Source organism: Echiichthys vipera, assembly GCF_963691815.1.
Source record: "Echiichthys vipera genome assembly, chromosome: 12".
In the NCBI taxonomy this organism is placed as follows: domain Eukaryota; kingdom Metazoa; phylum Chordata; class Actinopteri; order Perciformes; family Trachinidae; genus Echiichthys; species Echiichthys vipera.
The window spans coordinates 22,614,781-22,686,869 of record NC_139837.1 but is presented as its reverse complement, the minus strand read 5'-3'; the positions used below and the strand labels follow the sequence as shown (position 1 = coordinate 22,686,869).

Below are 72,089 nucleotides of genomic sequence, written 5' to 3'. Positions count from 1 at the left end.
TTTTTTCCTGATATTCAGAATGATAGGTCACAGTTGAGGGTTTGGTAGTCCCCAGTTTCAAAGCCAATGTGTAAGGGGCAGAGCAAGCTACTGTACTTTTTTTCGAAATCAGCAACTACAACTACAAGAGCAGACTTTTTTTTATAAATATAACCTTGACAACAATGGCCCTGTAAATGTCAAGCAGACTGGTCCAAAAAGAAAATGAAAAAAGTTATTTCCTTCCAGCTCATTCTCAACAACAACCCCTGACAGAATCTGTTTTTTTTTTTTTAAATAAATGCATACACACACAAAGACGCACACGCAAACACACACGCACACGCACATGCACACGCACATGCACACACGCGCACACACACACACACACACGCGCACACACACACACACACACACACACACACGCACACACACACACAGACACACACACACACACACGCACACACATGCACGCACACACACTCACACACACAGACACACACGCACACACACACACACACATGCATGCACGCACACACATGCACGCACACACACACACACACACACAAGCAGCGAGGCTACTTTCCAGACCTTTCACCATGAAGCCCACAGTGGTTCAGCTGTGCTCCTCAGCTCCTGTAACACCCAGAGAAACACAAGACGACGGTGAGTCACACTTGAAGTACCTGTGTAGGTGCAAGAGCATCACAAACAACATTGCTCACTTCAGTTTGAATCAAGGAGAAAAGTTTTATGCCAATTGATTGCTTTTCTTTCCCCCACACTACAGTATTTTGCCTCTGTCTGAGAGATACTCTTTAGACGAAATGTAAGTAATGTGGTTCTCCAACACCACCAACACTTCAGCAGCTGTGAAGAATTACCACTAGGAAACAATAAAATATCCCTCTTTCCTGAAAATATGTAAGGAATGTCTTTAATTTGATGTGTCTCACTCTTGTTTGGTTACATTGAAACCTCATGTCTCGTTGTGTCATATTGTTTCACTGACATTATATCACGCTCATCACACTCATAATGCAGAACATATGAAGAGGCTGCTGTAGAGCATTTGAGGAAAAAAAAGTAAAAATAATAATTTATTTTATTAATTTTATGGTCTTAAAGGGGTCCTATGATGTTTCTGTCATATAAACATTTTTATAATGTCGACTGTCCATGCTAAACATGATCAAAGTCTAAAATAATGAGTTAAACGTGTTTATGGATAACCAGTCAAACCCGCCATGAGCAGATCTGCTCAGGATTCAGACTGCTGTGAACTCCTTCTTTCAGACAGTTTTTCTACTTTCTTGGCGATCTGAAATCAAGCCTGAAGGATTTTCAATGAAGTACAGCTATGCACAGCTCCGGTAGAACATGTTGCTGTTTACTACATGTTGCTTACTACAGGCTCACGGCAGACAAAGCTGTAATATTGGTTGCTTGGGTTGTTCATTGCTCCCTAATTTGGTATCACAATCCTGCTGCAACATGTCCAGTTGTGCAGTGTTTGGTTTATAAGACTTTATTTGTGATTTCTGAGTTGCCGTCAGTCCTCTGCAGGACTACGGAGATGGAATATCGGAGCGGAGACCAGGAAGTGCTGACCAATCAGAGCAGAGTGAGCTTATTGGGAAGATGGCTTAAAAGTGACCCTGCAGGAGAGCACCTTAGACAGTGGGTGCAGCAGCCATGAGCAGTATGCGAAAAATAAAGTGTTTTTTGAACATTTAGGGCACACTCACACTGTCCATTCTTATCGTGCCCAAGCACGCTTCGAGGCCAAAGTCTAGTTTGTTTGACCAGTGTGAGTGCAACTGTACAGCGCCCAGGCACGTCACCTTTGCCGGCCGCGGCCCGGTTGAGAGAGGTGGGCTTTTGTAAAGCATGATTGCACATGTATGAACACGAGTGCGGCACATGTACTAGCGCTAGCATTGACGGCAAACCTGATCTGTTAATATGCGTCTTTTCCCTGTGACGGAAGATTGAAAAGATGCCGCCGAACGGTTCGTGGTGGTCTGATGCAGAGGTAAAGTGTTTACTGCAGATTTGGTCAGATCAAACGTTCAAAAACAGTCAGACAAAGCTAAATCCTTGAGGGGTGATGACGTAGAAGCATTACGCATTTGCGCCGGATCAATTCAAGTACAAACATGTGAGTACAAACAGGACTGGGCCGCGGAGGGAGAGGGAGCTACTCTAAAGCATGGGGCACGGGGCACAGAACGAATGGATAGTGTGAGTGCGCCCTTAGGTATTTAAAACTGTTCTAGTAGAAACACAAAATACATGTATGAATCTGAAATAGTATAATAGACTCCCTTTAAGAGAGCCAATAGATAGATGGCAGTGTCTATTTGCCTGGAATCATTTATTTTGCATGCAGTGAATATTTCATGTGGAGTGAAATGTCATCCTAACAGTAAAAGATAAAAGAAGAAAAGCCTCAAACTTTAAAAAAAGGAAGAAACAGACAGGACCCCAAGAAAAAGAAGTGAAAGCTCAATGAGATATTATTTATTTTAGACATCAGTTTCTTATTTAAGAAAAGCATTGTTGTGCCTCTGTGTCAGTTCAACACAATTTCATTCATTTGAGGCTGAAAGTCTCCAGAGTCAACCGTGAGTAAGCACTTAAAGTTCACTACTAAATTATATTTCCTTGGCAGGTCTTTCCTGAAGTTATGTTTCCGGTTTATTTGGAATAAACAGAAGAAGAACTAGCTCATTAATTGTAACAAGAATTTGTGGGGCACCACTTCAGCCACCTTTCCACATTTGTGACGAGGAACAACAGGAACTCAGGCTCATTATTCTGATTACAGGAAGCCAAGTTTAGAAAACACACTTGACTCACTCGTCTGTAAAACCACATCCTGTAATGGCCACTTCAATAAAACACAAACACATAATATTACAAACAAAACGTTTAATATTGAACAACAACAGCATGTCACATCATTTCTTTATCTTCACATGTTTATAGGAAGAAGTGACAATAGGAAGTACTTTCACAGCACAGTTATCTCACACAACTCCTGTCCATGGACGGGTCATGAGACAACGGGCCCCTGGGCACAGACATATAGGAGGCCCCCACTCTGTCTACACAGGAACAACCCGCACACATGTTTGGTTGTTTTCTGTATACTTGTGGTCATTTAACATATCTCTATGATCATTTTGTCTTTTTTCAGCAACATTTTATGAGTCAGGGCCCCTGGGCCTGTGCCCAGTAGGCCCGCTCACTAATCTATCCATGGCCCTGTTGAATGACCCACATCAGCTGCCGCTCATATCACTGAAAACTAATTTTGAGAGTTTTTATGTAGCTGTTAGTTTATTGTTATTGTTTTACTTTGCATTAAGTCAGCCAGTATATGAAAGAAAAATCAGTGTAGATCATTGACTTTCAGCCTTCTAGAACTGACTTTCTTTCTACTTCTTTAAATCACCAATCATATTAGTAATAAATCAAATTGAATGACTTTATAAAACCAATAATGTGACGGAACATTTGTAGTTGAACATCCCTGAACATGCTGATGATTTTCTGTCATCTCTTATGCGTTTCTGTGTGGAACGTCTCTGATAATAAATTACCTGTAGGCAGTTTAATCCTGTAAAGCGGTGTTCAGGGGTCACACAGTACACGACTGGAGTGTCCTAATCTCTCATATGGAGCCAGAGAGGAGGGGCCAAGACCTAAGATAAGACAGAGAGAGCTCTTGGGACGCTGAGAGCATTTTAATTTCTCTCAAACTCTTTTGTATGAACTCTTGGTCTGTCTGTGTCTTGCTTGATATATGTCTCCCTCCCTGTATGTAAGTACAAGTACAAGAATTTGCATGTTGCCCAGAGCAAATTCATTTATTTTGGGGTCCACTTAATATGCAATCAGACGACTACTAAAATGTACTTTGCGTGGACTCTGATCACACCTTTAGAGCGCTGCTTGCTCACTTGTTCTCTCAGACTCTTTAGTTCAGTCTCTGTCTTGCTCTCTGGACTTCACTTTCAGTTTCTCTCTTTTGCATCCTCATCTTTGTTTTCTCTCATCTGGCGTCTCACACACACACACACACACACACACACACACACGCACACACACACGCACACACACACACTTTCTGAGTCTCTTTCCCAGACTTTTTTTTCTCCACCGCTCTCTTTGAGTCTGTGAGGCTTAGACTTGTGAGGAGGGGTTGATAGTGGAAGAATGATGGGGAGAGACGAGCGTGTTTGAAGCATCACAGCGGAAATCCAGAGTCCTCACTGACTGTGTGAAGCATATGGAGAGCACATGGCTGGATACTCTCTCTCTCTCTCGCTCTCTCTCTGTCTCTTCAGCTTGCAGGGGTTTGGGCTGGAGATCCGCTCTGATGATGGTCCAAAAAAAATCTTCCTCTTCACTCTGGACATTAGTTATGAGGATTAGTTGTTTCCTTCTGCAGCGTTTGCCCATCAAAGACGTCCTAAAATGATCCCATCTATTTTTAGACAGTGATTCCCTTTTTGTCTTCAGGCAGAGAGGATGTACGGTAGCAACGGTGCTCGTCCAAAATCCTGACAGGTGGTTTCGATACAAAAGGCTGGAGTCAGTAAAACTGAGAGAGAGAAAAGGGAAAGATAAAAGAGCTGGCAGAGGAAACACTGGTGCAGACTCAAAGAGGGTCAGTTACAAAATCATTTAAAATGTTTAAAACAATGTGACTTGATTGCTGGCGAGCACAGCTCATCTTTAATTTTTCGGTGCTAAGAAGTTTGAATGTTCAAACTCTGGGGAAGAAATTTACAGAGCACATTCATGTTCCCCTTTCTGATTTAGACTCTCCATAAGACTTAAATGATAAATTCACAGGCTTTTTTTCTGAAAAATGTACATGAAGACTGTGTTCTTATTGTGCAAGGAAATGTATTTGGGTGCATGGAATGATTTTGAGATGATGGGCCCCTGGGCACAGACCTGTTAGAGGCCCCCCATCCTGTCTACATATAATAAAACACCCAAACTCAGAGAGTCGACTTAATTTGTTTTCCTTTGTGGTCATTTTGCCTCTCCATAAAGTTTTATTTTTGTATTTTTAGTCGTTTTGCATCTATTTTTACTGGTTTTACTTTTCTAAGAGGTCTTTTTGTCTCATTTGTAGTTGATATGTTGGTTTATATGTATGTTGTTCAATTGAATTGAATTCATGTCGCAGCTCTCTGTCGTCGTTTTGTGTTGTTTTATCTTAGCGATATCTTGTGACTCTGGGCCCCTGCCCTTTTTGGCCCCTGGGCCTGTGCCCGGTAGGCCTGTTAAGTAATCTGTCCATGTCTGGGAGTCACACTGAATCTTGCAGTCTTCAATCTTTATTAAACAGGATGGTGCCATTGCAAATATCAATCTCTGTAACCACCACTGAATAATCACAAATGTTTGCTGAATTTACAATACCCATCATTTATGCAAACATACTACATTTGGAAATACTCTGAGTTATTGAGAGACAATTACAGCTGTCGTGTTTCCGTGAAAGTGGAACTCTGCTCTCCGTCTGCCAACAATCCTTCTGACTTGCACATCAGCATGGCTGCATAAAGTCCCAACTCTAAACTACAATTACATCGCATTCCAGGTCAGTTTGTGGTAGTCCAACACATTTATATTGCTTCAATTAACTTCCCCAGGCTTTAGACTGCAGGGATAAATTCACCCAAATGGACCTCTGGGCTGCTCGCGGTTTCAGAGCTATTTCATTTATTTATCGTCTCAGCATTGTTTATGTGTTCTGTGGCTTTAGCATTCCCGGAGTTGTCACTTGAACGTCCAACACAACATTCTGATGAAAAACAGGGCCCACATCACCGGGGGAAGTTGTCATCATATTTTTGCCAAGTAACATGAAGGGTTGCTTTACTTGACTTAATTACAGTGTACTTTCTCTAATTATTGCAATTTAACAATGGTGTGACAAGAGACCTGCTCGTACTCAAGTATCCATCATTGAGGAAACGGTTTTCTCACAAACACATGTCCTGCATTATCTGACGGTTGCAGACAGAACTGTCATTTCAGTTGCAGTGGAGACGTGCATCTTGTCATGAATGGTTTGTACCACACAGTTCATGTGTAAATAAGAGATTTCATGAGGAAATGTTGTGTACATTCTGTTTATTTCATATGCCATTTGCTCTGTTGCTCTTCACAAAGATGTACTTTTGATAGCATTTGGCTTTGGCATGTTTAAAACTGAATGTTGTGTGAATTATTTTTAAGTGCACTTTTTACAGGGGCAGCCTTTAGAAGTGACCGTGGTTACATAGATGTCATATATAACTTAGAAGAAGACATGAATGATATTGTGTTGCGACGACTTGGAAGCATTCACATATTAACTAGCTGGAATTTATAATGATAATCGTAGAATTTGTGGATTTGCTGCTGGGCTTGACTGGACATACCAGGATTTATGACACCAATGTGGAAACATATGAGCCCATAAAAAAAAAAGTTGTACTTAGAAATCCAGTGTTTATGTTTTTTTCTATAACAAAAAGTCCTGGACTGGATTTGAAACCAGTTGTATTTGTCATATAAAATGCTAAGTGCGGAAATGCTTAGCAGCTTTTCCCCTTAAAAATAAAGGTTAAGAAACTATCCCCTTAGTGCCATGTTTTAATTCATATAGATGAGATTCACAGCAATCTCTCCTGGCTCCTTCTCCAGATGCTTCTGAAAGATTTCCCTTCCCAAATGACCTGACCCACTTTAACTTACTGAACTTACCATATGCAGATGAAATAATGTATCACAAATTTCCCATCAAATATAATTGCCGAAATGCTTTCACTGAGATCTCAGTTACGTCGTGAACCTCACGGAGCATGTTGAGTTTCAGCTACAGTATCAATTTGAATAGGAAACCCCACTAAAATTGCAGTGATTGTCAGAATTAATTAAAGTTTGGGAGTATGTGATTCCTCCTCTGCTCATAAAACAGCTTTACTCTCTAATGGCCTGGCCCACTTTAGCCTGCATAACTGGCCTTGAAATATGCTCTTTTATCCATTTCTTCCGGAGACAGGGTTTTACCTTGAACACCAGGCTTTACTGAGAACTGAGTTCAGCCGCTCTTCTGGATCCCTCTGAATGTAGCAGAGCGCATCAAGCTTTAGGAATGCCAAAAAGATCCAGGGGCAAGGGATCACTGACCTTGCACCTTCCTATCTTTGGTCATATTCCTGATTTACTGGAGCAGCCTAAAACACCCTCACCGTGAAGGATAGCAAGAGGCCTGGATAGTTTTTTCAGGAATGTCCTTTTATCAGCTGCAGTCACTCAAAGGACGCCATGCTGGACAATGAATGAATGGATTTTCTCCACTTGAGTATTTGTTTCTTCGGATTTAGTTGGATATGTCTTCAGTTTTGGCCAAGAGTAATCTTATTTCTTTTTCCAGGAAATATTCGCTGGTCACACAATCTTGAACATTCACACTGTGATCAGTCCCATTGTATTGACTGGTGACCATTAAGGAGCTGTTGTGGGGCAGTTCATTTAATTGCTAGGAGGTAAGATTTTCAGCTATGCTTGTGGAATAGTTCAAGGGATAGATATGTTGCTTTGATGGCTCGCAGTCCACCACGATGAAATCTCACGTTGGATGGATCGTCATACATTTTCAGAACGGACAATATTTGGTGCCCAAATAATGATTTTCCTGGATTCAAGCACCATACGCAAGTCCAAGGTTTTCCTTCTCCAGTGAGATATCTGAACGCCTACTAAATGGATTGGGATAAAACTTGGTTCAGACAGTTATGTTCCCCTCAGGTTGAGTGGTGATCCTCTTGCTTTTTGTCTAGGGCTATCATCAGGTCAGAAGTTCAATTTGTCTAATACATTTGTTTATGACCAAACAAATGCTAACTAGCAAATGTTAGTCTCAAACTTCTTAAACATCAGCATGTAGCATACTGCAGTCTCAAGGAGCCACTGACACAGACTGTTAAGTTTATGTATTCACTTATTATAAGATGCCACTTTGTGTGCCCTGCCCATGGACATTGGCCACAGCTGACAGGCGAGGAGAAACATGCATTGATTCCCTGATCCTAATGTTGCCATGCTAACATGGAGTTCCTCAATGAAATTAAGTTGAGTGACAGGCTGCATCTGTGAAATTGCTACACTGCCTCTCTCCATTTCCCTCCATGATCAGTGACAATTGAACAATATCCAATTATTTGCAGAACAACGCAGCCTCACTGCCAGCTGTACATTAGGTCTCAGTTTCTGGGAATGAGTCCTGATATGAGGCTGGCACTGGAGGGCCTCCTCCACAGCTGCTCAGCTCCCCTTCCAAAAGATGAAAACAGGAAGAACGCGGGATACAATGAGACACAGTCCACCATATCTATCTTTCAATATACTGTAGCCATATACCCATCTTTCTTGTGTATTAATCACATAACTTCTACAGAGAACATTTGTAGTCAACTGCATTCTTTCAGGTATAAAATGTGGCATTTAGAGTAGGTAACTTCTTTATCTCTCACCTCTCTTTTTTTTTTTTGAGGAAATTTCATTGGTTTGCAGTTTCTTCCACCTTTGATTGGACACAGAACACATCTACAGGGAAAAAAGGGTGAGAAATCTGCACTGAAATATCCTTTTCTATGTGCATTTGTGTTACTCATGTAAATGTACCCAAAAACAAACTTTCAAACCAAGTGTTTGGTCGTGGAACCACTAAATATGCCCATTTCAGGCAAAATTTTAAAATTCTAAGATTCAGTTTAAACTCCCATTTTGTTGAGCCTCACCACATAATCCCCTAAATAAATATTGTAGTTTTACAAGTGAATTTTGTCACATGCATAAAAACCTTTGATGTGATTAGTCATTTTTAGCTGCTTAAACATTACTGCATGCTTTAGTAGCTTAAGGGAGCTGGCTTAAAGACTAAGAACATGTTTTAAAATAAAAGCATCTCCAGAGTTAGAAAGGTACCGTGAACCAATCAGGAGGCATAATTAACAGCAGGTGTTTTCAATCATCCCAGCAGCTCAGTCTGGTTTTTTGTATTTGTCTTGACTAACCCCCTTACTCTTTGAAGATGATTTTACAAGTATGTTTCTTTTGTGATGATCAATGGCAGAAATTTACATCTAGAATTTTAAGCCACACTGACCAGCCATGAATTCACTAACAACAATGTTTCGGTGATGATTTAAACATTTTGGCACTATTGCATCTTTACCACACTCACAGTAGTAAATTAAATCGTAGAGCTAATTAACCTTGGGTGTTTCTACACTCTAAAAAAAAATACACTGGCTCAACTTAAAAAAATTGTTGTAACAATTTGCATTTATCTTTTTAAGTAATTCCAACTAAGCCATAATTGAGTATTTTCCATGAGACTTTTATAGCTGGATTAACTCAATTAGTTTAGTACAACCAACACAATTTGTTTTGTCCTCTACAAGCTTAATTATGTTGAACCAACTCAATTTTTATATCAAAGATTTAGTGTTAATAAGTAGTCAAATTACTCTATTTAAGTTGCTATAATGCCTTTATTTTAATTTCCTTCAACTCAGAAAAGTCAATGCAAATTGTTACCTCAATTTTATTGAGTATAAGTAACTTATTTCACTTAAGTCAGAATAAATTAGACATGGCAATTGCAGTTTTACTGTCAAAATGTATTTATTGTAAACTTCTAATCAATAACAATTTTATTGCAATGAACCAGCAATATCAGGTGAATGACATTGTTGCAGATTTGGTAAACACTAAAGACCTGCCAAAATATCCTGTTTCTGTGCGATATCAGCACTTGAAGAACAGAAACCATCAACATTCACTCAATTCACAAAAATATACTCACAGTATAATGTACTTAAATATAAACAGTGTGATGAACTTGCACAATTTAGAAACCGTTTTCATCTTTGAGTGATTATATGATACATCTGTGACAGAATAAAATGTATATAGCAAAACTTTCCAAATGTACAGATGTGATGTATAAAACGCATGCAACATTTACTGCAGAATTAGTGGACACCCTAATTCTTCACATTTTTAGTACAGCATTTTACTTTAGATCTCAGCTGAGACATTAACTTTTACTGAACTTCAAGTGTACTTCAGGTGTAAATGTGTACTTCAAGTACTTTAAACAAGCACACAAAAACTTTTAAAATGTACAAACACAATGTATAAACATAAATGCAACATTTCCTGCTCAATAAGTGGACAGTCTTCACATTTTTTAGTACAGCAGTTTACTTTTCAGAGACATTACCTTCGGACTTGCTTTCAGACCATCCAGCTCAAGGAACACCTTTTGAAACACTTCAAAAGTGTTTCTCAGTTCCTTCGGGTAGCTGAGATTGAGTGAGTAGATCAGCCCCATTAGTAGGGCACAGGCTCTGGGTACGTCTACGTCTTCCAGGACTTCTGTTCCCTCAATCACAATCTGTGCGCTGGCTGGATCAGATGTGACACCTCTGGTTACAATTATCTTCAACACTTCAGAAGTGAGATCTCCATCAACCTAGCATAAATAGGTCAGAATCAATGTCAGAATTAAACACGAGTAACAATTAAAAACAAGACTAACACAAAGTATAGTTTTTCTGTGCCAGATTTACCTACCAACTGCTCTTTAAAGAGATTCTCCTCCTTTTCTCCGAGGTACACCATCACTCCACGGATCGCAACCTCTCTCCTCATTTCCACAGAATCATCCTGTGAATAAGACGACAAAAAATATGTATAAAAATACTCCTCAATGAGGAAGGATGTCTAATCAGGGTTCATACACATGTTTACCGATGATTTTTCAAAACTAAAACAAAACAAAAAGGAGAAGAGGACAAGGACATGTGAAAGTGGGAGAGGATGAGAGAAGCACAAGGAGAAAAGGAGGGGAGGAAATGTAGGGGGCCATGAGCAGACAAGGAGGAGGAAGTGAGGATGAGGAGAAGGGGGGGGGGGGGGGGGCAGAGTTTTTTTTACTTATTTCAAGTGAAAAATTAGCATTAATGGGTGAAATTCAACTTGAAAATAAGTCAAAAACAGCTTACTTTGAGGTAATGTCTTAATTTTAAGAGTAATGACACATTTTGAGAAGAAATATGACAAATATTCTTTGTAAGATTTTGAGTTTTTGCTGTGAAGCATGAGGAGAAAAGGGGGAGGAAGAGAAGAGGAGGAAAAGGAAGAGAGGATGAGGAAAGCAGCATAAGAGGAGGGGGAAGAGAGGAGGAGCAGAACAAAGAGGAACAAGAGGAGGATGGAGGAGAGGATGAGGAGAGGAGTGGAAGGAGCAGAAGAGGAGTAAAAGGAAAAGACAACAAGCAGGAGCAGTGGTGGAGAGAAAGAGAAAAACGGGTAGAGGAGGGGAGGAAGAGGGGGGGAAAGGTGTTCTATTTGATATGAACCACGTTATATACATTCATACCTCTTGCAGCATCTTCATTATGCGCTGAATAGCCACTCCTGCAGCCCCTCCCCTTGACAACACAAAGGACATGATCTTTGGGGTGTACTCGTCCAGTTTCGCCATAAATGTTGTCTCCAAGTTAACTGTAGTGACTCTTCTGAATTCTTCGTTTATCTGTATAAAAATAAAAAGGCACAAATAAAAAAGCACAATTTGTTAATGTAGTGAAATTGATTTCAATATAGCAAATAATGCAAACCATATCATGAAAAAATATTTACCTGAGCTGCATTGAAAAGAGCAGTCCATCGGTCCTTTAAGTCACTGACTGGTGGTGCTACATTGACAGCTTCCTGTCTGCGAATTGAAAATGTTTTTGCCATTTTTTCACTGATGATCTGGCGATTGTTCCTCTTCTTTACTTCACTAAGGAGATCCAATCTCTCATGTTCCAAACTTTTTTCTGTTTCTCCTTGTGGGTGAGGAGGTAAAAAGTTCACCTCTGCATTTCTTGGCTTTTTGATATTCTTTGCCGGTGCTTTCTCATGTCCTCGCTTCTTTGACAGAGTGTTGACCTCAAGCTCAAGACATCCAACCTTTTTCAATTTAGATGTATAGTTGCCCATTTTATATTTTAGTCTTTGTTGCCATCCATAGCTTCCATTATACGATCCTGGCTCTTTTAGGCAAGGATGCTTGCGAATCAGTGCTTCAGCAACATCAGCCCTATGTGCGTTTGTTGGGTAGGCAACATACTGAAACATGCTTTCTGCCAGTTTCTCAAGGATGTCTGGAAGAATTGTGGTAAAGTTGACATGAATTCCATCTTTCTTGAAAGCTTCATTTCCTGCGGCAAGCACAAGCTCTGTGTCGTAGGCAAAGCGAGGTATTTGGAATTCAGTTGGCCAACGCTGTGAACGCTCATATTCAGAGGATGAAAGTATCACTGTATCCTGTGATCCAGAAGAGCAAGTGCTGGTAGAAGAATAGTTGGAAGTCTCTGTATAATTGACTGAGGCTGCATCTGCACTTGTGATGGAGGTCTCAGCTGCACTTTCAACAGGATAGTCCACATCAGTGAAGGTCATAGTCAATGTGGGAGGTTCAACAATGTGAAACACCTTAATAGAGTCCTTGTCCTTGATGTCACTTGTTGAGGAAAGGGAGAAATATTCCTCTCCAAAATCAGCATCCTTATAATGAAAAGTGAAGTTCCCATCAAGCTCTCTTTCACAATGGACTCAAGTTCTTCCACAGTTTCAGGAATTCCATGAGGCAAGTCCAGTTTGCGTACGTCATGGTCTTGAAGAATGACCCGAAGTTTGGCTTGAGACATTGGAGCATCTGTATGTGAAAACACATCACTTAAAGAGTTGTTCCATTTCAATGAAAAATCTGTCATATACTCACCCTTATGCTGGTGGCAGGTTGAAAATCTTTCTGGAGATTCAGAGGAAAACAGCTTGCAGCATTCTTCCACAAAAAAAGATTTCAATTGTGACTACCGAAAAATGTTAAATTTCACAAAATAAAAATGCATTCAAACTGCTCATGTGCTTTAATCTACATCTCCTGAATTCTCCACATGCAGAGTTGACTTGAAAAAGACGTAATTTACACCGTGATTTTATACTAAAGCCTCACTGTACATCTTAGCATACAGCCACGGTCATGTGTGCGTGCACACACCATCTTGACTGGTGTGTGGGGACTGTGCACACACGCGCAGCTCTGAGGTGTGCAGCAACAGTGTAGATATTGGCAAATAAAATGTAAATGATGTCTTTTCAACTCTGCATGGACACTTCAGGGTACTTTGATTAAGGCAAACAAGCAGTTTGAGGGCATTTTTATGTTTTGAGTAATTTAACATTTTTTGGTACACAATATCCTTCTTAAGGTTGTCACAATTGGGTGAATGCTGTAATCTGTTTTCCCCTGAATCCCTGGGAGTATTTCATGGATTCAAAAAATTCACCCGAATGAATGAGGGCGAGGAAATAATGAACTATTCTCTTAAGTTTAAGTTATAGAATACATGCAGTCACATCTCCTAAACATTCAGTATCAGAGGAGAATATTAACACTGCAATTTATTTGAGATACAAGCACTGGATTTGGTCTTTATCAAATTTGCAATATTAACCAGCATACAGGAAAGTTCTATGCTGCTCATTACTTCAAGAAGTTAGCTTTTCCATTAGACTGACATTTTCTTACTTATTTTTGAAAGAAAAAATAAACTTCTACAAATCCTACTGCAAATCGAAAAGACCATTATATACATCTGTTTACAGACATTTTTTCTATGGCAAATGACAATAGTAGGAGGACAGCATTTTAAAGTTAAGGAATTTCACTGAAGCACAATGTAATGAAAGTAAAATGGCAGAGATTAGGAAATTCCGGTGGATAAAAATTATGTGATAAATTCACAAAAAAGCCACAACTATTTCACATTCTAAATAAACAAAAACAGCCTGGTGTAGTTGGCGCGTTAGCGGCTAACGACTAGCGCTTCCCTGTTCATTTATCATTATTAGCATTAGCGGTTGACGGCTAGCGCCTTTCCACAACATATTACTCACCAATGCCAGCTCATTTATGTGTCTGCAAACGCGAGGGCTGAAAATTCATGCCCGCAGCTGTTCTGGGACCGCAAGTTTAGGCACCTTGTAGCCTACTCTAACACACTTCTAACATCAAAAGTTAAGTTACTTTGAAGACATTAGCTAGCTAGCTAAAAACCGAGGACAAAGCATGCTGCGACATTTCAATTTTAGTGTTGTGACTGAGCGTTGATAGTTACTTGCTGTTGCAAATAGAATTAATAACATAAAAAAAAACATTTACTCACCAAGTAAAGTTAGTCTGGGCTGACCTTCACGCCTTGTGGGCTCGGATGGCTCCCTCTGGCCGTTGCTGGGGGAGTCTGGCAGCATAAAATGGCTGCTGGTCACCACATGCAAACATGAAAGGAAGCTGCACTAACTTAATATTATAATACAATATTAAGTTTCATTAACTTAATACCGTTCCTTGTTAATTGAAAGCAGAAATGCTTGTCCAAAATCAATATATTTCTGAGTTAAGACATCTTTCTTCATTTTTAATTTAGATCAACTACTTGAAATAAGTTATCAACTTAATAAAACAATGGACATGTAACAAATTGTATTTTTTATGCTGAAAAAGCTCATGTTTTTTAAGTCATACTAACTAACCTCCTGAATCATTTCTTAGAGTGTACTGATCCCAGTAGGTAAAATACTCACCAGTTTATACAGAGAGATGATTCACAGTCTAAGACCTTAGATGAATCTAAGGGCTCATTGCATGTTTCCAGGATAAGATAATCAATTTTCTTATATTAAAAAAACGATTTACTATTTACTTTTCTCTAATCCTTACTTTTTTTACTGTACAGTTTTTGGATCAAAGTATCTCTATACAAAGTGAAAATGCAGGTTATCAAACCATTTTGTCAGAGAAGTATAACAGGCCATCAAATCTGCATCTTCTATCACAGAAAACAGTTCAGCTCCTCCTTTAAAATCCCCAAGGTTTAATATTCTAAGTAGGAATCCAATATACTGTCCTGAGAAAACGGAGCACCTGAGTGACTTGAGGGAACTGCAGTTTCCTTGTACTTGTATAATTTCCTCGTCAAGTGCTCTTAGGCAAATTTGAAGCAAAGCAGCAGAAGCTGCCTCAGTGAAACATCTCACTGCTCGTTTCCAGCTGTGGAGAGGAGGGCGGGAGAGAATGAGGGGGGTGAATGAGAAGAGAGAAGAGATGAGAGTTTGGGGTTTCCTACTGTAGATCACAGGGTCAGAGAGGGGCGGAAGCCTGAGAGGATATTTCATCTCGGAGTAATGTTAGATGTCTATCCACTCCTGTCTTCATACATAATGTAACATCCTTTTTTTGCCTATTCTGCAGATACATCATGACAAAAACACTGCTGCTGCTGTGATGTGAGTGTAAGCAACCTCATTCCAGTGAAAGCACTGGTGGAATGTATTCTCAGTGGGCGTAGAGGAACATCAGCTCACCATTATAGTTAGATGTTACAGTAGGATAATATATGCATATTTAATGGAGACAATATAAGTAAGCCATGGTCAATCAGGGATGAATTTATTGAGGATAAACTCATTGAGAGATATTCCATGGTGCATTTTTGTCATCCACGGCGCAGAGTACATGAAGCGAAGGAACAGAAGTGCAGAGATATTTTTTTCCTCACTGGCGTCTCCATATGAAACTAAGTCCAAGAAGGATTGTCTTTGTGCTTTTTCTCGCCTCTCTGTCTGTCTCTCTTCCCCTTTTTTTCTATCTTTGCTGCTCACAGTCTCTCTCCTGAAGTGGAAAATCTGAAGTAATTGGTTTCTGAATTAAAGAAAGCAAGCAGGGATGAAAACAGGCTCTAATTCATTTTACTGTCTCTGGGAGAACGGGGTAGCGGGAGACTTTGGGGAATTCTGGCAAACGCGCATTCACCCTCAATCTCCCCGCCAACAATCAGCAGCATCACTTAGGATGTAGGTGTTTCTATCAATAGAGCTCCAGGTCAGCGTTGGCATGTGGAGGCTTATTTTGATTAACCTCACGCCTCTACAGCCGTGGCAAACTCTGGGGCTTAATGCACTTCAGAGAAGCGGGTTTCAGACAAGGCGAGAGATGAGTTTGCTAAAAAGGGTTTTAAAAAATATATAATTGGGTAGCTGTCATGGGAACAGAGTGGCAGAGAAACGTAATTGGAGAGAGAGAGAGGGAGCTTTACTTAAACTACAAGAATTAAAGACATTTCCAACTCTGTGCCAGAGTCCGACACAAAGGCCGGATGTGGTGTATTACCTGATTTATACCGGCTCTGACAATGAGCCATTACATCCAGCCATTATGATGTGCCTTAGGGGTTCAGGTAGCTGCTGTCCCCTGCATACTTAGAAGGTAATCTAAAGCCGGAAGTCTCTGCAGTCTCAATGTGTTGAGAATGTGACTCACTGAGGATAAAGAGGTTTAAAGTTATAGAGAATCCTTTTCACTGCAGATTTGCATAGAAATGGCTTCTGAACAATTGATGAGAGGAAGGCGTGTAAGAACCTCCACTGAAGAATGAGCAAATAACAACAAAAACTGGTATCACACCATACTTAACTCAAATATTTTAATGTTTTTTCAACTCCATCAAGATAACCCATATGACCCCACCATTATGAGCTGTTTCGTTTCAATGTGAAAGTTCTTCTTTAAACAAGAAAAAAGGAAGAGCTAATAAAAAGCTACAGCAAAAGTGATTAAGTGGGCATTGAATTGTGTCTGCTCTTGGTGTTTTTTCCCTGTGTATCAGTGGTTTTGACCACCACCGCCAACTGACCATGAGAAGCCACACTCCTCTGTGTAATGCAACTATGGCAGGTGTGTTGCTCAGGAACCAAGGAAGAGCCGTGACAAGTTGTTTGCGTGAGCAGTTTTCGAGAAAGCTGCAAGCAGCAGTACCACATGCCAAGCACTCCAAACCCGAACCAACAGGCATGTTGGAACGGGCACCGTGCTGTTTTTTTTTTTAGAAAATTCACTTCTTCTCCATTTAATTTATTATACATATAAATATAATGTGTCCCTATTGTTAATAGATTGCATATGGGTTTAAATTTCCCTCCTCATTTTTCATCTCAGGAAAAAACGTGGGGTTTTTTTTAATTTGTTTTTTTACTATTACATATTGTGTATGAGAGCAGCTGACAGCTGAATCTTTTATATTTATTTCCTCTATACTGTACAGCTCTATATGTGGATGGGAATCTTCTGTTGGCGGGTTTATTCATGGCAGCAGAGGTGGTGAATCACAGAGCATGAAAGGTTTCCGCACATTTAATGTCAACAGATGTTGATGCAACAGCCTGTAGCAATGTTGTAAATCTGTGTTAATACAGAAGCAGAAGGAAACTAGGAGGAGATCCATAACCATCCAACTGCTGCGGCCTGTGTTCTCTGTTCATCTGGATCTGTAAGATAGTCTGTTATACATGCAGTTTACATAAATAATCTAACATTACTGCAATGGGGGCACAATACATAAAGATAACATAAAAAAATCATGAAGAACTGTTGTGCAATTATCTGCACTTACATATTCAGAAATCAATTAGACTTGATGACTCATTGCAGTTCAGTAAGACAATTGAATCATTTGTGCAACGCCCTAACCACAGCAGCCATTTTGAGCCCCAGCCTGTAATAACACCAGAACTTCCAACGTCCTACTTTTTTTTATCTATGCATGTAAATTGAATAGATATCTTGGAAATGTGTACGAACCTGACCCAGAAATTTTGAGAAATTATAGCCTTACCTGGAGCAATCGGGTTCAGGAAGGAGAAATGAAGCTCTAACTTGGATATGTAGATGCCATTTAGCATCAGATATGATCTATAAATAAAATCTAATCGACTCTTGATTGACTCTCAGCTGCTCTGCCAGTATAGTGAGCTTCACTGATGTCACTGAGGTATGAAACTACATTTCTGGCCACATTTCAACATCATTTTAACACAGACCATATCCTGCACTTGTGTGGATCGTTGCAATGCTTTTTCAAGATGTTTGCTTTCTTCCTGGTATCTCAGCTGTCCCTTTTCACTGTATCTTCCCCTTTTCATCATTGGTAAAGGCGTGATGAAGGCGTGATGAAGGCGTGATGAAGCCGTCCTGTGAGCCCTCACCTACATACTCAAGGACAGTTCATCTGCCCTTCACAGTTTCCTGCCTGCAGCCTCAACACCCACCTACTTGCTTCGTTGGCGCAGGGAATTTGTAGTTGATCACTTTTAAGCCTGACGCATTTCAGCATTAAAAAAAAAAATGCTGCTGTACCTTACCTCTTCAAGTTTTAATAAAGGATACATAAAATATGTCACCACACTGGGGGCCTTTTGCCCCTCAGCAGTGTGAGAAGTGTTGTGCTACCTAAAAAAATAAATTAATGCATACCTTGTGTTTCTGTTTGATCCTCTGCAGGGTTCAGATCAATCAGGGAGTTATCAGTGACGTCATAGCGTTCTGCCCTGACTGTGATGGATGTGGTGTGGGGTGCTCACACACTGTAGCCCGGGAACTGTGTGTTTATGTGGTGGGAGTGGGGTCGGTTAGAGGAGTGCTTGTGCCCCTAGTTAGTGTGTGTGTGTGTGTGTGTGTGTGTGTGTGTGTGTGTGTGTGTGTGTGTGTGTGTGTGTGTGTGTGTGTGTGTGTGTGTGTGTGTGTGTGTGTGTGTGTGTGTGTGTGTGTGTGTGTGTGTGTGTGTGTGTGTGTTTGGCATCATCATCCCATGCTCTTTTCTTTCTATCTCTCAGCAGATAACCTTTGATTTGTGTGTGGGGGTTAATCCAGGGATGACGAGGGAACGTTCCTCGACGTGCTGCATCTGCAACCTCTCAGTGTTTGGGGATTTGGCCGTCCAACAGTTACAAACACAATGAGACAACTGTCCCTTTCACTCCTGACCCCCAAAGCCCCCCCTCAGGATCACAGCACACTGATCAGCAAACCCCATTCACTCAACTGCTGGATCACAACATAAAGGGGATCAATCCTTTTGAATGAGTGAATCCCTTTCATTGGATTTGACAGAGATCTGCTGGAGAAGTTTCATTTTATTTTCAGTAGATTCAGTGGCTGCCACCTCTGTCACAACGTGGCATCTAAAGAAGGGATGCAAAAAGTTTTAAAATGATTAAGTATTCTAGATTCACATTCATCTGCAATGTGAATCTATTATTAGGACAATAGACCCATCCAAAATAAGTTGCCATTTAAACAACACTGACCTTGGTAACAACATGATAAATAGGGTTCGACATAGAAAACGGGAAACTGGTGGTAAAAGGGGGTGAAGGGGTCTAGTTTGTCATTATTTGTCATAATAATAAGACTCTGCTCCAGAGCATGTAAATATAAAAATTAATGGAACCATTTTGTTAGCAAACTGTGTAAACAGTGTCATTGAATTAATTTAATGACTATAGTTAAATAATCTGTCCATGCAAGTAGTACAGTCAAGGGTTTCCATTTATTTCAACAGAATATAGTTTTTACTACTCATTTTCAATTAAGATTTTGAGGAAAACATATTTTCTCTTCCCTGATTATGTTTGTTTTGGATAGATCACAATGATGTATTGGAATGAATAAATGTCTCTGTTAACATAACAGGTTTCAACACTTTTAAATGTAGCTATGAAAAACCTGCCGTTGATAAAAAAAGAAGAAGAGCTATATTTCATTTTAAATGCAAGCAGCAGATTGTAACACTTGTGGAACGAGAAAGAGCTGGTAGTAGAAATAACCTTGAAGGCCCGCAAACCACCTCACTCACAATTAACATCACACTTTGACCTTACATCTTATAGCTCTCACTGCATTTGTTTGAATTTGCATCATGTCACCTTGTAAGCAGCCTCTTTTGTAAAAAACGCACTTTCAAAATAAACGTGTGTTGACTGGAAGTAGGTCAAAAGTACTTTGGCCGTCTTCAGCCTCTTGTGTTGTCTGACACACTCTCACTCTCTATCACCACATGACAACCTGACTGATGGAACATGCTCTGCAGATTAGAGCTGAATTGTTTGGATACAGTTTGCTTGATAGAGCACTTTACGCAAGGCTCCACTTGTGTTTTCCTACGTGTCTGCTGACAAGTGAGGGATTGTAGCAGCGGGGTGAGGGACGCCGTGTTGGGCAAGGCTGACTGGTGCAACAACACGGCTCTATTATCTAAGACAACAACGTGAGGTTGAAAAAAGGTGCAGTTTTTAAGACACTTTGATTTATTAGATAATATAATTAAGAGAGACAGGAAACTGGGATAACTCCACTACATATACATTTACACTTTGCTTATTGTTGCTAAACAATAGTTGGTTTATACATAAAGTCGACTGTGATTCATTGTAACTCTACTACCAGCTGTCTCATGCTGGAGTGTACTGAGACTGTGTGTTTCTACGTTAAAATTTAAAAATTAAAATTGTTGTTCTTGTTTTTTTTTTTGTTTTTTTTTACATTTCCTAACTAATGTCTCTCTCACAAACTGTTCCCTAATACAATAAATACCAACATCCATGTGCAACCGGACCGGCTATAAAAGCAGGGAAAGTTGGGTTACAACACACACACAGGGAGAGAGATTGTTTGCTGCTTTATTAATGTTCTGAATGCTGAGTAGAGCTCCTTTAACATAGAAAAGAGGTAGTAAGTATGTAAAGCCTCTGATGCAAACTTAAAAATAAACTTCTTAGCTTAGCTCATAGTGGATGAGTGGTTGAGACTTAACTTCTCAGTGATAACAGCTTTTTACCTAATTGATCATTTTAAGGTATAACGTTGAATACGGTTGAATATCACATAAAAATGTAGCACTTGAATTACAACAGGAATTATGTGACACGGCCTCTTTCTTTGGCAACCGTATTGAAGTCTGTTCTTGGGAATCAGTGGTGAACAGTTGGTTGCATGTCATTGGATGCCCCAGCAGGGATGACATGACATGATACAGTCAGTGCTGTTTCACAAGTTTGTTCAACTGACAAACCATCACTGTTTTGTTGTCAACATGCAAGATTTGCACAGGCAAAATATGGAAATGTCATGAAGGAGTTTTAATGTAGTTGCTGAGAGATTTGCAATTTAACTGCACAGCCTACGCGCTGGTGGTCTTCCCCCCATGGATGCACCTGGTTACAAGCTGTTTGATGTACCAGAACTGAGTTTGTACTGAGCTACACTGAATCTTTGTAGGTTTTATATCAAGCTTACTTAAAAATCTGCACAGAAACTTACACAACTGCGGTTAATGCCATCTATCTTAATAAATCATATCTGATTGCAGACAAAAAAGATAAATTGTTAGTTCTCTGGTTTCTGTCTTGGAAGTTATTCATGTTAAAAATATTAATTTGACTGTCAGGATAGCGTACAGAGCTTCTCACGTTGAGAGATGAGCCACTGAATAAGACATCACTGCATTGAGATCCATAGGAGCTCCATGTGATGCCCGCCAGGCCTGAGTGTCTCCGGTTCCCAGATAGAGAGGCTTCAAGCAGGAGATAGCTCCCTAAAGCCCTTAAATTCCCCACTGCACTCCGTAGTAACAAAGTTACAATTGTGTTTCATCTGTTTTTCAGATCTAGGTCAAATAGTACTTACATGTGATTCTTAGAATTCTTTTAACATTATCTTTTCAGCATAATACAGGGGTTTATATTACTGAAGTGATTGGGTGGTTAATTCATTACATAACCAGGGAATGAATTAGTGATTGATTGTTATTGTTGTTGTTATTTTTGAATATCATAAAGGCCAAAATGCCTCACATTTGCTGGTAATTCCTCCTCAAAACTGAGTATTTTTTAGCTTTTATTTTACACGATTATTTTTTTATTGATTATTAATTTTTTTAAAAACACAACTTTGAAAGCATTTAGTATGCTAACAAGCTAATACCTAAAACTATTAAAGAAATGTTAAACACTGGCATTGGTACATCAGCATGTTAACCTGCATGTTATTATATTAACCTTAATATTTTAACACCAGACACATTATCAAGCTAACATTAGCATTCATAAAGCACAGCAGAGCATGCTAGCAGAAGCTAACAAACCTGCATATATCTTTAGCCCTATTCACAATTACGACAAATTACTAGAGGTCCCACGCGAGTAAGGCTTAAGATAAGGTTTTACCACACATCGTTACAGTGTTAAATACAAGTCTTACAGTAAATGTTAACAAACAGAATGGAGGGGAGGTTTCCAAGGTGAATAATTAATAACGCCTTTAGGTGGGACAGATTCACAGACACCAGCAGGGACAGAGTGGTAGTGTTGGGCCAGATCTCATTCATTTGGCAACAGCCACGTCTGTTTCAGTGTCCTACTGTACTTTGTAATTGTCAGTATGTGCTTGGACCCATGGCACTGTCACAAATTCCAAAGCATACAGAGGCTTTTTTTTTATTTATTTTTTTTACTTTTTTAGATCACATTCACACTGCTAGCTTTCTTCCTGCTCATGTCAAAATGATCGTGCTATGGAGTTTGTTATAACTGAAATGTGAAGAATAAAACCGGGCTTTCATGTCCATTCTTAGCATCCATCTCCTGTGAACATTCTGATATGCGCTTTAGAGATTCGACTTAATTGAGACATCTCCCAACACACCAGTTAAGTCAGCTATTTGGCTGTCTCTCCCGTGTTGTGCCTCATTTTCCTTTTGTGGAACAGTTCGCTCTGCCAGGCTGATGTGGTGCCAAAATTACTACTTACTGTATTGTCAAGGCAGTGATTACATTTAAATACACGGTGCATATAATTTTTCATTCCTTGGGAACTGATTTTGGCCCATATTCCCATATTGTGATTGAAAAAAATGTGATTGTGAGAAGCTTTGTCTGTCCACGCTGATGAGAAAACATCAGATCTATGTCACATCTGTTGCAGATCCATCTCATTCCCTTTTTCACATCTCACGGAATGCTCCTCATTGGCTGAAAGCAACTTGAAGAGCCACACTCAGATGACTGCTGAAAGTGAGTCGCAGCAGAAAGGGTTAGATGAACGCTGATCTGATCTCGAGGTCTATCAGGTTATTCAGCCAGTGTTTTTAAAAGAGGGTTCCTCAGGGCAGTGTAGATGGTATAGCAGGCTTGCTGATCCTTGAGAAACTCCTTATCTGTTCTTTGTTGGCTCTGCATACATTGATCACGCCCCATTGTTTTGCTTATCCCATTGAGGCAGAGTGAATGTGCCTGCTGCGTAACAGCTTTCTGCTCCCCTCCAAATGAAGACGTTCCCACCGAAAGAGACCTGACACAGAGTGACATGTCAGTCTGCCAGTGGACTTCATTTACTGCACTATTAACATTTAGTGACGGATATACTGCGTTATTTGTGTGACACATTAAGTATTATTTTCTTAAAAATTAGACACAAACACTAAACTATTACACCGGTTTTGTATTCTATGCAGATATTTTTTAAAACTTAACAACTGTTTTACAACTTTAATGGTACAGTTGTGAAATCCTACATATTGTAAATGAACCATGGCAGAGATAGCCATCATCAGGCTATTCTGCTTTATGTTGTGTCTGCTAATAGCCCTGACTTCATTTGTCAAAGTTGTATTTCAGTCACCTTCTTCCTCTTCATATATTTTTAACCATAAATGTTAAACTGCCCAACTGCATAACATCGGATTTTCTTAAATAAGTTTTCCAAATATCATCCAAAGACACAGCTCATACATTGGCTGCCTTCTACTTCATGGTAACTTAAACACAATATTTATTTTACCCGCATCTTTCCATCCCATGATTTATAATTATTGTCTTTTCACAAACTTTTTTTTTCCTGGTCAGAAAAAGCTGTTTGTTGGACCTCATTAGTTCATGCATATATATATATATATATATATTTCATGAGATTCAGTGCGGGCCATGTGTGAAATAGTTATCAAAAAAGCAAGAATCTATAATTCATTTTAATGATTAATTATAATTTAATTTTAATGAATTCAAACATCATCTATAAAATACAATACCGAGTTTAGGTTCCACAGCTGGCCAGTTACAGGGGGATATGAATTTTTAATTTGGATGAAATTACTTTATACAGTATCTCCATGTTCCTAAAAAGAGAAACCGTAGTCTTCTCACACAATTTCATCCCCATAGCCTCAAAATGAAGCCTCATAACAGTAACACCTCTTGCAGCCTGCCTTCTTTATGTGCCTGTGGTTTGGGTGTGGTGATTTTTAGTGTGCTGGTCTGTGTATAAGTTGGCATATGTCAGCCAGAGGAGGTGTGACTCAAGTGCCCTCTACTGGTGGAGGCAGCCTCCCTATGTGAGATGTGTGCCCTGAGGTGTCTGGAGTGTAATGGGTTTTTGAGCACTCGTGCGGAGGAAGAAAGGTAATGTCAGAGAAAATGATCTTTCTGTTATTGATTGTCAACATTGTTTCTGCATTCTCCCTTCTCACACTGCCGTCTGGACTTTCAGCAAATATATTGGGTCTATCTTTCTTTTGCTGTACAATGTGTTGAACCAGCACAGAGTTTAGAAATGAGAAAAGAGAGGGATGGAGTCAGAGTTGCAATGTTTTTTTGTTTCATACAACTGACCCCAAGGTAATTATCTCCTCCATATATGTTGATCCCCTGTTCCCCAAAATATAATGAGTGAGCCAAGACAATGATTTGTTAATTGTCTTCATCTGCTTCCAAATCAGTGTCACGTCTCACAATCAGGGCAATAGTCAGGATTTCGTTAATGCTGGGGTCATGAGTCTCACATTAAGTTGGATTTTGATCATGTTTCGTCCATAAATTTATCTTTTGATAAATGTTTCAAATTATTTAACAGCAGTGTGTCTCGGAGTTTCTCTATAAAATGCTCTGAATGCTATTTTCCACAAACCTCTCTAGTTTCCTAGAAATATAACTAGGTGTGCCAGGAATTTCATACAAGCATGTGTGTACCGTACTACACCTCTGGACTGTCTTCAGCCAAACAAGCGTTTCTATGGGATGGCCCAGTAGTGGTCCCTAGTAAGAGACCCACAGTACAGTACCAGTGATCAATCAGAGATTAGTGGAGATTACTGTCCTTAAGAGGCTGTAGCAGGTTCCATTCTAAATGAAAGATGTTGGTATCAAGTGAAAGTAGAAGATCTGAGGAATCCATTGTTACTATGTCATGGTAGCTTGTTGATAAGGAGGCTAAATAATGCTCCAAAGTTAGGGTAAATTTCGGCGAGGTAAAAAACTGGGTAAAAATGTTTTCAAAGGGGCCCCTTGACCTCTGACTCTTGAGATATCTGAATGAAAAAAAATGGGTTCTGTGGGTCCCCACAAGTCTCCCCTTTACAGATATGCCCACTTTGTGATCATCCAGACAGTTTGGGCAAGAACAAGCTGTTGTCTCATGCCGTACGAATGTGTTATTTCCGTCAACTCTAAAACTGAGTATTTGAATATTTCTGCATACTAGGGTCAATAAACAGCTTTGAATTGCATACATTTGGTCTGACTGTAAAGCAAAGACTCTTGTGGATTTAATGAGTCCAGTTGTAATTATCTGTGATTAACTTGTCCTCACTGTATAGATGCCCCATGAACCTTAATAACCATAAAGTAGAGATGTAGGGCAATCAGAGGATGGATGTTTTTTCACTTGGGTCACTCCAGTCCAAAAAGTCTGGAAAAGGTACTGCAACCAAGCACTGAATCGCTCTCTGCATGCATTCAGCGAGTCGAAGGGACACATATACACAACAGACAGCTGGTCCCACGTGTCCCAATAAGAGAGTGATTGACTGGCAGAACATCCTTTCCACCTCACCACAGATTACATTCTCATTAGAGTTTAATTTGATCTGCTTTTTCTTCACTAAAATCCACAAATCCCGAGAGCAACAGTCACAAACACATATGTTGGAGGAAACTACAGATCGAAACAACAGTGAATCAACTTCTCTGCTGATGACTGTCAAAAATTACATCTCATATTGACACAGTGTCTGACATTTTAAGCAATACTACTGAATGTTTGCAAAAGACAGAAAGTGTAGAGAGGGCCACTTTGTCTTTGAGAGTCTCTGCAGTGTGTATGAGAGAGGCGGATCAACTCATGGCTCCCCTTTGCTTATCTTTCCAATGATACCGCGTCTCATGCTGCGTGGGCTGGACTCGGCCCTCCTCCTGGCCTGGCCTGGCTATTCTCCTGCCTCAATAGCTCTGTTTGACTCCCCCTGAGTTGTCTGAGGGCCCGCAGCAGAGTCCCTCCTCTCTCTGGGACCCTCAATCCTGCTCTCCCTGCTGCACTCACCCCCCACCATCAGGCCAGCGAAAACCCGGCGCACAGGCTGAGCGGCAGAGAAGAGGGGTCGCTCCACGCCCCTCACTAAAGAGCTCCAAGACAAAGGCAAAAGAAAGAAAAGCAAACTACGCTACTGGCTTGACCCAACACTAGCCTGTTTGTCTGACAGCACGATTTATGGCAGAGCTTGAGATACTGCTGGAGCCAAGCTAACAGTTTACACACGCTGAACAGTTCCCAAGGACAGGCTTTCAGACAGGGAGGCAGAGAAAGTGTTGGAAGGGAGTGTGATGAAGAGAGGAAGGGAGGTGGAAAGATAAGGAGACAGAAGACAAAAGGAGAAAGCAAAAGAGGCAGGATGAGGGCACATGGAGTAAGAGGAGATGGGAAGTGACAGGAGTAGAGAAAATCGAAGACACAGAGGAAAGGACAGAGAAAAGACAGAAAGGACAAGAAACATGAAGAAAGAAAATAATAGAGTGAGTAAGATACTGGAAGACTGAGAGAGACAAAGTCAATAGAGTCCACTGCAATGCAACAAACCCAAAACAACTTGTTTTAGGAAGGACAGAATCTTGCACATTGGAAGGTTTGTCAAACGCAGCTACAGTATGGTACCTGCACCCGCAACCTGTGTTGCAGAAAAAGCATTATGTCATGCTGCCATTTATCTCCACTCAGAACTATGTTGTTATTGGTGCACCTGGGTCAAGTCCAGTTGGGGGCCATTATTGCATGTCATCCCCCTTTGCCTCCAAATAACATTTTAATCAGGAGGCAGCAATGCAATTCATGAGATTCTTACATTCTTCAGACTTGGGACGTCTAATCATGAACAGGTTTGTGTATATCTTACATAAAACCTTGCGAAACAGCGGCCAATAGGTGACCGCAGTGGTTAGGTTTAAAGACGCAGTCGGCAACATTTGTTTGATCATATTCACTGAAGCCGACACTATGCTCTGATAGAACATCATAAATTATCCGTTTTTAGAAAAAAAACGTGCCTCTACGTGCACCAAGAGCTTGTTGTTTGCAAAAATCCACAGTGCCCGTATTATCCTGTCCACTCAGAACACTTCACAGTTTGTGCACATGCCACAGATCAAGTAAGTTAGCCAGCCTACCTCTGTGTAGCGTGTACCCCATGCTGTTTATCGATGGAAGAAGACACAGGCGCATTTACAGGAATCGGTTGCACACACACTGACTGGCACTCGATGGGCGGGAGCGTAGGAGCTCGGTTGTAGTGGGGGAGGGGCGTGAGTCATATTTCGAAATTTCACCTGGTCAACACGATCTGCCAGACTTGCCAACTGCAGCTTTAAGTTAAGGCACCAAAATGACTCAGAAAAGAGGATGTGGTTTGGCTTAGTACTTCTGGAACATGAACACCGCCAGGACAAGAGCACTGCTCCCCCAGTTGAAAGTATTTTTCAAGACCCATCCACCACCCTAACCCACCTTCCTATGTGGATGTTGGCGCTTTTCACCGGGCATAATTTCTATATTAATAAGCATGTTGAGATAGTTATATACTGTATATATATATATATATATGAACAGGGGATGAGGAGCGCCTGAGCTGTATAAAGGCAGTTATGGAAACAGAAGGGATTTGATTTTTATCCTGCTAAAATTTCCAAAACTTGAAGGATAAGGTTGCTGCTATTTTTGTAATAATAATGTGTGTTAGTCTGTTTCTCTTTCCAATTTCCGACCCTGTCTGAGACACTAAGCCCAGGGCCCATTCATTCCCACTGACGTAATTCTCTGAACATGTGTCACAAATATATAGTTTAATTTCTTTAAATCCTAACTATGCACTACAAACAGCTGGGTACTGTAGTTCTTTGTAGCCAACATTTCTCATTCAGGAGTGAAAAGTGCCGCAAATCATCCACATTTGTTGTGCTGGTGATTATTCACGGCTTCAGGATGGTTTGTGTTGGAATGAAGTCAAGTTAAACTATAATGCTGGTATTCATGGTAATGAAGGGACATGTCACCCAGTACAACACTGTGGCTAATTGATGTGTTTTTAATCGTTTTTAGACAACAATGAAGCTCTGTGGCACAGAGAAAGAAGATGTATCAGACTTACTTGTTAGTGGATAGGCTACATGTAGGTTTTGGTCTTTTCATGGGAGTTATTGAAAAGAATAATATAACTTGCACAACATTTTTAATAGGCAGATGACTAATGATGGAAAAAAATTCTCAATTAGCTGAAGATTTTTGCTGGGTGTGAGACGAACACAGAAGGAGATGAAATGAGAGAGGATAACAGATGATATCCAAAGAGAAAGGAGGACAGGTATAATGGCAGAGTGATCGAGCGGCAGACTGGAAGATAGAGGAAGACAGAAGGAAACAGAGAGAGAGAGAGAGAGATGAGTCGGGTTGAATGGGGGACTGGATGCACGCAGAGTGCGAGATATCAATTGAATTACTGTATGCTCGGCTTGCTTGTGGTTGCCATGGACACCTCGCAGCGGAGAGATGAGTGTCCCGGGGAGTTTCTCGATGTCTTCTGAGAGAATTGTCAAATGACGTTGTTACCGACTGTAACCGTGGTGACAGCCCTGACATCAGACACGTCTCACAAGTGGAGCTGTTGTTGTCTGCAGGTAGACAGGCAGCCAAGTCGACCGCAGTGCACACGTACTCCCTGCAGTAACGCCTCTGTGAGACAATTTCACTTTCCATTCACCCTCCACGCTGCCAGAAGCCCATTCCAAGAGCACAAGGCGGAATTCTTTTTTTTCTGTGTGAAATATTTTACCTATGCTTTTGGTAATTTAAAATTCACTCAATGCACAGAGTTTCCCATATTCGTCTCAATTTACAATGCAAAAGAGACTTCAGGGAGGAGAGAATGTATTAATCCTAGAGTTTCAAAGGAAAAAAATGTGCAGAATTCTTTCAGGGATGTAAAGACTGGGAAAACATCTCTCTCAGCACGGATAAATATTTGGATTAATCCTGGTTTTCTCATGCAAAGTGGGGCCTTAGCGATACCTTCAGCCGAACGCCGGCTCCTGGATGAGTTAAGTAAGCCCCAACAGCTTAAATAGATCAATTGGAATCCCCCCCCCCCCCCTCCATTTTCTCCTTCGGCCCATTCAAAGAGTAGCCAACAGCATGAGATGGAGGCACACTCATGTGTGAAATAGACTCTTCATGAGGACGCTGGTCTTTGGCCGCCTCGTTTTTGGACCTTCGTCTTAATCCCCCTCCGGATTCTCGGAGGAGGGAAGGCGAGGACAAGGCCTTTTCTTTATGAACAGAGGCCGAAGGGCGGGACAGGGGGAGAGGCCGATGAGTCCATTGACAACAGTTGTGTATGTGGAGATTTAAGTGATGATTTCATAAGCAATGGTCGACTGAGCAGCAATGGACACCCACTCTCAGAAAAAAACACCCTCCGCAGTTTCTTCCGATCTGCTGATGTGTTGTGTTTGTGAAACTAACTGCAGAAGTTTCCCTTTAATTCAAACAATGGGTTTCAACCCCGACTGAGATATATATATATGTATACATATATATATATATACATATATACAGACAAGTCCATGCTCATACACACACATACACCCACACACACAGCCATTAAAGCATAAACACACAATCTTAACCCTGTGCATGAACACACAGAATCTCACGAACACACACACTCATACCAGATGTTTCATGAACTATAGACATACACTTACTCACTTAAACATAGTACACATATCAAGCCCATAGAAAACCCTGACGCACATCTTTTTTTTGCAATACAAACACATATATGCATATCCAGTACACATTGTTCAATGCAAAGCAGTTGTGCCAGCAACTATAAGTTGTTGTGAATTTTGTTTTGGCTAATCAGGATCCTCAGATGATGACTTCCCCTTGAAATTGGGGTCTCTGGATCTTCATATGGAGTAATCAGTTGTTGCTTTTTCACTGCCAGCAAGGAGATTCACAGGGCTGTTTTGCACATATTGGTTTACCTCAGTGCAATCATGCCCCCCTGATAATAAATGTCGATATTCCACCCCTCGTCACTCGTCTATCTGAGCTGCCAGTTCAACCAGAGAGTTATTTTTTCCCTTCTTATTTTTCTTAGATATGTGAGTCCTGAGGAAGTAAAATCTAATAACTCAAGGAAAAAGGAAAGTTTGAAAAATCAGCATGTTTCTGTAGCAGAAATATGTTTCTCCTATTAGTCATCTTGTGACCATTTATATTTCACAAAACAGTGTGGGGTCCTAATACCTATCCCTGACCAACCACGGGCCCCTTTCACAAAAGCTCTTTGTGAGGAGAGTTTTCATGCACACTGCAAGAGGGTGGCAATATCATGCTCACAAAATATACATACATACACAACGAAACATTTGTGAGAAGCACGTGGCTCTCATATGAATACGTAGCAAATATTGAATTTTGTGAAATTGTCCTGAAATTAACACAAGGAGGAAATTATCTTGATGAACAGGCCCCAGAATGAGTCACAAGTGCAAACACACACACACACACACACACACACACACACACACACACAAACACACACACACACACACACACACTAGTAAATAATCACTCACGTAGTTCTGAGACACAAACATACACACACAAACTGATTGGAGTTTGCATTAATTCTTGTATCTGATAATGAAGAGTTTCTTGGGTTCTGTGCTCCACAAATAAAACCAGACAACTGATAAATGTATGTGGTCGTAGTAACAGATGCTTCAACCACGGCGTCCTCTTTAGCCCCAATATAATGAAGCTCTCCCTCCCTTTCTCTGACTGGCCCATAGACTCAGCTCCCACTAAGTAATTATCCATGCTCTGCAAAGTCTTCAGAGCTCAGTCCGCGCTAATGTCTAAGGATTCATTATAGTGTAAAATAGATAAAAATTCAATTATTTTCTCCTGGGTACATGCATTAGTCCGGATTGTCCTTCGTCTGTTGAGCCTATTTTCATTGGCTGTGGTATCAACACCACATCACAACCTGATGGCTAATTCAGCGTTTCTGGTTAAATAGATAGAAAGTAATTGAAAAAAAAATCACTTCGAGGTTCATTTCTGTCAAATAATTTTTCGAAAAGAGGGAAAAGTTAGAGTGATCATCGTATATGTCTTTTACAGTCTGTTCTCTGTTCGCAAAGTCATAACATCATAATGAATGTTCTGTGTCTGGTTGAGGAGATAATAATTACAAGAGGAAAACTACATTTGTATTAATGTTCACGCCTGTCTGTTCTCCATCTCAATGTTTTACTATAAAACTGGAGCTGCATTAAAGTTTATACTTATATAATGAATCTACTGTTTGTGTCATTTGTCATTTGGGCTCATATAATGTCACTTTCCAATAGTTTGTTTCCAAAACTCTTACTGTTTAAACCATTGACTTAAATCCCAGCAACACTTTTCTTCCAATAGGAATATGATGCCTAAGAATCACAGAGTACAGGTTTAATATAGTTTGAAGTAGTCAGTCACCCTGTGTTGTGTCACTGCAGATAGTAATTAGTATCGATAGTAAAGGATTAACTACTTTGAGAAAAAACTGAGAGAAATAGTTGAATTTGAATCAAAGCCTTTTGTTTTGAAGCAGGTACAGTGCGTTTGCTTCCTGTTTCACTTGTGCTAAAACCAGTTAAATCCATGACTTGTTGATTAATGTGACAGAAGCACAGTTAGAGAAGAGCCCAAAAGTCTGTGAACTGATTCAGTACAGTCATTTAAAAATGAAATAAAAAGTTAGTTAACATTCACCACCAAAGGCTACTTGACCAGTCTTAGCAAAATGTCTGAGTGTATTTAAATGAGAAAGTGTGAGTTATAACTTCCACCATAGAGGTTATGTTTTTGGCCCGGTCCGTCCGTCTGTCTGTTCTACTGTTTGTCAGCAGAATTACAGAAAAAACGGTCAGATTTTCTTGAAACCTGTTGGGAGGGTAGCGTTGGCCAAGGAAAAATCTGATATTACTGCTTTAAGTCTTGTTCTATATGACCATGTAGAAAAACAGCCATTAATATGAAAATGTGTGCTATGATGTAGACAGTATTAAACAGTAGACCGACGCGTGGATCCAGAGGTGCGCTGTTGTTTCAACAAATCTCAATACAGGTTTCAAATTCAGTCAAGGAATTACGGGGGGGGGGGGGGGGGGGGGGCACTCTAATAAATTAATATATAATAAGCACATATTTTCTATCTTTCATGCCATTTTATCGTGTGACCCACAATAGTGTCATATCCCACAAGGCGTATGTCACTACTCCACATGCGGTACATTAATATTCTATGCTCTATGAAATATTCCATTCTTTTGGGCCCCTTTGCATTGAAAATATAAGGCACAAGGCTTCAATTTTGGGTACAAGTCCAAATTTACTTTGTATAATGACGTGGCTATTTACTCACCAACATCTTTCTGGACAGTCCTGGGATTCAAACCAGCATCATTGATGCCATCTAAATCTCTTGATGTGCTTTTGTAATTCAACCAATAAGAAAACAGTAAATCTGGCACAGTAATTGCACAGATTTCTTTGTAATACTTCCTGGTTTCTTCATAAGAATATACTTAAGAATATACTATACTGTGTCAGCCTTTATTGCAGTGTCATTGAAATTAACATGTCTGTATCATAACAAAGCTTAAAGGCGATATAATAATAATAATAATAATAATAATAATAATAATAATAACTGTATTTGTATAGCATCTTTAAAGACAGCAGTTTACAAAGTGCTTTGACAGCACAAAATCAAAATACATACACACACACACACACACACACACACACACACACACACACGCACATATATATATTTTTATATACAGTGTAAACAAAACTAATAATATTTATAATTATAATAATAATAATAGTGACATCTAGTAGGGTACAACATAACCATATTTACACACTCAAAGTTTTAAGAACTGATTTAAAAGAGGACACTGATTCAGCAAGGATATCTCCAGGGGCCGGTTGTTCCAAAGCCGAGGCGCTCTGAAAGAGTAGGCACGGTCACCTCTGGTTTTGAGCCCCAGCCTTGGAACAGTTAATAAAGAGACCCCCCCGAAAATCTAAGGCTGAGAACAGGGTCGTATGGGGTCAGTATGTCTGAAATGTATTCAGGGGCTAGATCTTGACAAGCCTTAAAAATGATCAGTAAAATCTTTAAATCAATTCTAAAACATACAGGGAACCAGTGAAGTGAGGCTAAAATTGTAGTCATGTGATGTCGTCTATTAAAAATATGAGGGCATAGACTACTTTTTCTAGGTCTGACTGTAATAGAATATTATTGATTTTTGAGATGCTTCAGATGTGGAGGAAGCAGGACTGAACAACTTTGTTGATGTAAGTGATGAAGGTGAAGTCTGAGTTGAAGATAATAGCTAGGTTTCTGGCAGTGGGCTTAATGTTACAGGTCTCAAACAGCTACCAGGCTTCTCGGATCGATGGGTCTCAGTGGGAGGTATATCTGTGAGTCATCAGCATAGCAATGAGAAAAATTGTACCGCTGGATAATTTGGCTGAGGATGAGTGGTTGCCCATTGTGACTGCACAGGTTCTGTTAAAAAGGTAAGAACAAAACCAACCAAGTGCAGTATCCCTTATACCAACCCAGGATTTAAGACGGTCAATTAAAAAGTCATGATCTACAGTATTAAAAGCAACACTTCAGTCTAAAAGTACTAAAACAGTGCTCTCTCCTCTGTCCGCGGTTAACAGCAGGTCGTTGGTGACTTTGAGGAGGGCAACCACTTTTTCTAAAACTTTAGATAAAAAGGGAAGTTTAAAAAAATGGTCTTAAATTATTAAATTAAGTGGGGTCTAGGTTGGCTTTCTTTACAGAGATCGGACAGCAGCATGCTCAAAAACAGAAGAAAAAACACCAGGGGTTAAAGAACTATTTGCAATAGATAAAATACTGGATCCAACTGCGTTAAAAATTTCTTCAAGAAATTTAGTAGGAATAATATCAAGACTGCACGTGGTTGGTTTCATGTCTGATAAAATGTCTGATAAGAAAGAAAGGGAAACAGGTTGAAAATCGCTAAAATGTGTAAAAATGTCTACTGGTGGATAAAATGCTTTCTGGGGGAGTGATCTGTTGTCTAATAAAATCAACCTTGTCCTTAAAATAACTGTAGAAACTCCTCGCAGGTCTCTTGTGTTGCATCATTAAAATAGGAGGAAGAGGGGGAGGTGACTAAAACTAAAACCTTAACTAAAACTCTGGGGTTAGAACGGTTCTCTAAAATCAGGTTGGAAAAGTAGGAGTTCTTTGCTTCTTTTACTGCATTTTGATATACTGTATATGCAGTATGCACTTAAGGATAGATGTGTGTTTTTATGATTCATAAATGCAATGAACGAACATGTTACAGGTTGGACCAACAAGCATCCTGCAGGTTACAGCGTGACTGTTTGTGTCCTCACAGGAGCTCTCTGTGCAACAACATCCACATGTAGAACCTACTGATTTGTTTCCTCGTTTATCGTTTAATTAACTTGCAGCATTTCAGCCCCAAGTCTTGACGATCGATATAAATCACTACTACAGACGGGGACCCACTAATGAGATTAGATTAAGGAATGGAATTACACCCGCTGCCGCCACGAATAATTAGAAATCACTAAGTACCCCTCTGTGCTATTAAAAGGCCATTTAAACAACGTATTTCTGTCTGTGACAGTGCAGTAATTACAGTCTGTCAGGCACAGATGAATGGCTGCGTGACTCCCACTCTCTCCTCCTGCCCTCCTGCTTACAGGTCTCATATTCACTGTGCTCACAGCAGTTCACCCTAACACAATGTGTGATGATAAACTGATTTGTTTTCACAAGTTTTACAGGTAGGACAGCAGCAGACGGTGTTCATAGTGCTGTACAGGGCTGATTATGTTTCAATCAGACCCTGAAACCTGTTCCAGATGGCTTTGAGCTTGTTTTACACAACCAGAACCAGAGGTAGATTTAAAAAAACAGCACAATCACACATTAACACAATAATTAGATGAAGGTAATAGAGGAAAAACACTGGAGATCAAAATTAGCAGACAAAGTATTAATAGTTGATTTATTCGGAAATACTGTTATTTTTTATTGTTCAGAATTTGATTGAATATCAGCTGTGGCAATATCACTTCAGCACATCTGCGCCCACAGGACATCACTAGTTTCTCACACTGCTCTGGTTTGATCTTGGTCCATTCTGACTCAGTCTCTTCCACAGTTCAGTAACTGTAAGTGGGTTTCTTAGACATAACTTTGTTGCTAAGGATTTTCCAGAGATTCTCTATGGGGTTTGGATCTGGACTCTGACACTTCCTCCTCCAAATTTAACTGACTACTTTAGACACTGATAATGATTTGTTCTCTAATTTTGATCTGTTGTCCAATGTGAGCAGTGTACATTTATGTAATTTTCCACGACACATCCCCGTCACCACAGTTTAGTGCCAAAGGAAATACAGAGAGCTCTGATACTGGGATGAAAGCAAACTGAAAATGTAAAGTTGTCTGGGGTTCGTGGTTGTTGAAATGACAAATGTTTCTTATTTTAATACTAAAGATTTACATTAAGTAATAAAAAGACAGACTTCCTGAGTAATCTCTACAGAATTTAGAATCCATATTGCTTGAAAATGTAAAATATCTGGAACAAAAAGGCATCTACGTATCCATGTTTCTGAAGCTGGACTGCAGTTGTCTTGACTGAATCTATAATATCAGTTTTTACCTTTAACAGAGTTTTGGTGTCTACCCAATCCTTGTGTTCAGTGTAAAGATTCTGTTTATTTTGATAAATGATAAATTGGTTTGTATATATTATATAGTCATATAGTTATTTATGGGTTTATAGTTTTGTCATTTAGTTCTAGCTGTGGGGTTGCATGATCTGATTAGGTTCTCTCAGCAGGGAGGGCCTAGGCACTCTTAATGTGAAGGACAGGAGGGAAGATACATCTGCTATAAATCACATTTTTGTAAGATTTGGGGTTTCTTCTTGTTTGATGTGCCCATAAAATAAAAATGTCATCAGTTATTGATCTGTGTGGATAACTTGATTCTTCTAGTTCAAGTGTTAAATTGTGATTGGTCAGCTAAGCTCTCCCTATACTTACCTGGGCAGGTGATAGGTTCCAGTTAGGTGAGGCTGAAATGTTTGTGTGTTCACTTGGAAAAAAGAGAAGGATGTGGCAGCCTGCCTTTGGTTGCAGATTGTTTTGGTTTGTTATTGATTTGCCTCAGTTTCATTTTCTGTTTTTTTATTAAAGTAATTTTCTATTGTTATTATTATTATTTTATTATGTTTATGTAAATAAATCACACCTTTTTGCGTTTCCAGTTCGGCTTCTTAAAAATCCTTTTTTTTTAAAGAGTTTTTGGTGCAACACCTTTTCATCCTTTGAATGAGGTGGCGACACCCCAGTCAGTAGAAACCAGGATGTGAGCAGCGATTGTCGAGTCAAAGTCGAACGTTTTGTTGACATCCATCCAATGACTTAACTGTATTTTCTGGCTTGTTGGTCTCGATTTCCTCCTTTGGACCAGATGGACAAGAGTCTCAGAGGAAAATAAGAAGAACTGACTGATTTTGTTGGCTTCTTTTGAGAGAACAGTTTCATAGAAGAATGTAGGAATCATATTGGGAATTTGTAATTGTAGTTAATGCAAGTTCTGGCGCTTGCAATCTTTGCACATCCAGTTCTCTTTTTCATCCTCCTGGCACGTGCAGGAATAAATTCAAAATGCAAAATCAGACCCACACAACTCCAGAAGAAGTCTTTTGAGCTATACTCCCACAGTGTCAAAGCTCAAAGCAGAAATCCGTACAGAGTCCACCAAACCTGCTGCTTATCTGCAGCCACCGGTGCAAACTTGTTGATATCAAGACAGAAAATGTGTCAAGTGTGATACTACTGTGAACTTGTATTTGGCTTTAATGTCAGAAAATATAAACGCATATCTTCCAGTGTTTTGAACAGACTTTATTGGCATTGTGGTCCAGGACGAGACAAAGTCAGCATTTATAAACAACAGAGAACAGACAGTCAATGTGCCAGGATGAGTGTTTACAGAACTCTATAATTTAAGATATCTGAATGCATTGCTCTGGTACTCTTGGTAGCTATTAGTTACTGTCAGCTGTGGTTAGTTTCTGGTCTGTTTCCCACCTTTCATAAGATGGAACATCAGCAAAAAGACAAAACTATAGCTGCAAAACTAAGTTGCACTGTGTGCACTCCTTGTAAAGTTTAAAAAATGTTGTCAAGTTGCATTATGCTATGTGAAGCTGTGTCATGTCTGGCTTTATCCCAGTCTACATAGAAAGCATTCAGAGTCAGACATTAGACCGGCAAGGACGTTCAGAAGGTGATTAACACTCCAGCCAGGGAGTGGGAGGGATGAAGATACAAATTCTGTTAAGCAGGAAGCTCGACTACCCTAAACATCCTGCTCCCACATTATTAGAGATCACCTCGTACACATTGCCTCTGCTTTTCTCACCCTCACACCACCGAGGTCTCTCTGACCTTGTGTTTAAGTCAGCCTCCTGTTCCGGCTCCAGGTAGGGAGAGCTGTTGCAAACTGAAGACAGGAAATGAGAAAGAAAGTTCTCACAAAGATAACTATTTTTTTTATTTGAGAGGAAATATTTTATTTACATCAAAATCATAGACTTACGAAACCTCTATACCCTTAGAATTATTAAATGTCTTTATTTTTAGACTCGTAAAAATCGATAAAAGCACATCACATCAGCTATGTATGTCATCACACATAAACTGAACATCTATGGGTTTTATCATATGTTACTAACTGACCCCAGGACCGGTAATGGTGTAAAAGGTCTTAAGAGAAGACAGAGGTGGTAGACAATCATTGCTGATTGAACACAGGTGCATGGAGTCCAGAGACATCTGATCACCAGTTGTTTTCCAACACCATAGGTAGCACAAAGAGAACATTTAGGTCCAAAGAGTTTGCAGTGAAGACTGTAGTGAAGTTAGATTTATTTATAACTTGGCCTATATTAAAAGGTTCCTCTCAGAGCGCTCTACAGTGCAGACATTAAGTTCGGTGTCTTTGTGTAAAAAGTCACGGATGAGCCCTGATCTATCACAGAGCTTCCTGCCAAAGTGTTTGAGGGTAGAGGGAGAGAAACGCAGCTTGGCTGTAAAGACACCCTGCAGTATCTCAGCTCCTCGCTGTCGTCCGAGCCCAAAGACAGCTCGATCCCTGGCATCCGGACTCTGTACCTGGCTTTATAAGGCCTTGAGCCATGCCAGAAAAGAGGGCTATTCCTGGAGACGGTCTGCAGCAATCTGTACCCAAAGAGCTTTGTTTGGACTGAGGTAGAGGAGGAGATGTATGGCTGCCGCTGCCACACAGAGCCCCCCTCCTTCCATACTTCACCTATTAAATCTTTATCATCTACACAGTCCAGTGTAGAGGGTGGGAAGAGGACACGTAATTAATTTCATTTCTTTTCCTGTGTGATGGGGACAAAGAGGTGTGGAAGATTAACAGTACAGTATGTTCTCTGGCTCTGGGTTGGATAGTAGCTGTAAATAGTTCTGATGGTTTGTGTCAAACAGCATGAAGCACCACATGGGTATAGATTTGTAGTCACTAAAAAGCTCACTATTTTCAGTTGAGTTTAGGGGGATATTTTTGAAAGGAGCAGGTCAATTTAAACCAGGGGTGGGGGACCCATGGTCCTGGAGGGCCACTGCCCTGCATGTTTTAGGTTTCTCTTTGCTCTAACACACCTGAGTCTATCAATTATTAAACCCCTGACAAGCTTCAGCTGTTGGTTAATGAGCAGAGCATTAGAATCAGTTGTGTTGGAGCAGAGAGAAACCTAAAACATGCAGGACAGTGGCCCTCCAGGAGCAGGGTTCCCCCACCCCTGATTTAAACAAATCTTCACCCAGATTTGTTTGTCCCAAAACATCCTAAATATACGGGGGAAAAAAAACACGGTTATCCATTTTCTATGTCTGATCTAAATTGGTTTGTCTCCTGTGTTTATGACTTAATAGGTTTTGACAGGATAATCTAAACTAAATAAAACGTTCGTCAAGATTTTTTCATCTGCAAAACAGTAAAACATGATAAAAGATTAAATAAATAAAAAATAGGTTTGCCAGTAAAAAAAATTTCGAATTAACTTTTGTTTCATCCGTGGAAAAAAAGTTTTGGAAGGTGAATTGTTATGTTTGTTGTTGTAATACTCATGTCGTCCACAAGAGGCTGTGGTTTATGTTCTAAACAGGAGTAAAAGCATTAGCGCCAATAAATTACATATGTTTCTAGCCAAAACAAAGACAGTAATAATACATAACTTGCTAACACATGCTTTATTGTATTTAGAGTGCATGGAGAAACTAAAACTCACCTGGAAGAAAACACGAGTGCTTACAGTCTTATTTAGAATATACAGTAGAATAGTGGGGGCACTTCAGCCTCTAGTGGCAGAAATTAGTATTATAACAACAAGCACTTTAAATAGATCATATCATGATATGCCTATCAACTTCCCATTCACAACATTTACCAAATTAACATTTTTGAGCTCCACATCTCCTCCAGTTGCCCATCACAGATCTCTACGATGACACGAATAACAAATGATTTCCCTGTGCATGAGAAAATATGATTTACATACACATATGTGAACAGGAGGGCAGTCTGATCCAAGAGAAGAACTGTGATGGATTCTTCGTCAGGCTCAGATAGAAGATTCTTTCTGAGGAGATCTCGCCCTCTGGGATCAGCCTCAGCTCAGCCTATGTTCAGTCTCAGCTGTTGGATGGCAGGATGGTATGGCTGTTGGCCAAACGTAATGTTTACACTTACACGCACAACTGTTCTGTACGTAGTCGGGGTGAATTAACGAGCCTGAGACGAGGGACTCTTGTGTGTTGCTGTGATTTTAGTGAGACAGGTGCTCAGTGCAGCAAAGGGAAACAGGGAGCTGTGGGGGAGGCCAGATGGGACCCTAACTGGCCCTCAGGATCTACATTTGGCTTCCATGATCGAAATAAAAACACAGACAGCAACCTCTTAGTTATCAGGCCCTGGTGAATACATTTTACAGCAGTGGTCTGTTCTGTCAGGAACAATAAAGAGTCTCATGTGGTGCATTCTTTACTTGGTATGAACTGAAATGCCTCCGTGTAGAATGGAAGTAGTGGGAGAAGTTAAATGGTTTTCATAGAGCCATGCTTGGCAGGAAACCTCCTTATCATGTCAACTTGACTGTTCTTAAAATCTTATTTTTTGAAAGGAAGTAAAAACAAGTCAAAGAGTCTACAGCCATGCAGCAGCTCTGTGATGTTTTACTTACACACAGCTGGGCTTTGAACTAAATGCAGCTTGCTTACACAATTCAAATGCTAACATTCTGTGGGGTCATCCCTATGTCCCCCGGTCCCATTGGCCTATGCCTGATTTAATTAAGCATTTTGTCAGGGGTAGGGTTAGGGTCAGGGATAGGGTCTACATACGCCTGATTTGGCACTGATAACAGAAAATAACAGAACGGGTCACATACAAAGCGGGGAACATAGGTACGCTCCCCATTCTGTTGGTACCATGTTGACCGTGTTCTCCATCTTATTTAAATGTGTTAGCCAGCTAACGCTTGCCTATCATAACAAAACACAAATTGCAACTGAGACTGATGTCAGTTTTGCAGCAACTTCCGTAATAAACCTATGTAAAGTTTTTAATTTTAACCTAATGATGACTGTAGCAGAGTCAGGATATCACCAAAGTCATCAGAATACGTCATCTATGAATCATGAATGTCTTCACAAAGGTGACTACTGATGAATATAATGGAGCATTTAGCAGCTAAAATGAAAGATATCGCCCTCAGGAGTTGGTGGAGACCAAACCCAGAGCTTAAAGAGAGAGAATATTAGACTTACATTAGCAACCGCCTTTTTAAAGACCCATACAAGCTTCAGAATTCACAAGCAGCGCACTGCCAGATGTACTTTATCTCGTAGAACAAAGCATTAAAATCTCTTAAACCTTTGTGAACCAGACACCCACTGACTTCAAGACAAGGGAACTGGGTGTGCAAAAATGTTAATTCACTTCCGGGTTGTAGGGCTCATTCCTGTAGCACTCTACTGCAAGTTTAAGAAATAAGAACTTAAGGTACATGATTTTAGACGTGTGTAAAGATTTTGTGCTTTGAACTGTGAGTCATACTGCAGGTGAGAGACAGTGCAGACATCATTGTAGAACAGACTGGGTTTAAATATCAAAAAGGTTTTGTTTTTTCCCATGGTGCCGCAGCAGGGATGCTAACGCTCGGTGACGTGTGTCTGCTTTCTGTCACAGCCACCTAAAAGCTTATGAAAGAGAAAACGGCAACAGGACCGCAGAGCTCTGCCACTCTGCGACTTTCTCTCTCAGTTTTATCTTCTCGTTTGCCTTGAGCTGGGTTTTATTCTCCTCTTACTTGCAACAGGTGTTCCATTTAAAGAAAAAAAACAACGTATTCTACATGCAGATTTGTCTCAGAAATGTACAGACAACCCTGTCTGAGATATGAGGCTGCAGCAACATCTCATGCTGATCTACTGTATCGATTAGCATGAGTAGAAAGTGGCTAATGAACACAGGGTCATTGGTTCAGATCTCCAGAGAGCCCCCGCTGCTGTAATACATTCAGCACTTAACCTGAATCTTAACTCGAACTGCCTCATTAAACATCCAGCTGTACAAATGGAAAAATGTGTTGAGAATGTTTGCCGTTCGGGGATTTTCTTTCAGGAAAGCGCCTGCTAGGCAAAGAGGTATTAAAAGGAATCACTTCCTGTGATTTGAGGAGTTCAGGCGAGGTCAGTGCTGCAGGACCAATCTGGCTTTCGTCTCTTTACTTCCAGAGGCAAGTGCATAGCGGAGCAGAGCTTTTATTTCGGAGGTCCTCATCCCTTCTCCTCCATCCCGAAGCAGCTTTGAATCCAGCAATGGTTTTATCAGTGCAGAAGGGGTGACAACCACAGAAAATAGCAAAAAAAGCTACTTTTAATAGTTCATTTTGATATTTATTTTCATCTTCATGTTTACATTTGCTTCCCAAATGAGACCAGAGAACCATTAATTAAAAGTCAGGAACAAAGTAGCAGCTCTCTGGTATCCAGGTTGGAGGCAGACCAGATAAGCTTTTGGGAAATAGCGAGAAAGATAGCTCCAGTTTCTGTAGTCCCTCCAGTAAAAAAACAAAAATGTGTGTAGGAGTCCTGTTTGTGACCTTTATCACAGAGCAAGTAAATCCTCAAACACTTTCCATTGACCCTGCTTTGAAAGGTCAGCTCTTGTTTTTCATAGATAAACTCTGAACAGAGCTTTATTGTGCAGTTAACAAATAAAACTCACACTTGGAAACAGAAGCTAATTAAAAAGTGCAGCGGCAGCCAGTTTCTGTCCAAATCATCTCACCACCAATAACAACAACACCAGCAGCACCACCCACTGTTAGCCCTCACTCCTCACCATCAAGTAGGCATATCACGCATATTTAGCTTTTATAGATTCAAAGAAAGTTTACTTTTCACTTGCTCTTTTAGGCATACATTTTACTGAGAACGTATTGTTTTCTCTATCTGCTCCAATTCGAGAATAATATTGTTATACAGCCAGACAGACACAGCACTTGATTAAGGTTGGGGAAAGGTTGTGGTTAAGTATTGAAGTAAATATAAGAGAAATATTGAACAGTGACTTGAAGTACAAACTAGGACTTGTTCTTTATAAACATTTAACCAAAACCACAGTCTTCATCCACCAAGAGTGCTTTTGCTGGCTGAATCTAACCATACACAGGACTTAACATGCAAACCCAGTCTCTGGTGTCAGTCCCACGAACTCTGGTACACTTCCTTCACTGGAAAAAAAACTTCTGCCAAACAAATTAGTAGTATATATCTAAACGACTTGGTCCTTTTTTAAAAAATCCAAATATATTTGGAAGTGAGAGCCAACCTGTTGTCTCTGTTTCCCAGAACACTTTGAATCTCACTCTTTCAATGAGGTGTTGTCAACCTACAGCTGAGCGTAATTCAGCAAGTATGTGGCCTTTTTCTTTCCTCAAATGTATTCAGCTTTCACACACATCCAGATTAAGCTGTATTGTGTGACAGCCCGGTAATCACTATGTTTGCCCAATCAGGTGCAGGAATTAACTGGGGAATACTGTGCCGGTAAAAGGTGTATCCAACAGGCTGAAAATCAATTTGGCTGTTTGCCCACGGAAGACATCCGCATTCCTACTAAATACTTGTTGAGCACTGCCATACTAAAATGTGCAAGCTGCCTTTTGTTAGGCAACGTGACAACAGAGTTCCACCAGTTATTAAGGATTAAATGCCTTGCTCAGGGGCCCGTCTGCAGCATGAAATTATTTGGTTGCTGCATTGGGCCACCTACGTTATACAAGCTGGGGGTCAGCATGCTTGAGCGATGTCCCCCACTCTCTGCAGCTGTCCTTGCTGGCACCGGATGCTGCCAGGCGCTGCCAGTCAACACCACTGTCAGATCAAGTCAGTAACGATCTCCTGGAAGCTGTTCAACAAGCCAAAGCCATCAGTTAGGGAAACAAAGGCCCGCCCACAGCATGGTCTGGCCCAGAATGCAGCCATTCATCGCGAGGGAGAAGCCAGAGCACTGGCCAAGCCTTTCATGGGCAGAGAAAAGGATCTGTAACCAATCCATGCTCAATTAAGGCTCTGATTCGCCAGGGGAGATAAGGGGTAATCAATCATCGGCGGCAAAGCCTTGTGCAAACAACGTCAGGATGTGTCAGCTGACGACACTCAGACAAAGGTGCGAGGGGTTGTCCTGTCGAAGGCTTTCACACAGAGCTGCTGTGTCAGAAAACAGGTCTGCTGAACAATAGCACTCTGTGCCGTCCCCTGTGGGTGAGCACCGGCTTATCATCATCTCATTTGTACAAGTGGTCATGAATATACAGATGCACTGACTCACAGCCACATATGAACTGTTATCTGGATAAAACTATCCAGCACTCTGACCTCATCTGTGGTCAACAGAAGCAGTCATTGATGTTTTATAGAATCACCCACTGGCAACTTCAAACTGTAATCTGGCTGAGATACGTATAGTTTATTCAACAGCTCCACCTCTGGAGAGCTTTGTGATAAAGAGATGGTCATGTAATTCTGTTTCTAAAGATAGTCAGGTGACTCTATACTTGCTCAGTTAAAACTTGTCAGCAGGTTTAGAGAACAAATATCTGGATATAAAATGAAGGCCTCACAATTTACAAACTTCACAATATTATTTATCCTCTGAAGAGCTTCCATCTGAAATGATGTTCTATTCATTACAACTTAACTGCTCAGCTGAGATTAAGTCATTTGAGGAATAGAAACATATGGATATATACAGTATAACGTCTGTCTTGTTTGTCTGAGCCTGGGGGCGATGTTTCATTTAAACCAGTCACATTTGATGTAGGATCCCTATGTGGGCGAGCAAAGAGCCTGAAACAAGTACATGGTTTATATACTGTGGAGAGGAATAACTGAAGAGACAGCCTTAACAAAGCTTAACAACTGAAAACAGGCAAGACTATAATATATCAGAGTGAGAAGAATACCAAAAAAATGCTTTAGTGGAGGTTTATTTCTAATTTGGCTGGTTTATGTGAGAATTGACTGAATTCAGACATTTGAAAGTGAATCTGTTGCAGTTAACAATATGGACAGGAACTAAGATGAAAATAATCAGAGAAAAGTGAAAGCTAAAAATAACTGAACCGCCAGCTTTTATCACTTCGATAGATCCAGATTATGGCTGAAATGATTCTTCGTTTAACTCGATTACTTAAAACCGCCGATGCAAATTCTTTGGTTCATCCACATCCATGGTGGACACATACCGGGAAGATAGCACGGATTACAAAGTGGAGTAAGAGAGAGAATATAGCGAGGGGCGCAGACAGTGGTGGATTACGGTGGTCATGGGCCCCTGGGCTACTGTTTGTTTGGGCCCCTACATTATTAATCATGCTTTATCAGAAAAAAAAACCCCGCTAGAACAGAAGAAGAGTCTGTGACCTTGAACAATCCTTTCACTTTAGGAATTTTCTTTAGTAGATCTTGGTCCCGCTGTTCTATCAGTCGTTGTGCTTTTCTTTTTCCTGCTCCACTATCACATTTCCTTTCTGTACTGTCTAGGAACAGTGAGTGACAACAAAACTGATCTTATGAACCCGGCCACTGATTGGGTAAATGTGTCCCACATCTATCAGTGACCTTTTTTTAAAACATTTTTTTATTTGTAAAAATGTAAAATAGTCCGGCCAATCCGGGGCCCCTGCACACCTGGGGCGCCTAGGCTGCAGCCTAAGCCGGCCTGTGCATTAATCCGGCCTGGCGCAGAGAAGAGACAGGTCAGAAAAAGCGACAGAAAAGTTCCCAAAGTTTGGGATCACTTCAAGCTGAAACTAAATGAAAAACTCTGTACTGGTAAAACCAACTAGCTCAGCACAATAGCACAACATCAATGCTTAAGCATCTCAGCAGAAAGTAGCCAGTCTCCACGGGCAGGAGGTTACATTAACCGCGATACAACCACACTTTGGCGACTGTCAACATTGACATTAAATGAACTAAATAGGTTACATTTTTTGACAGATGGTATTATTGTATTTATAGATTTTGTAAAAAGGAACCCAATTAGCTGTTCGTTTTAATAGACCTTTTTCTTTTTTGCCCTTTTTCTCTATAATTAAGTAAACGTATTTCTTATTGTTAATCGATGGAATAATCAGCAGAATACTCGCTGACATGAATAATGGAGAGCTGCAGCCCTTAAACAGACGAGCCTTCTCTCCATCCTTGCTGTGTATTGCTCATAGCTTTAGTGTTATTAGGCTGTATGTGACATTTTTCAGTCAGACTCAACTCTCTGGAGTCGGATGGTTCTCTTTTCCTGTTTTCTTTCTTGGTTGCTATCACTTCTCATGCAAAGCTCTTCTTCTCTTTATTCCAGGCAAACCAGACACATTTAATGCCTCATTTTCAAGTGACAGAAGGTTCTTTTTGTGAGAAAGAGCAACCAGACGCTGCGTGTTCAGACCACAAATGTAAAAAGCTTTCATGAACTGGCTGCAGGTTGAATCACTGGTCGCTTTTATTTATATAAAACTGTCGTGGATTATTACTTTTACTGTTTTAAAGTTGAAAAGAAATCACTGTATTTTTCACTGCTCCCTCTTCTTCTCTTCACATGGGTATAATTTCCAACCCAAAAGGCGTGTAAAAGCAGTATGCTCTGAATGAGTCACCGGCAGTTGGGCACCTTTCAACTGTTGCCTGCTGGTTAAAATATCCACCGTTTGTTTCTGTCACATGGATGAGATCTCAGAGGAGAGAACAGAGAGCGAGCAGAAGGCGCCGTCTCTTCTCTCTGTGAATCATCATCCACCTTCTGCCTGCTGATTCTGACACTTCTCTCAACTCTGAAGTTTGTTTCCATGTCTCCCTTCCAACACAGAAGCACTTAGAAATAAATATCATTTTAAGAACTGATGAAATAGATAATAGAATTTAACTAAGTACATTTACTGCAGTACCGTACTACATTTTGAAGGCAAATTTATTCCTTGTTTTGTTTATTTATTCTTTTACTCCACTACATTTATTTGCTGCCGTTAGCTACTTTGAAAATTCAGATTATTTGTACAAAATATAAAAATCTAATGAATTATGATATATTACAGTTTTTTTTGATTGCTTTGACGCAGTAGTCGACTCAAAATACACATTCTTCAAAACTGTTAACGCAAAGGCCTAAACCGTGGCACCAACGGTCAAAATGACTCATTTTGCCTGCAAAAGGCTCTACCTCCACCAAAACATTTAAAATATGGACCAAAAGAAAATTTTGCCCTCAAACAACACAACTTGCACACAAGTGCATAAGCGCTTCCAATCAGTCATTAGACAAGGGGCATCAAAATACAACATTCAGCTCTCAATGTGAATCAGTGCTGCATTACTGCTCAGCAGCTCACATATCAGTGCCAATTTGCTTTCTTGCAAAAAATAGATCCAGAATCATATACAATGACTTTTCTAATTTTATTGAATGCAGTATTCATTCTTTATTTTTTTGAGATTGTGGCTAAGAAATGAAATATTCCATCAGAAACCACATATATAGTATAAAAATCCAACACTGTGTAAGACATAAGGAAAATGAAAATAAAAATTCTGTACAATAAAGAAAAAAATCTCTTCTAGTCAATTCTCTCTTGACGAATGGGCCACATGGCCTCATCTACATCGCACTCAATATTTTCTCTTGCGATGCACCTAGGGAAAAATCTTCCTGCATGCCTGATCCAGCCTTGGCATGCCTCTGCATCTATATCTTGGGCAGCAGCGGTCATTGCATCGATCAAGGGCATCTGGTCATAGTGTTGATGTTGTACTGTCACTTACTTCAGTAAGAAATGCTGCCATACTACACTGTCACTTTATACCACCACTACATCACTTATTTTGTGGTACTGTAACTATCTGCTGCTACACTTACTGTGCTTTAGGACATGCTGCTACATTTCACTGTGGTTTACTGTAACTTACTGTCACTTACTTCAGTACGAAATGCTGCTACACTCCACTGTGCCATACTGTCACTTAGTTCTGTGGGAAATGCTACTACATTTTTAACATTTTTAACACTTATAACTGATCGCTCCTTCTCACTTCTTTGGTTTGTACTTATTTCATTTCAATCTGCTGCTAAACTGCACAGTGCGTATTGTTGTATATTGTATAAACCTACGCTTAACCACGATGTCTGTTGCACTCTGTCACACTTAGTTCATTGCTTGATTTATTTTACGTTAGCTTTTTTTTTGATTTGATTTATGTTTTTATGCTTATTGTTACTCTGACCCTTTCCCACCTTAATGTTGAAACTGTTGCAAAATAATTTCCCTCGGGATAAATAAAGCTTCTTGAATCGTGAATCTTGAATCTTGAATCTTAAATCGTAAATCTTCCATCTCCATGCACTGAAGAATTCCTCTATAGGATTTAAAAATGGAGAGTATGGAGGAAGCCTGCAGACTGATTGCAAATTGAAAAGTTTTGTGAAGCAGTGTCAAACAGGTGCTTCAGTGATTTCAAACTGGTCGAGAAGTGTCTAAGAGATGGGAACATATATGTTCTGTTTGGTTACCACAGCTAAAGCAGTGGAGTTTGGACTGCTTGAATGACATCTGAGTTAACTGATTTGCAAAAGGATGCGGGAAGTGTGTTAAAGCAATGACAATGGGTTAACTCATTTGCAAGAGGTGTCTTTTGCTCTGCTGAGAGAGTGATGGTGAAGACTGAGAGGTTACCAGTTTCTTCAACCAGGACAAAGCAATAAAAAAAAACTGTATTGTAGATTAAGCTACACATTAGTATATAAATCAGTCTGATTTGAGTTGACTTAAGTTTGAGAGCTGCAACATTAAAGTGGTGAACACATTTATGCATTATTAATTTCATCTCAGCGTGAAACTTCCATACGTTGTCAAAACGGTAACAAAATACTGTCGATGTCGATAAAGAAAAGACACTGTAGCTTACATCGGTTAGAAAAACTGACCATGACCAGTTTTATATGTTTTGATTTACTGAATTTAGGCCAAAGTGTTCTTTTGTTCGCCTTTGCACTGGAAACAGGCAGGATACTTCAAAGGAAAACTGAGTCATTTCTTGAAAATAAATGAAAATATGAGTTTATGGTTTCAAAAACACAAGAATGTATGGGATGGCGACGGGGTATCTGCATTCTGGAGATGACAGCTCAATTTGACATGATTATTCATAAGCACACATGCACCATCTACAGGCAGCAAGTACACACCGGCAGGCAAACACACAGTCGCAAACATGCAAAATCCAAGTATGCACAGAAGAAAAATACACATGCATGTTACACAGGACGATAAGCACACATGCACATAGTCAAATATCTGCACATTTACAGTAAAAATGATACAATTCCCTGACAGGGGCCATAGCACAGAGACGGAGGTCAGGGCTGCATTCAGGGTCACATCAGTTCCTGGGGTTGTCGGGTACACTGTGTTATGATATGTCTTGGCTGATTGGCCCAGAGCAGGAAGTCTGTACAGGGGACCGAGAACTCTTTTCACATCACCCATCATCCCATGCTGCTAGCTGCTCTGAGTCTTACTGGCCAAGGCTGCAGAGAACTCATTGGCTTGTCATGAGTTTTATAAGATGACAACTCTACAGCTGGCATTTCTTTCCCCTTTTCTCCTCACGTCTCCTCTCAGAAACATTCTTGGCTGGGAAAAACATCCAGAAGAATGAAAGGACTGAACCAGCTTGCAAAGATAAGAAGAAGCTCTTACTTTTACTGTTGGTGAAGTCCCATGTTGCACCATGTGTGCTTGCTGCCTCTACTGTGAGGAAAATTTGGGAAAAATCGAAAACGAAAAGCATCATAAAGTATTCATAACTTAGATCTAGCAGTTTGCTTATGTAAGGGTTGGATCACAGCAGGATTTAAAATACAAAGGTTTCTAAAATCCGTTTATTACAATGGAATCGCTGTGATCATGGGGCAGATTGTAAATTAACACAACCAACTGCAGCCTTCTCTGACTGTGCTGATCTTGTGCTAGGTAATAAGAGAGGATCTGTTATGTACTGTTATGTTAGGGGACACGTTACCGTTATGAATTCACACAAAACTACAGGTTAGGCTCAGACAACAACTTGGTTAGGAAACGAGCGAGGGATGGGTTAAAATAAGCATATTTTGTAATGTAACTACAGTGACGCACAGGATAGGAGCAGGAAACGAACCATGGTCTCTTGGGTAAAAGGCCGGTGTTTGTTAACTATGTTCCGAGGGTTCTGACAAAACGCCCTGGGAACGAGGACAGACTGGATCACCCAAACACAGATTCAAGATATGTTGGTGTTGTATGTTGGTGTGTCTTGTGTACAGTTGGATTATGTATTGGACCTTTCAAAATGTATTTTTCCACTGTCAGAAATATTTGCCCTATCCTCTTTCCATCAGAAAGGGGTGGGATCAATTCATGCAAGGAGAGCCAGCCCTTGGTGCAGAGATTGAACATCACATCCAAGTTTACATGTCTGTTGATTGAAGCTGCACCGGCTTTAGGTGCTTGTTCAAAAATCTCTGCCAGCTTTATCATCTCGGCTTGTACCATTGTTCTCCTTTTAGTATCTAAACTGCCCTCCAGTGGGATTATGCACCACTACAGTCATAAGGAATTCAGCTGTGAACTCTGCCCTCAACTATCCCCTGCTCTGACCAGTCACCATGGCAACTGGCACAAAACTCATTTTCCTGAAATTTGGCTTTTCGAAAAAGAGCATAAATAAGGAACAGTTGTATTTGCTGTATATGCTGTGAAAACACATCTTTCATATGGTGCCAGAGTGCCTGCGTGGCTTTGTCCTCTGTACAAATATGAGTGGCAGCCTCTTTTCTAGCCCTGAGCAAACATCACAGGCCTTCTCCTCCTCCTCCTCCTCCTCCTCCTCATCGCTCGCTGGGCTGAAGGTACCGTGGGACTGCTTTCTGTAGACGCAGTGCAAAGAAAGAACCGGTGGCACTGGGATTGATCTGGCTTTAATTAACCATTGTACGATGATCCACAACTTCTGCCAAACAGCCGGCATGATTTACGGCCCGCCTGTGGTTGAATATGGGTACAGGAGGAGGAGGAGGCTTGTTCTGATGTAAAATGTAGTCTAGGCTGAGGCAGCACCGCAGACACTAATCTGATATATGATCCAAGACAAATATAGATTTTTATTTCCCCTAAAATCTGCAGGATATTTCCCCCAAAATGATGTTGTAGGTGTGACTGATGTTTGTTTGTTTTAAATCAAACAAGCAAATAAAATGTGTCTTGTACCTTTCAAAATGTTTGTACCACCACTGTGACAGGGCACACTATATTTAGAGTTTACGTTGTCGGAAAAAATAGCTTTAGTGATGTTGATTAATGATTTATTAACACTTAATAAGGCTTAATAGATCCGTAATTAGAAGAGATCAAAGTCGGAAATAAGTCTGAGTCCTGTTTTGAGTCCTAAAAGAGTCATTATGTACCCTTCATTAATGTGTGATCTTTGCAAGGATTTTAAATAAACAATTAGGTAGTATACAGAAATAATGAATACTTTTTAAAGGTTGTATTTATTACTTTATTATTGATCTACTTTCTAATATGCTATCTAGTTTGAAAACATTAATGTCATTATTAAGAGTGATGACTTTCTCTTTCACTAAATAGCCACAAAGGAGTTAAAAAGCTAGAAAAACACATCGAGCAAGTGCTGAAGGGGAAACACAACAACAATTTCTTGTTATTCATCTATAGACAGTTATGAAATGATTTATTAACCTTTAATGAAGTCATTAAATATTAAACTTCAATGTTTTTCTCTTGCATTTATGTGTCTTACTGTGTTTTTAAGAAAACAAACTCACTCTTGTGTGTACTTACCTTGAGCTTGAGTCCTTATAAAAAGGGACGACTCTTTCCCAAGAGCACTGTGACGTCTGTCCGTCAGCCACTCCCGTTACAACCACAAATTCCTAAACATGCATTGTTCTCAGCCGATTGAAGTGGTTTCTTCTTTCAGAACATGAAGAGGAAAAAGTGGAAATCACTGACTAAGCAGAATGTTTTCAACAATATCTCCTCCCTCTCTCAGTGTACAAGGCCGAGTATCATACTGCGCCTGCATTACTACAAGTCAATACTTTAAAAGGACATGAAAAAGGGGAAACTATTAGCATATCAAAGACCAACATCTGACACAGCCCTGCTTACATGCTTGAACCTACGGTAAAGTGGGGTGCAGTGGAAGGAGGTGGTTCGACTTTAGGAGGAGATGAGAAAAGTGAACTTCTGTCGGTCGAAGCTCACAGAGGTAGTCTGCGCCCACAAGGACGGGATTAGGAGGGATACGAGGAGGCCAGCGTTAGCGATGAGAGCTCTGCTTTCTGCCTGAGGCTCTGATTAAACCCACCACTCACACACATGCTGGAGTTTTTCCAGTGTGAAAGGTCAGAGGTCGAAAGTGAAGGGGTGAGAGGGAGGGTGGGAAGGAGGATGTAAAGTAATCGAGAGAGACAGAAAATATCAAAGGGGGAATGATACAAGGAAGGGAAAGAATGGAAGGCAAAAGGTGTGGATTCGGTGAGGAAAAACGAGCAAGAGAAAAAAGTCAATGAGAGAGGGATACACAGTGAGCCCAGCATGCAGATGATTATATACTTCACAATTCACACCCTGTGCTAAAATGAAGTACTGAAAAAAGTGTTTTTTTTTAAGCATAACCATGATATTCAGACTCTGCTCTGCTTCTTTCAAAAGATAAAAGAAAAGAAAAAATACATCACATTTTACCACATAATCTAAAAAAAATGTATTTAAAAAATATACAAACAAAATTAGGATAAAAAAAAGACAAATCAAAGATAGAAACAAGGAAAAAGCACCTGGATTTCAAATATAGAGAACTTGCCAGAAAAGGAAATGGATTTATGTGTGAAGTTATCCAATTGAACTTAATCTTTATTTTTTGAAGTATACAGTTTTATGTCAAGTTCCAAGTGATTTGGGCGGCACAATTACAAACACAGTCAACACAAAGATGCAAACACAAATTAATTCACGGCGGGCAATGCAAATGATGCGAAACGGGCAAAATTTGCGTCATCCACGTCATTTGTGTGTCTGTGCAAAATTTTTCAACTCAAGCGTGAGTAGCGGGTCGTGAAGCGAGTTTATGCAGTCGGTGTGAACACAACATCGAAGGTCCCATAATATGCTCATTTTCAGGTACCTGCCAGAACACGTTAAAAAAAACACATCATTTTTCTCCTATTGTCTGAATGAATACACCTGCTTTTCCCTCTGCCTGTCCGTAAAAAAAAAACTCCAGAAAAAGGCCAGTCTGCTCAGATTGGCTTGTGAGAAAAATATGGTGCACCTTTGCAAAGAAAGCTCTCAAACTTTGGCTTAAGCCTGCATGTGACAGAAGGAGGAGCCAAATCAGAAGGGATTGTTGAATCCCACATATCTGTCTCTAGATACCAAATGTTTGTGCACAAGCACTGGAAAAGGGATTTTTTTCATGATATGTCCCCTCAAAATGCAACACAATAAATAAATAAAAAGAGAGAAAGCATACAGTATATGATGTTGAGAGGCTGGGTGAAGCAGCGGGCAGGTGATGGCATTTATGGCACGCCATTCAACAGGTGCCGTGGTAAAAAGGCAGCACTGACAGACAGGAAGAGAGATGAATGTTTGGTGTCAAATCCCTCCTCTGGCTTCTGTCTGCTGTCAATGAGGTGAAGACAACCAGAAGAGAGCAGAACAGTGAAAAAAAGGAAAAAAGAGAAAAAAGATTCTTGGCTGGGATGCAGGACTTACTGTATTACAGCTGTATTTAATAAAAGGCTCAGCAGCATTGATCTGAGTAGGGGGAATTTCTCCAAACATCCTGCAGAGCTAAAAGGCCGTTGGGATCCCTGTGCTGGTCTGATTGAGGGCTTCCTGTTTTAAGCAGTTAATGAGGAACTGGGGAGAAATTGAACTTCCAGGTCTCCCAGCTTGGACGCTTTCCTACAAATCATTTTTCCAGTTCACTCTGTCAGATAATCCCAACATTCACCTGCTGCTACATTTGTGCAAGTGTATTCAACTTTTAAAGCTGCTTTGATAGATTTTGTCCACTAGGGGGCAGGGATTCCAAAACAAGCTGACAGACAAACATCCCTGACATATTATCACATTAGCAAGTTGTTATAAACTTCACCTCAAGCAGCAAATCAAAAATATTACCTCAGTTTTTTATAATCAGGTTGGATTAATCATTAGGTGTAATTTATCATCAGGTAAATATCTGATCTTATCCAAAATAACTGATCCCAGTGAGAGCACCTTTAATTTAATCCCTGTAAAAAAGCTTTTTTTCTGCATTTGCAGCAACAACATTAGATATATGTTAAGTCGTGGTACAAAGTCGTGTTGCCTTGTTTGCCCTTGAGCGATTCATTCTGAGCCATCTTTGATATATGCCATATTAAGCATTAGTGTGTGTGTGTGTGTGTGTGTGTGCGCGCGCGTGTGTGTGTGTGTGTGTGTGTGTGTGTGTGTGTGTGTGTGTGTGTGTGTGTGTGTGTGTGTGTGTGTGTGTGTGTGTGTGTGTGTGTGTGTGTGTGTGTGTGTGTGTGTGTGTGTGTGTGTGTCTGTGTGTGTGTGTGTGTGTGTCTGTGTGTGTGTGTGTCTGTGTGTGTGTGTGTGTGTGTGTGTGTGTGTGTGTGTGTGTGTGTGTGTGTGTGTCTGTGTGTGTTTTGAGTTAAAAAGGGAGTAACATTATTAAATAAGGAAAAATCATTTTAAAGACAGAATCTAAAAGTAGTGCAGGGAAATGATCCCGGTGAGACTTAAGTTTCACTTTCCGTTTCCGGCTGAGAGAACATCAGTGCACCAGTGAAGAAAGAGGGCGGAGCACAGCAGACAGGTGTTGTAAAGCTGACAGGTGGGAGGAAGAGTACAGTGTAGGTTTCAGTATTCCATAAATGCTGCAGCTCCTCAACACCTGAATTACACAATAACACCTTTGATGAGTAATCCAGAACAACAATTTGTGTTAAATAGTATGATTACCTTGCTGAATTCATTTAAGCAGTCCTCTGTTATTTGTGTCAAACATAGCTTAACCATGACATCTTACTCCAGTTCACAACAAACAAATATTACATGGGCCACTACAGATGAACATTTTATAACCAGGAATTCACATTATAGACATCACTGACCATCTATGTGACAATTTTATTCACAATAACTGTAACCACATTGCCCGTACAGAGTCCAGCCATAGACTAAGTTTTATATATACATATATACCAGTTGTTTAATGACGTGATGACTTGACCAGTATAATCATCAGGTCACTGCAAAAGCATTGCACTGAAAGTCCAACAAAGATAAACTTTAAGGAGCATGACAACTCTTACTGAACATTTCCCAAGAAGTGAACCTTACTATAAACCTTTGCCTTGGTGCACCAGTCAGCACCACCTGAAATGTCCTCAATTACAACATTTGCTTTGGGCACACAGCCTGCAGTGTGTACCGGTGTGCTAATCTAATCTTTACATGTTTGCCCCTCAGCTTTATCAGTGTCAGGTGACACACTTTCATTTCTCAGTAAGCACACTTAGGTTTCAGTTTCCAGCAGCATAAATTGACTGCTTCACCACTGCTCTTACTAATAGAAGAAGAACTGAAGACATGGCTCCAACACTGGTGAGTGTCCTGCTGCTGAGCTCTGATCTGATGAGTTAGTGCAGATTTAAAGATAATATGATTTAAACTCAAACATGTTGTTTTACTCTGGCAACATTTTTAAATATGTATATAAGTATACAGTATATATCTGGTGTGTTAAGTATTCATGGATTTCAATACATAATGTAAATGTCTCCCACTGAGTTTACTTTGAGTTTGCGTCTGTATGTGTTACAATTTTAGACAAATTCTACTATGACACTCTGGTAACACTAAAATAAGATTACAGACTGAAGGAACAGAACAAGTCTAACATATTAACATGAAAAAGTTCCTTTGTTTGTCATGTAATAGAAAAACTCTGATAAGTAAATAAATGTTGACTAATTGTATCTGTGCATGTATCTTCTTTCATGCCAAATTTTTATAAGCAAACTGGCCGTTCCCTTGCCCTGCTCGTTCAGATTGATGAGTCATTGATACATTTATTGATTAAATAAAAGTTCAGGCAGTAAAAAGAAGATTCATTTCAAACAGGAACATCCATATTAAATGCACCCTGCTGAGTTTTCTAGTTAACAGAGGTTAAAGAAAGGTTCCAAAATACATTGTGTGTATAATTCGCTCTAAAAAAACATGCAGATAGACCCTCAACTCCAACTCTAGTCTTGTGTTTCAAGTTGCTAATCGGACCACAAACAATGACCCCTGCACGGAAGTCTTGGCCCAGATTTCCACTGGCTACACCAGAAAGCCCGAAATATTAGCCGTTGCCCCAAGAGGCTAAACTGTCATCAGAGAGATAATGGATGCGTTCTGAGATTGAATTGTACTTAACATCCATGTTTACTAGCTTGCAGTCTTCTTCCCTGCTTTTGTTTGTTTGCTGCTCTGCTTCTTCACGCGTTCTTGCTACTATCAAACAACGCCGTGCCCATGCCCTTACGTATGCATGTGCACAAACAAAATGGGAAACCGCATGTGAAATATTGGGTTGAGTAGTCAGAAAACTCCAGTGGGTACATTTAAGTACAGATCATTTACTCACTGACTATATTTTTCAGGATTTATACATACACTGTTTTTCTAATCATTTTAGTTCAACCATGGGGCAAAGCCCGGGGACCTGATCGAGATCTATCGTGGGACCTATGAGCACTGGGCTATCTACGTCGGTGGAAATGAAGTTGTTCATTTGATTCCTCCAAGTAAGTGAAGTGTTGCATTTACGACATTCATATTGCCATAATTATTTTCCCTTTAGATGGACGTTATATGTAAATGTTAAATAATAGCAAAGAAAAAGCCTCGATGAATGGCAATGTATTTTTTCCTTCTCTTTCTTTTTTTTCTGTGTGCCTTTTCTTTTTATTCAAATTCATTTCCTGTCTGTGTCTTCTATAAAACACACACAGATGATGATTCAAGCCCTTTTGGTAACCTCTTGATGCTCATGGACAGCTCCAAAGCAGAGGTGAGGCGTCAGAAGCTCTGGGAAGTTGTAGGATCCAATCGTTACGAAATCAACAACCTCCTGGATGACGAGTACCAGCCTCGCGAGCGTCGCGTCATCGTGAGGGATGCCTGTAGAATGGTGGGATGGGAGTTTCCATACTGCCCCATCACTCGCAACTGTGAGCACTTTGTCACAGAGCTACGATACGGCAAGCCCGAGTCTCGACAGGTGTGTATCGTATGGTTGCTGTTAGGTTTTGTGATAATGTCCTCTTATTAAGTATTAGTTGGTAGGTAATACTTGCACAGTCTTTTTATGAGGATGAAGACATCCGTAGGCACAAGGGACACATTATTATGCATTTATATGACAGTTAACCATGCTTTTTGCAGATACGGGATTCAACGCGTAAACAATGCATTGAACAATGATGTCAATAAATACTTTATAATGCACATCTTAACATTGTTTTAAAAAATATTGAAAGAAAAAATTAATGACATGCAGCAAAGGGCTGGAATCGAATCTGTGCCTCTGTAATAAGGACTCATTCATGTCATTGATAATAAGTGCATCGTAAACCATAACTAAATTCACAATATTGTGTTTTCTATACATGCTGAGAGTCTTATTATTACATAACAATGGTAATAATCATCTTAAATGGAATATAAAACCCTTATCATCTATTAACTAACACTTCCTAGAACGATATTAATAAAAAAGTGTTAGCACTAAAAGTAAAGTAATATGTGTGTAGGTAATCTGAGGGGAATGGCAGACTCCGCCACTAACAGTTAAAACTGCCATATAAAAAGTTAATAACTAAATGTTAATTCACTGAATATCTAATCTTCAGGTTTAATTGTTTTAACTGTTTAAAGTAAGTCAATATCTTTAAATTATTTTCTCAAATATCCATTATAATTGTGCTTAGTCTGGTATCATTTAACTTAGTAGTGTTAAGTAAAGTATGAATTCTCTTGAAACATTTCTGTTCTTTCATAATTTTCTCTCCATTAGAAACTGAGACAAATACAAGTAGTGTACAAGTACACTAATCATAACAGATGTAGTTTTAATGTATGTTATTGATGTTTAAGTGGCAAATCCCTTATCTGTCTCATAAGCATCTCATACAGTGTAACAATACACAAATCAAGCCCAATCTATTTTAGTCGATAAGAAGCAGATGTGAGGCTAAATGCATTATGATTGCTCATATTTCCAACAACAAAGGGTGATTAGTAAGCTGATTTACAAGTTTAAAAAAGAGCTTATTTAATCAACCCACTTTAAGTACCTACCACATTCAGCCACAGAAATCAGACTGATTACAGCTAGATTTAGTATTCAATACATTCGACTTTGATTTGATGCTTTATGTACATTAGTGCTGCAGGTTGGTGCTCCCTGCTGACATTCAGCCTCTACCATGGCGCGGTGTTATAGGCCGAAACACCTGTCAGTCAAACAATATGCACTATGACAGAACAGAAATAGGAAAACATAGCTGCAACGATTGAGTAGACCTACTGTCACAGATATTCTGAGAAATTTCATACCAGAGTCAATCAGCATCATCAGAGGACAGAGGATCACTACTGGATGCAACCCAAATTGGCACAAAGCATTTGTTTTAAGTTTAACCTGAATCTGAATGCCGCTAGCTTCCAGTTATCGTACTGCCAACATCACAGTATGAAACAATAACAAATTCAGCCCCGAGGTACTACACAGGTTTGACCTACAGCAGTCAAATAATTCTACTTTTAATATGGCCTTAACTGTGACATGTGGTGGTCTCCAAACATGAATTCTTTCTTTAGCTTCAACTTGAAACTTAGTTGTATGCAAATATGACCACAAGTGAAAGGTTTTCATCCAAACATCCTTGACCTTCATTGTGCCACTCGTTTGTCTTCACAGGTTAACAGAGCAGCGGCGATTGGAGGTGCAGCTATCGCAGGTGTCGGCCTTGTAGCTTTGGGTGCAGCTCTGTTTGCCAGCTTGCTCAAAGATGATGATGAGGAGGAAAGGAGACATCATAAGTGACAGCGATGACTCAGCACGATGAAAGGAAAAATCTTGACATTGTTTGAGTCAATCCACCTGGCAGTGACTATGATTTAAATGATCACTCAGTTTAATGCATGTGTATTGCAGGTCCTGATTGCACGTGTGTATTTCAGGCCTGTGTAATATGTAAAACAACAGCGTGAAAAGTGTCATTTCTCCTCGGGAATTCATGAAGTGTCTTGTCACTGTTGGTGTAGTGTTGTCAACACACAAAAAATGCAACCAAGGATGAGATGAGGTAAGCTGTTGTGGAGAAAGATTAAGCTATAGGTAAATCCATCACTTATATCTGTTTGTTTCATTTCTGAAATGTATATAATGATTAATTTGACAGATATGACCATTTGTCTTTATTCAAGCAACTGAATCTAATTTATGACTTGCATCTTGAGCTTGTTTGTTTGCATAAGTGTTATATATTTATTGTATTGATTGATTTTTGTAAATTAAATGGAAAAGAATAATGATTTTCTTACTTTTTTAGCGTTTGAGAAAGACCACAAAGTTTACATTTGCATTTATATTTTGCGGCTTGAATAAATAGTTGATCCTATCATCCCAAAGCCTCACAATCCAAACAAATGCTGTATTTAAAGAACTTTCCTGTTTTCTTGGCAACAATCAAGATGGACATAGAGGGACTGAGTGTAAAAGCAGAGGACATAAAGGTGAATGGCAGACCGAGGCAGCAAAGAGGAGCAGGAAACACTGAGTAATGTTGTTTTTTTTACGGCCTGGCAATGCGCTTAAAGAGTGTTTATCCCCCATGGTCTCTGTGCCAGCATTGTGCTGCATCACAATCTACCACTGTTCACATGTGGACCCGGGTTACAGCTGGGGCAGGTGGTGAGGGGCAGATTCACCCAAGACCATGTAATTTACACACCCATTTGTTCCACTACCCTTGTAAGGATCACCGTAGCATGAATTGACATAAAATAATGGGCAGAGGTTAAATCATGTAAAATGTTTAACATTCAGAGATTTTCAGTCAACAAGGAATGACCTGCACCTACTGTAATTCACTCCAAATAGTTTGCTTCCTTAACTGCTGTTGAGCTCCGTTGTTTTCCTGACACAAATCCTGTGGCAAAAAATGTCGCCACATTGAGGCTGGCTTCACCACTCAATCTAAATCTGATGATGAATTGGGTGAGTTTTTTCAGTGTAGAAACAGGCCTCAGGGCCTGTGGCCAGGCCAGTAAAGCTGCTAGCAGGTGGAACCAGATGAGCCCGCCTGCCTGGTCACCAGAATCAGCACAGCACCCCACATTGTTCCTGAGGTCACCGCCCCAGAGCCCCATGAAATCCAGAGTAGGCTGCAGAAGCTCGGGTTGTGGGACCGGCTCCAGAAATAATAAAACCTCATACTCCCCACGTTTTGGGAATCGGAGAAGATGGCTTATCGTGCTGATCATTAGGCTCAGCATCAGCTCAGAAATAATCACCATGTATCACAAATGTGCAGTGATGTCACTGGTGGCCCTGACAGAGAGTACAGCAGGACCTCACACACAAATGATCGGACATTTTCATTTAGTTTTTATCCCACAGGTCTTTAGTTTTCATCACCACCTCCATGGCCTGCACCTGTAACGTTTGGAAATTTGGCAAGAACCTGAATTCAGCATGTTGCTGAACATAATTTGTCCCATAATTACAATCAGTAATGGCTTGCATTATGGCACCAATTACAGGCAACTGTCCCATTTTGAAGGAATAAAGAATTAGGGCCAAGAACTATAAAGCCCTACATTGGACCCAGCCTTTATAGGCAATTTTTAAGATAAAGAACTAAGGTGATAAAACCCATTTAGTGAGGATTCTTCACCTGTCTTTGAACTATAGCATCTTCTTAAACTGGAAAGAATTGTTTACTTTGGCAGGAAAGTTTCAACAATAACAGTCATTTATGAAGGGCGAGGGCTGCTCCCTCAGTCCTACAGGTCAAGGCTCTCTCGCCCTCACAGATCATTCTGTGGTTACATCGATCATGGATCAGATAAACAATAATTGCATTAAGCCATTTTTCCTGATGCTTTAGTGAAGCAGAAAGAATGATGGCTAAAACAGCTATTTCTTCTGGTTGTTATGTAGGTTTTTTTTAATGAAAGTATACCTGTGTTATTATTTGCTTCTGTTCCTCTTCCATCGTATTCAGAAGCAGACCAAGTAAAACGGATATAGAGCAATACATTTTAAAAACCTACAATTTCTGACAGGGATGAAATCATTGCAAGAGAGAGGGAATCACATCATGGACAAGCATGTGGCAGAATTGTCATATCTGACAGCAATATGTAGGTAGGAGGAAATAGAAACTTGTTAAGTGTCCCAGTGGACATAATAGATCTAGGATAGTGTCCTAAAAAGCTGCTAGCCAACACTGGAAATCACCACGTCCAGCATAGAACCACCCCGCAGCTCATGTACCACCAGCACCTGTGATTCTAAGTTAGGTGAAAGAGTTACAGCCAGCACTCGATTAATAGGAAATGTTTAATTAATCAGACACCTAACGCCAAGTGCCCACTTGACTGACTACCTGACTACCTGCAGCTCCCTGACAAAAGCCCCAGACCAGAGGCACATTTTGAACTTTTCAGACAGGCAAGACGAGCCTGATGTAAACCCACTCACGGTGATATTAGATATTTGGGACAGTGGTCCAGTTTGGATTCTTGACATCAACGTTAGGGGTTCCTCCTAGTGAAAGATCTTGTGGTTGGTGACTTCTTATCGCCAGTCAGTGCAAGTAGTGTTAAAACGACAACAACTTCAAGACTCAGAACAGTAAAGGCTACATCAAAATGACGACTTTGAAGGTCTTGAAGTGGGAAGTTTACTACTGATTATACTTCCCTGATCCCTGAGAATGCACTTTGCCGTTAACTCAGAAACAGGGCTTGCTATTGTGAGTTTCTATTGTGAATTGGGCTTAGAGGCAACACTGGGCCAACATGAATTACTGCAGTCAGTAAAAGACCAAAGCAGCCTGAGATAAAAGCAGCGTGACGGCAACCGTGGAAGCCAAAAACCAACTACCTTTGGTGTCTGTGTCACTTAAGGATATACGGCTTGCCCCTCCGCAGCCTGTCACCGCTAACTTCTCACGTTCAAGTTCCCCCAAAGGCAGACGGAGGAGGGGAGTTAGGCCAGGCCCCGCCAAGGAGTGCTGTTAGAAAAAACAAAAGTTCTTCCATTTGGTACAAAGATGTCATTGAGCCTTGTCTTTGCACCTGCTCAAGTCGTGGAGGAGATGGCAGAGACTCTTCCTGTGTGTCTGGGGAGGGGGAGGACAACAGTCCAACAAATGCTTTTTAAAGTTTGTTGGTTTTTTTTAAATGTAAACTGCCGCCATGCCAGAAAATTCAACGAATGAGGGCCAGGGAAACTTTGTTCATCAGGGGCATGAGGGTCTTTTTGTGAGAGAGGGGGCACGGGATAGGGAGGTAGAATTAGGACCACATAAAGAGGAGAGCCAGGAGGACGTGGTTTGGAGATGGCGGGTTGGACCACCCTAAATATAAGGTTCTCTGGACGCCAATGCACGCTCAGGTGGCAGCAGCTGAAGCAGCCTCCTCACCGCCTACATTCCCTCCTCCCTCCCGGCTCACAATGAGGAAACTGTTTCACAGAGAGGAGGGCTCAGCCTCTGAGGCCACTGACAGAGAGAGATTTGAATAACAATAGCCTGGGTTAATGACGTTTGTGCCATTAAAGACACAAAGTCGTTACTAAAAAAGCCATTAGGCCTCGAAGTCAAAGAGAATGAAAGAAGTGTTTTGTTGTTGTTTTTTAACACTGATTACCTGCAGCGAATTCTAAACAAACCAGTGATCAACACACACAACACCAGTGGCTCAATGTCCAATTTAATGGTGGGTTCTTGGGTATTTTTCATGCTACTTTAACTACTTTTTAGTTTATGAGATAGTGGCCTGATTCATGAATTAGCTGCAGTTCCCTTCAGGCTTTTCACCCGACTTCTTCAATCTGATCCACTCATCATGTCGAGGCTGCAAGCAGAGCCGAGTTGGAGCTGGCAGAAGGGGGCGAAAAAGCCAAAGAGAAAAAAAAGAAGGCTTTGAAGAAGACTGAGCTCGCAAAGCTGTATTTTAAAGTTGGATGGCACATCAGAGGCAGGAGCAGCGACAGTTCTGCCTTTTTAAGGGATATATGCGCTCGTACTGCAGCATCCAGAAAGAGCATTCTCTTTAAAGGCCGCAAGTGAGACCAAACATTCACAGCCATGCTCCGAGGCCTAATTATCTTCTGGATCACAAACAGAGAGCTGGTTTCAGAGGAGCAGAGACGAGCAGAGGTTGGCTTTATCTGAAAATAATGAAATGTGACATGATTTCAGCTGTTATTTACATTCACATTATAGGCTGACACTATCATTTAGAGTGACTACGTGCAACACTGAAATAAGTTTCATTTCCTTCCATTACTGTGTCCTTGAAGCTCCCGTTAAATAGAGATGTGATTGAAAAAAACTGGGCTAAAGCAGAGCTGAAAAAAGTCTCAACATCAAATGTTTTTCCTAGAATCATAAGTATATTCTGTGAAAGCTGTTTCAGTTCAACAATTCAGTCTAAAGCTGATTATAGCTGCAGATTTAACTTTATTCCCTTAAACACCAACATAATACTAGCCAATAGTATACGTGCGCATACAGCAACTCAACTCAACAACAGCTGGACAACAAATGCAACATGTCTGGACACTGAAAATGGATTTAATTGGAGAAATTACACACATTATGCATTTTTTTAGCCCCTAGGAGTCTCTTAATGAAAACATTAACAAAAGTCAGAGTTTGGTGATGTGGCTTTCCCTATAAACTGCCTGAGATAAGCATAAAGTCGGCACGTCTGTAAAGGGAAGACTAATTATTCTTGAGGTCAGATGTCAAGGGACTTTGAAAATGGCCATGCCAATTTTTCCCTGGTCAAAATTTAGCGTAACTTTGGAGCATTATATATCCTCCTTCTCAACAAGGTAGCATGAAATGGCTGTTACCAATGGATTCCTTAGGTCGTCTAGTTCTATATGATACTAAAACATTCACTCTGCTAAAAACACCTATCCATCTTCAACTGCTTGTCCCTAACGGGGTCGCGTGGGGCTGGAGCCGATCCCAGCTGACATCAGGGGTGAGGCGGGGTCCACCCTGGACAGGACTGCAGTCTATCACAGGGCACATAGAGACAAACAACCATTCACACTCACAGTCACACCTACGGGCAATTTAGAGTCATCACTTAACCTAACACATGCATGTCTTTGGACTGTGGGAGGAAGCCGGAGAAAACCCACACAGACACGGGGAGAACATGCAAACTCCACACAGAAGGGCCCCAGCCGGGATTTGAACCAGGAACCCTATCGCTGTGAGGCGATAGCACTAACCACCATACCACCGTGCCAGGAAACACCCTTGTGTCTAAAAACTTAAGATACAGATATCCCATAATTAAATATTGTTGAAATATATAGTTAAAAATGCCCAAAATCCCACCAAAGTAGATGTTTCAAATGTGGTTTAAAGCGGGATAAAAACATACACATGTGTAAAGGGGATACGACACCTTTGACAGACGAACAAATGTAAAGAAGCGTTTCCTTGACTAAAATAACAGATTGCTCTGGATTTGAACATTGTCGGAAACATCTGGATTAACGTAAGAACACAGCAAGATATATATAATACAGGTCTAGTCATTTTGGACATTTTAATGCAGAAATGTTACATATTATACCTTTAACAACTTCAAAACAGCAGTGAAATAAACTCCCTGGTGGGCAGTAAAATAAGCAACCAGTAGTGAGCAACATCAGGGTCAAACCAAACCAAACAATAGATGTAACAAATATCCTCCTTCACATATTCATGTTAGAATTCCAACGTCTCTAACATTACATTAAATCAACATTTCAAGTAAATAAGACGACTCCAGGATTCACCGCTGCATGAATCGAGACAATAAATAAAACAAAGAGTTTTGTTGGTAGAAACAATAGTCGGGTGGTGAAAGGGGTTTGTGTTAGAATATATGCAAAAGGAGAATGAGAAATTAGGATGCCTATTTCTGAAAATGATGAAGTGTGACATATGCTCAGCCTTCATCTAAAAGCTCACCGCCTCCCTCCCACACAGGCTTGGAGAGGGGACTGGGGAGAGAGAGGAGCTGAGGAAATGCCTGTGGCCGAGCCTCTTATTTTTCCATGGCAGCGTTATAAACATATAGAGCAATAACATCTCCTGTATGTACCCTCTCTGTCCGCAGAACTGTGGCTGGCCTCTCAAAAGCAGCACTATGTTATTACCGTCTGCTATGAATGCCTTCTGTGTGAGTGTTTGCGTGCATACATGTTCTTATCTGTATTCTGCTGTGCTCACATGTTTCTGTGCATGCCTGTGTGTTGAGGAGGCATGCGACATATAATAAGTACAAATGTTTATTTCCAAAGGCTTCCTGTGTAAATGATCCCGCTCTGCCAAACACAGGTAGATTCACGGAGCCTGACACATGGGCGTAAATATGTCACAGAAATAGACTGGAGGTAAATGGTGGAGATTGTGCGTCAGCTGAATGGGCCAGACTGTCTCAGAAACAGGAATAAATAGGTCTTTGCATCCACAAATTTGCAGCTCAGCCTCCCCCTAACCAGCAGTGGTAAAGCAGTAAAGCCTAACAAGTTTAACTGTTTATGTACATTAGGATTTTATTGATTATATACAGTACAAGCATTCAGAGAGGAAAACCTACCAACACGTTCATCATTTAATATTTGTTTAATATCAAGGTCAAGTTCTCAAGAGTGTTGCTGTTTGTTTAGTTCAGCCAGCATCTTTTAAAAAAAAAAACAGTAGTGCAGCATTGAAAACGTGGCTGTTTGAAACGTGCTGATCGCTTGGCCTCCGGTATTTCTCAAGTACCACTCATCCAAACAGCTTCACACTCGACGCTTCACTTCCTTGGGTCCTGAGCAACACACCTGCCAAGACATTGTTGTGTCCCCTAGCAATGTTAATATACCATGGATGTATAAAAAGAAGTGGATACAGTGATTCAGCATGCAGCTGAGGTTTCCCTCTCAGCTCGAGGATAACAAACGTCCGAGGGAGAGAAAGGGACTGGGGCACACTGATTGATTTAGTTGCATTATAAGAACATCACACTGCATTGTGCTTTGGTACTGAATGGGTCGTTTTAAAGCCTTTGGAAACAAACAGTCAAAGTTTCTTTAAGTACAAACTCATTTGTCATTGCAGGAAATACCTATACACCACTACATCTGTCAAGACTCCCAAACTGTCAATAGGCCCCAACCCTGCTGATCATATTTACCTGAAAAGAATATATATACAGTATATACTGTATATATATAAAAAAACATCTGAAATGATACTCGTGCATATATGATGAAAAGAGAAAATATTTTTACTCCTCCTGCCTATGCCTGGAAATCCCACTAAACATTTTAATGTACAAAAAAAGTCCAAGAAAAACATCATGGGTGGCAAAAAATCCAAGAACAAAGCAGGGTAAAAGTAGTTTTGTGGATGAGACCTGAGCGTCTGGGATTGTGTATTGTGTTTTTACCTTACAGTCATATAGTATCAGCATACAGCGCCATTACTCTGCTTTTTATTTTCCACATATTTGTGTCCTTATTGTGATTTGCAAAGGTTTAAACACACTTTACTCACTACTTTCAGGTATTTTTGCATTGCCAACTTTTCCACTCGTCTTTGAACATTTCTTCATATATTCACAGCTGAAATTGTTGACTTCTGTCTTGTGAAGATGTTCCAGCTGGGCAGACACACCCGCCTCCTGTTATGCTCTTACCACAACATCCTATTTAAGAGATAGTTCTGATTTGTGTGGGGTTATATACTTATCCATACTCAGTGTGTTACCTACAGGAGACGGCAGTCAGCATGCCCCCAGTTTGGATAAGAAGGGTGAAGTATCAACCCATAAGCTAAGAAATATACTGCTGTGGACAGGAGCAGTAGCTTAATTTATCTAAGCATATTTGAGACACCAAAGGGCTACAAAAAAAATCAATATCAGTTTAAATGTACATGATATTTAGAATTGGTTTGTTAATGATAACAAAACTAACTAAACGAAAGGTAACATTACAATTTTTGTCTGGTGGCTTTGATGAGAGCTCAGCTTCAGTTCCCCCCATGTTAAATTAAGCTGGGATGTCTGAAAATATTCTAAATATAGCATACACTTTAACTGAAAGTGTTTTTCTTTTTAGGTGTAAAATATGTTAAGCTGCATCCTCCGTCCACAGCAGTACATCACTAAGGTTCCTCCTCCCTGCCTCTCTAAACTGAGGGCATGCCAACAGTCTTCGACTGTAGTTGCTACGCTGACTTTGGATAAGTACCTCATACAACACCACTTCAGAAGATCCAAACTATCACTTTAAGGTTTTAAGACTAAAAGTTGTCTTTTTATCTCATGTAACACATTCAACAAACACACAAGCTAGACCTTAATAACTTTTGAATAAAGGAGGTGGAGAACAATATCCGAGAACAAGCAAGACCAGCTAATGATCCGACCACCCTCTGTTATTAGGTGCTAAATATTTCATACTTTTTTTTTTTGCTTAGTTCCTTTGTATTAAACGCCAGATGTTATTTTCTTCCTGCAACCCTTTTGGGTTCTTCCTAAGCTCAGACAGCAAACATCACAGTTCACAAACTCAAGCTTCTGTATCTTTACAAAGAAATGTTTCTTCTTTAAAAGAGTCTGCTGACAGGAGCTTCAGAGACAGAGAGTCTTCCCTTTTCCGCACTCTCACATTCTCATACATACATTTGAGTTTTGGCGACGCGCGATGAGGCCCGGGGATTATTGTCATAGCCAACCCCGATATTATAGAATTACAGTCAGACAGAGCGACTCCTGGTGCTGCGCGGACAATTACTCTGTGGCCTGGATCTCAGTGGAAAAGCTGCATTAGAGAAAAACCTCAGTCTATCAGATGCTGAAAAACAGGGAAGTGTTGGCAGATAATGTGTCAATACCAACCAAAGTAATCAGAGCAGGGCTCAGAGGGGGTCTGACCCAGCTTTATTAGAAAGTTCCTCTCCAAGACGAAACGCAACACCGGTGGGGTTTTTGCTAAAAGCACACAGGCTCTGGCCACAGAAACATTTATATTAGGCCTACTGCTCGCCTTTGTTTTAAGGCAAGTTATTTTGCACGATTACAAGTCTTACTCCGCAAGCTCCCAGGGTTAATGTTATCAGAAAGCATACTTTAACATCTTCAAAAGGCTTTCTCAATCTCCATGAGCTGTCTGAGTAAAACCGCATTTCTGAGGCGAAAACATCCAAGAGTTTGACGGCTCTTTGGCTCCTTAATCCAAAAGACATTTTTCAGCAGGACGTCTCATTGTCTGTCAGCTCAGACTCCACACTGAACAGTGAGCTGCCTCCATCTTGTGGTGAATGCTATGTCCTACATTAAAAAACCCAAGTATGTTGCGAATAGCCGACACGCAGGGGAAAAAGGGCAGCTGAAGGTGGCAGTGTGCCTCCACAAGTCATTTTATTGTACAATGTCTGAGCCAAAGAGAGTCAGACAACACTGAAGTACAAGGCGCCCAAAAGTGTCCTTATTGGATGTTTTTGGTCTTCATATGTTGAATATTTGCAGCCCTGATTCCAAGTCATTGTTTCAACAGAAGGTGAAAATGTAGATCAGGGGTGGGGAATCCATGCTCCTGGAGGGCCACTGCCCTGCATGTTTTAAGTTTCCTGCTCTGACACCTGATTCTAACGATAATTAAACCCCTGACAAGCTTCAGCTGCTTGATAACGAGCAGAGCATCAGAATCAGGTTTGTTAAAGCAGTGAGAAACCTAAAACATGCAGGACCGTGGCTCTCCAGGAGCAGGATTGGGAACCCCTGATGTAGATTGTTAGTAGATTGGTAGTCTGGTCCAATATCTTTCTCTTGAGACTTGTAACATAATGTCTTAATAAAATAGAACATATCAACAATGAATAAGTGGACATTAAAAAAATGCAATAAAACATGATTGTATTAATTAATTTTAAAACACAGAGGAGAGAGGTGGTTTATATGAAAAATGCTGATTCCAAGCCAGTTAATTAGCATGTAAACTAATTTATCAGTCAGTATAAGGTGATTAAAAACAAGCAGCATGTAAGCAGCATTATCTTTATATTCACAATAAGTTTCAGTTTTTCTGTTTTCCTTGTAGGTTAACTGGTAGGTGGGGCGGTCTCATCCGAGCAACTGGGATCACCTGGACCCAGTTCTTCAAAAACACTATAAAAGCTGCAATCTCAGTCCCCTTGGAGGAAGGTGTTGGGTGTTTTATGTTTTTGTAATCATTTTGCTTCTTTAGATACCAACACTTATAGTTTGTTTTCCACTTGTAAGTAAAATAGTCATCAACCCCATTGGGTCAGTCATTACACACTACTGCTGTTCAGCCGAGCATTGCTCAATCCTACACAACTTTCTTTGAAACTCTAGAGATCCAGACTTTTCCAAAGATACAAAACAAATGATATATATGTGTAGGAATATTTCCATTGGGTAGAATGGGGTGGCCATCAAAAACATCATCAATCAGTGGAATACTAGCTTTAATTAAGAGTTGTAAGCGGACTGCCTCATTCTGCCAAGAATTACACATATGATGTTTGTACATGCAAAAGATAATTTTGCAAGTCTAGAAAGTCGGTAACACAGGAACCCCTTGCATATTTAGAAGCTGCTGTGTGTATTTATGTGCAAACTATAACCTGCCACCAGACAACTCTGCTCTGATCCCCAACACTGGTCTTCCCTGCTGCGCCACACTTTGAAATTTGTGGACCAGGTAGATCTGTTATAGACAGTCGCTTCAGTATCGCATGAAACCCTGTTTATGGCAGCACGGCGTTGATGTTTTTTTCTGCCTCAACGCACAAAGTGCACCAATATGGAGACTTTCAAGCTCTCATTTCTCTGTCATTTTTAACTTTGTATACACAGATGAGCTATCAACATCTCCAGCAGAGTGTCACTGTAAAAACATTTCACTTATTCAGTTTTGGAGTTTTTTTGGAGTCTTGTTTGAGTATACACTACCAGGGCGCTCTGTGTGGCCGTAATGACTATCGCCATTTTCACTGTTAATAACTGTAATAGCAAAATAATTTTCAAACATTTCTCTCGACCGCTCACGACTTCAAATCCCTCAGCTGTTTCCGGTAACACATGGTTGATTGCTTACACCTGCAGCAGTTTCTGATTACGTGAGATCTTTTTTAACTTCAAACTATTGCAGGCAATTAATTTCACATTTCTTTTTCAGCAACGCTTTGAAACTTATTTCAGCTGTCAGCACTGCATTTTCTGAGGGAAATGCGTTTTTCTAGTTATCTGTCATCACGTTGATTTTAATTAGTATTTCATGTTGTAGCCTTGATGGATAGGATCAAATATGAATCATGCATTAATGTTAGTTAATGATGTTTTATGGTCTATTAGAATTTGTCAGTCATTGTTGATTATGATTTGAACTTCCATTTACAGTACAGTTGTACACAGTGCTGAAAACCAGGTTCAGTTGGGCTCACTGTCTTAAGGCCTGTTGGTGGTCTTTTCTGGCCTTGCTCTCTGTCCCTGCTCCCTTCCCCCAGGCCATGTACTCTCCTCTCTCTACCCAGACCCATGCCCTCAGACTCTTGCCAACCTTCCTGGCCTTTTCAAGATTCGAGATTCAAGATTCAAGAAGCTTTATTTATCCCGAGGGAAATTATTGTGCAACAGTTTCAATACAAAGGTGGGAAAGGATCAGAGTAACAATAAGCTGACATAATCAAATCAAAATAAAGCTAACGTAAAATAAATCAAACAATTAACTAAGTGTGACAGAGTGCAACAGACATTGTGGTTAAGCGTAGGTATATACAATATACAACAATACGCACTGTGCAGTTTAGCAGCAGATTGAAATAAAATAAGTACAAACTCAATTGAGAAGGAGCGATAAGTGATAACAGTGTTAAAAAATGTAGCAGCATTTCCTACAGAACTAAGTGACAGTAAAGCACAGTGAAGTGTAGCAGCCTTTCTTACTGAAGTAAGTTACAGTAAGTTACAGTAAGTTACAGTAAAGTACAGTGTAGCAGCATTTTACTGAGATACGTTACAGTAAACCACAGTGAAATGTAGCAGCATTTCCTACAGAGCTAGGTTACAGTAAAGCACAGCAAAGTGTAGCAGCAGTAAGTTACAGTACCACTAAAAAAAGTGATGAAGTGGTGATATAAAGTGACAGTGTAAAGTGTAGCAGCAGTAAGTTACAGTACCACTAAATAAAGTGATGAAGTGGTGATATAAAGTGACAGTGTAAAGTGTAGCAGCATTACTTACTGAAGTAAGTGACAGTACAACCGAATAAAGTGACGCAGTGATGATATAAAGTGACAAAGTGAAATTTTCTCAGGATACAGTGTCTCCACTGTTCCTTACCTGACCTGTAGATGATTTATAAAGTTTGATGGCCACCGGAAGAAAAGACTTCCTCCGGCGTTCAGTATTACACCGGGGGAGAATGAGTCTATGGCTGAAGTTGCTTCTGCTGGAAGTCAGCAGATGGTGGAGAGGGTGAGAGTTGTTGTCCAGGATGCTGTGCAGTTTAGACAGCATCCGCCTCTCAGACACCGCCACCAAAGAGTCCAGTTTGACCCCCAGGACGGAGCCAGCCTTCCTGATGATCTTACTGATTCGCTTGGCGTCTGCTGCCCTCAGTCTGCTGCCCCAGCACACAA

The 72,089-nt window shown here is 40.3% G+C and overlaps 1 protein-coding gene across 1 annotated transcript; it reads left to right on the top strand.

The window, feature by feature from the left end:
- Nucleotides 1-55,722: 55,722 nt before the first annotated feature.
- On the top strand, nt 55,723-59,230 carry LOC310954930 (phospholipase A and acyltransferase 4-like; the record flags this gene model as incomplete). The annotated part of the gene is made up of 4 exons (XM_083924619.1): nt 55,723-55,737; nt 56,819-56,927; nt 57,135-57,403; nt 59,105-59,230. The coding sequence occupies 4 exons, from the start codon at nt 55,723-55,725 to the stop codon at nt 59,228-59,230; spliced, it is 519 nt and encodes a 172-aa protein (XP_083780745.1).
- Nucleotides 59,231-72,089: the final 12,859 nt, after the last annotated feature.